This window comes from Meles meles, chromosome 13 (genome assembly GCF_922984935.1).
Source record: "Meles meles chromosome 13, mMelMel3.1 paternal haplotype, whole genome shotgun sequence".
Lineage (NCBI taxonomy): Eukaryota > Metazoa > Chordata > Mammalia > Carnivora > Mustelidae > Meles > Meles meles.
In genome coordinates, this window is record NC_060078.1 from 20204912 (window position 1) to 20277000 (window position 72089).

A 72089-nucleotide genomic window follows, 5' to 3' on the forward strand; every position below is an offset into this window, starting at 1 on the left:
TTCATTTTTGTATATGGTGTAAGGTAAGGTTCTAACTGTTACTTACACAGACCCTATACAAACTTTCAATCCCCTTTTCACAATTCCTTACCTTTACATTTTGCTTCCAAGAACTGGAGTTTCATTATCTGAACATTTCTGGAACAGTCAGCTGGCTTTTGTTCACTTCTCTTGGCTCCCACTACACAGAAGTTTCTTGGTTTTCTATCTACTTTTCTACCACCAATCCTTCTTTTCTCCCTTACTCCTTTACTATAGCTATTTCCCAGATTTCAGTTTCTAGTGTGATACTTTTCTCTGTTCTTGCTACTCTTTTAGGGAGCAATTTATATTTTCTAGTTTCAAGTCCATCCTCTCACATGATTTCTCTCAGATCTGTATTTTCAGTCCATACCTCAATTTACCACCGAGGCAATTCACCTTGGATACCTCATACATTTGATAACCTCAAATTGTTTATGTCATAAATTCAATTTACCATCCCCTTTCCAAATGATTATCAATGTTAGCAACTTTTATTTCAGTCACCATTGAATGACCAGAGTTCAAATTTCTTCTTCTTTTTTTTTTCCAATTTCTTTATCTAGTAGTCAAATTCTTTTTTTTTTTTAAAGATTTTATTTATTTATTTGACAGAGAGAAATCACAAGAGAGGCAGGCAGAGAGAGAGGAAGGGAAGCAGGCTCTCCGCTAAGCAGAGAGCCCGATGTGGGACTCGATCCCAGGACCCCGAGATCATGACCTGAGCCAAAGGCAGCGGCTTAACCCACTGAGCCACCCAGGCGCCCCACTAGTAGTCAAATTCTATGGCTTCGTTTTTCAAAAGTTTTTTCTTTGTGTCTCTAGTGCTGTCATCTTTGTATAGTCTCTCATTATCTTGGCCCTAAATACCACAGTAACAACTGAACTTGCTTTCTTTCCCTTATTTTCTCATCATCTAGTCCATCCTATGTCCTTCTACTGACTAATTTTGTTATTAATATATCACTGTAACACTGTCACTCCCATGATAAAAAACCTCCCCTTGTTACAGTTAGGCTCAACTTTATGTTTCTAGACCTAGCAGTCAGCATCCTTCACTATCTGATCCTATCATAATACAGTTAGCTGTATTTCCTTACTAGTCCCCAACAGGAAACCTGGCCTTCATGTGGAACATTTCATGCTCATTTCTTTGTGCATTTCCTTTTGTTAGAAAGGGCTTTTTAAAAAAGATTTTATTTATTTATTTGACAGAGAGAGAGATCATCAGTAGGCAGAGAGGCAGGCAGAGAGGGGGGGGAAGCAAGGCCCCCGCTGAGCAGAGTCTGATGTGGGGCTCGATCTCAGTGCCCTGGGATCATGACCTGAGCTGAAGGCAGAGGCTTAACCCACCGAGCTGCCCAGGCGCCCTGTTAGAAAGTTCTTCAATTAGTCCTCCTCTCATGTAAATGCTTCACTCCATTCAAGTTTTGTTATTTCTACAAAGATTTCTCTACTCTCTAGTCCTTAATAATACCCCTTGTGTGGGCACCTGGGTGGCTCAGTTGTTAAGCCTCTGACTTCAGCTCAGGTCATGATCCCAGGGTCCTGGGATCAAGTCCCATATTGGGCTCCCTGTTCAGAAAGGAACCTGCTGCTCCCTTTCCCACTCCTCCTGCCTGTGCTCTCTCTCTTGCTGTGTTTCTTTCTGTCAAATAAATAAATAAAATCTTTTTTAAAAATTCAGATCTGCATGAAGGAATAAAGAGCAAGTAAATTATAAATATGTGGGCAGATATAAAAACTGTCCTTCTTCTGGATATTTAATTCAAAATCACATGTTTTGTTAGATTCATAGTGTTTGTAGATATAAAATGTAAGACTGCAATAGCACAAAGAGCAGGCAGGTGTGCCACATTTTAAGCTCTTATATTTTACATGAAGTGATACGATGCTAACTCTGGATAGGCTCTGATAAATTTAGGATGCATATTTTAATCCCTAGAGTAAATAACAGAGAGAAACATAAAAAGGATTAGCTAAAATTCTAATAGAAGATTTTTCTCATTTTCTTCCTTTCCCTCTTCCATATCTTTTTCTTTCCCTTCCTAAATAATTCAGAACTAAAGCCAACAGGTAGCGCCAACCAAGGTAGGTGTCTATGCCAGACTGGGAGAAAGATAGTGGCCCAGTGTTCTATCATAGCCCAGCCAGTTTGAGGAGGATGTCCACATGGGAATGACGTAAGGAGGGTGTGGTCAGCAGAATCTAATATGCGTTGGTGTTATTTTCCTAGTGCAACTGTAGCGAAGTATGACAAACAGTGTGGTTTAACATGACAGAAGCGAATTTTCTTATAGTTCTGGAGGACAGAATTCCAAAATCAAGATTGACTGGTTTGGTTCCCTCTGCCAGCTCTGAGAGAACAACCCTTCCCTACTTCTCTCTGAAGCTTCTGGTGGTTGCCAGCAGTCCTCGACTTTTCTTGGCTTGTGGAAGCATAACTCCAATCTTTGACTCTGTCTTCATGGGGCCATCTTCTCTGTTTCTGTCTCCTTTGTACCTAATTCTCCCTCTTTTTCCTTTTATAAAGACACAAATTATTGAAGTTAGGGCCTACCCTAAATCCAGGATGATACCATCTTGAAATCCTTAGTGAATTATAGTTATCAAGACTCTATTTCCAAATAAGGCCACCTCCTGAGGTTCTGGGTAGATATGATTTTGGGGGGTAATACTATTCAACCTGTGGCATCCCTCAAGGATTCTACCTCCTGGTAATTTTACAGTCTTGTGAGACCCTGAGCAGAGAATCCATCTACACCATATCTGGATTTCTGACTTACAGAAACAATGAGATAATAAATGGGTGTTGTTTTAAGACTAAAAATGTGGTAATTTGTTACTCAGTAGTAGAAAACTAAAACAGAGGGTATCTGCAAAGGAAGGCTGTCTGCTGCAAGTTATAGTGGGGTGAGGTGGGCATCCTCATAAAAGGAATCCAAAATTGGGGTGTTAGAATTCAAGTGGAAGTAGGAGGTGTCCATCCGGAAGGGTGGCTCAGCACAGAGTATTATAACCAGGCTGGGTGAAAGGAGCTTCATTGTAGGAGGGTGGCACTGGTGACTTGTAAGAGCCTAACCAGGATGGAAAGTCATCCTTGTTGGAGGGAGGTAGCCCAGGGCAGAGTGTTGGAATCTAAGCTGAATGAGAATGAGGAGGGTATCCACATAGGAAAGCAGACCAGTGCAGGTTGTGAGAACCTGAGCTGGTGAAGATTTTCATATATATATATATATATATATATATATATATATATATGAAATATATAATATATATTCTATATTCTATATAATATATATATTCTATATAATATATATATTCTATATTCTATATAATATATATATTCTATATAATATATATATTCTATATAATATATATATTCTATATCTATATCTATATATATATATATAGGCTGAAGTTTATTGGGCAACATTTAAGTGCTACTTTTTATTTTTATGTTCAGTTAGCCAGCATACAGTACATCATTAGTTTTTGATATAGTGTTCAATAATTCATTAGTTGCATAAAACACCCAGTGCTCATCACAACATATGCCCTCCTTAACACCTATCACCTGGTTACCCCAGCCCTCCAGCCCTCTCCACTCTGTAACTTTCAGTTTGTTTCCCAGAGTCCAGAGTTTCTCATGGTTTGTCTCCCTCTCTGATTTCTTCCCATTCAGTTTTCTCTCCCTTCCTCTATAGTCCTCCATGCTTTTCCTTATAGTCCACATATGAGTGAAAACATATGATAATTGTCTTTCTCTGATTGACTTATTTCACTGAGCATAACCCCCTCTAGTTCCATCCATGTCAATGCAAATTAAGGGTGTTCATCCATTCTCATAGCTGAGTAATATTCCATTGGATATATGTACCTCCTTTATCCATTCATTTGTTGAAATGCATTTCAGCTCCTTCCACAGTTTGGCTATTGTGGACACTGCTGATATGAACATTGGAGTGCATATGCCCCTTCTTTTCACCACATCTGTATCTTTGGGTTCAACTGCAGGGTCATAGGACAGCCCTATTTGTAACATCTTGAGGAACCTCAATACTATTTTCCAGAGTGGCTGTAGCAGCTTACATTCCCATCAACAGTATAAGCCCCTTTTCCACATCCTCGCCAACGCTTGTTCTTTCCTGTCTTGTTAATTTTAGCCATTCTAACTGGTGTAAGGTGGTATCTCATTGTGGTTTTGATTTGTATTTCCCTGATTGCTATTGATGTTGAACATCTTTTCATGTGTCTGTCAGCCATTTGTATGTCTTCTTTGGAGAAGTGCTTGAAACAAGTGGAGTGAGGAAATTGTTCTGATGGCAATGCTGCCTGGGGTTGGGTATCAGAGCCAAGTGGATAGAAGACAATATTCACAAGGACAGACACCCCTACCTGGGGGGCCAGATCTAAGCACAATAAGGAAAGTGACCATGTTGGGGGGAAAGTAACCTGATACAACATGTTAGAACCCAAGTGGCTAAGGAGGGCTTTCAAGTGGTGAGATAGACCAGAACAGAGAATTGGAACAAGAATAGGATGAAAGGGGCATCTATATGAGACTTGAGGGGTGTGGCATCCCAGTGCTGAGTGTTGGAGACCAAGTGAGATAAACAGAAAATTTGTTTAGGATATGGGGACTTTGGTCACAGCTTAATTATATCAAAGGATATATATATCAAAGGATATAATGATATATCAAAGGATATATCATTGGTCACAGCCTAATTATATCAAAGGAATTGACTAAATAAGCAAATAGTGAGAGACACAGTTTTATTGCCAGAGAATTGAGTTTAAAATATGAAAAGGAAAAAAATTGGAATGAACTTTATAGAATTGGAATTGAATTAAAGATGTTGATGTAGGGGCACCTGGGTGGCTCAGTGGGTTAAGTCTCTTCCTTCAGCTCAGGTCATGATCCCAGGGTTCTGGGATCGAGCCCCACATTGGGCTCTCTGCTCGGCGAGGAGCCTGCTTCCCCCTCTCTCTCTGCCTGCCTCTCTGCCTACTCTCTCTGCCTACTTGTGATCTCTCTCCCTCTGTCAAATAAATAAATAAAATGCTTTTAAAAGATGTTGATGTAAATTCCTGTTTTTTACTCTACCTAGATAGTAAAAGAACTAGCTATAAATGTAAATATCTCTATATATGCATAAACACACATGCACATATTTACCAAGTTTGTCCACAGAAAGGGTCTGCGAATAACTATATCCAATAACAATGACACACCAAATGCCCAGATTTTGGTTTCTAAATAATATTACTATTAAAAGGAAATAAAATTCCTTGGGGGAAATGGCTGGCTCCAAAACTGGGAGATAAAAAGTAGGAGATGAGCTGGGCGCTAGTTTTTTGTGTCAAAAAGTAAAGAAAATTTCAAATAATGAGAAGATATAAAAGACAGAAAGGCAAAGACATCATTTTGAAGGGCTACAACTCACCAAATGTGAGATAATTGAAGCATCAAAATTAATGATAGTAATAGACTATAATAATAATAATAGTAATAGACTATATCCCATTGAATAAACAAGGAAGTCACGAGTGATGTAAATACATAAATGAATAAATTAGCAGTTTAAGGAGGAAGAGTTTACTTAGTCTCAAAGTACTTCCTCATAAAATACTTATTAAACAGAACTAAAAAAGGTAGCTTTTCTCTTAGAAGCCCCTGGATACCACCTTAAATCAAATGATTAAAATGAACATCATCATTAATGGATCAGACTGTGTTTCAAACTTACTGAGTCATATTACAGCATCACTTCCTTCCTGCCAAACATGCATAACTTGGATCTAATCATGACAAGATATCAAATTAAATGATATCCTAAAAAGTGGCCTGTAATCTTCAAAAGAATCAAAGTCAATAAATTTAGGAAAGACCAAGGAACAATTTCAGCTTAAAGAAGGCTGAAAGACAATTAAAGGCAACACAAGATTCTGATATGGATCCTTTTTCAATAAAGGGCATTCTTGAAACAATTGGCAAAATTTGACTGGGGTCTAAGAATTAGTTGGTAGTATATGTCATTATTAATTTGTTGATCCTGGCTCTAGTATTGTGGTTATGAAGGAAAATACCCTTTATAATTGAAATTACCTAATCTATTCATTAGTGATAGAGTATCATATTGAGAACTTACTCCAATATTGTGCAAGAAAAGTATTTTGTACTACAATTACAACTTTTATTTAAGAGAAGATTTTTGTTTTTTGTTTTTGTTTTTTTTAAATTAGAAACTCTGTCCTTGGCCACAGCAACTTCTTCCTAGACACATATGAGGCAAGGGAAACAAAGCAAAAATGAACTATCAGGACTTCATCAAGATAAAAAGCCTCCGCAGAGCAAAGGAAACAGTGAACAGAACTAAAAGGCAACCTACAGAATGGGAGAAGATGTTTGCAAATGTCTTATCAGATAAAGAGCTAGTATCCACATTCCATAAAGAACTTAGCAAACTCAACACCCAAATGACAAATAATCCAGTCAAGAAATGGGCAGAAGACATGAACAGACATTTCTTCAGAGAAGACATACAAATGGCCAACAGACACATGAAAAAATGCTCACCACCACCGAATCAAAACCACAATGAGACACCACCTCATACCTGTCAGAATGGCTGAAATTAATACCTCAGGAAACAACAGATGTCGGCGAGGATGCAGAAAAAGAGGAACCCTCTTGCACTGTTGGTGGGAATGCAAACTGGTGCAGTCACTCTGGAAAACTGTGAAGGTTCCTCAAAAAGTTGAAAATTGATCAACCTTAGGACTCAGCAGTTGCACTAGTAAGTATTTATCCAAAGGGTACAAACATGGTGATTTGAAGGGGCACATGCACCCCGATGTTTATAGCAGCAATGTCTACGATAGCCAAACTATGGAAAGACCCCGGTTATCCATCGACAGATGAAAGGATAAAGAAGATGTGGTATATATATGATGGAATACTACTCAGTCATCAGAAGAAATGAAATTTTCCCATTTGCGATGATGTGGATGGAACTAGAGGGTATTATGCTAAGCAAAATAAGTCAGTCAGAGAAAGTCAGTCACATCCCATGTGATCTCACTCAGGTGTGGAACTTAAGAAACAAAACAAATGAACATAGGGGAAGGGAAGGAAAAATAAAATAAGATGGAAAGAGAGAGGGAGGCAAACCCTAAGAGACTCTAATCTCTAGGGAACAAACTGAGGGTTACTGGAGGGGAGGCCAATTGAGGGGTGGGGTAATTGGGTGGAGGGCATTAAGGAGGGCACTTGATGTAATGAGCACTGGGCATTATATGCAACTGTTGAATCACTAAATTCTACCCCTGAAACTAATACAGTATATGTGAACTAACTTGAATATAAATAAAATCTAAAAATAGTTAAAAAAAAATTAGAAACTCTGTAGACTAGCTAGTCTGCCCATATTCTGATACCAGTTCAACAATTTATGAGCCAGTACACCTTGGGCAAATTACTCCTATTTGTTAGAGTATCTGTGAGAGAGTGAAATGTGTACCTACCTCATAGGATTATTAAAGGATTAAATGAGATAATATAAGTAAAACAGTGTGAAAAAAGAAAAGGAACTATTCAAGGAATTATAATAGGATACTGACAAATATTCAACTAATAAAAAAGAAATTAGAGAAGAAAGAAAATAGAAACAAAAGAAAAGATAGCATAAATGGAACACAAAGAGCAAAATGGTAGACCTAAATGTGGTGATATCAAATATAAATGAGTTAATATTCCAGTTAAAAAGCAGAGATTGTCAGACTGATTGGAAATAGAGTCCAACTGTATGTGTCTAAAAGAAACAATCTTTATTTTTTTAAAGAGTTATTTACTTATTTGAGAGAGAGAGAGAGAGCATGCAGGGGAAGGTACAGAGCAATGGGAGACAAGTAGATTCCCTACTGAGTAGAGAGCCCACATGGGACTCAGATCCAGGACCCTGAGATAATGACCATTAGCTAAAATCACGAGTCATTGGCTTAACCAACTGAGCCACTGAGGCAGTCCCACCAAAAAAATTAATGTTAAATATAAAAACACAAATGAATTGAAAGTCAATGGACAGAAAAAAATACCAAATAAATAAACATCATGAAAATGGTGTGACTGTCCTTTTTTCTCCCTATTTTATTTATATTTATATATATATAAAACATATATTATATATATACACATAATAATATACAAAATATACAAAATAATATATATTATATATATATACATAATGAAATAAAGTAAATTGTAAATATATATTTATATATAAAAGCTTTGCTTTTCTTGTGATTTTGGAATGTGGTGTCCTCTAACACACAGACCAAAACTCAGTCAGAAACAAGATCACCCTGCTTTGTCTACCCTGTGAGATTATAGTCTCTCTTCCCCCCTTCCTTTTTTTTTATTGTTTTGGTTTATTCTGGCTTTGTTTGCTTTTCTGTGGTGGCTTCCAACCACTTAAGATTTTTTTCTATGGTGCATTTTGCTTGGGTCACAGTTGAAAATTTCATTCAGTCACTCATCCTTCCTTGGGCAGAATGATAAGGAGGAACTAACAACAAAGGAAAGAACCAGAGGCAATGTTCTCTGCCATGGAGCTAACCAATTTGGATAAAAGCAAGATGGCAGAGATAGAATTCAGGATAGCAATTATAAAGTTACTAGCTAGGGTTAAGCGAGCATAAATGACAATACAGAATTCCTAAGGGCAGAAATGAGATCTAATCAGGCAGAACTTAAAAACGCAATGAAGGGGCACCTGGGTGGCTCAATAGGTTAAAGCCTCTGTCTTCAGCTCAGGTCATGATCTCCACGCCCTGGGATCAAGCCCCAAATCGGGCTCTCAGCTCGGCCGAGAACCTGCTTCCCCCTCTCTCTCTGCCTGCCTCTCTGCCTACTTGTGATCTCTGTCTGTCAAATAAATAAATAAAATCTTTAAAAAAAAACGCAATGAAATGAGATGCAGTCTAAATTGGATCCTCTAACATCGAGTGTCAATGAGGGAGAAGAAGAAAAGGCGATCTGTAAGACAGGCTGATGAAAAAGAAGGAGACTGAAGAGAGATAGAAAAACAACTAAAAGTCCATGGAGAAAGGCTTCAAGAATTTAATGATGCATTGAAAAGAAGCAATGTCAGAATCATTGCGGTACAAGAGTGGAGTGGGAAGAGAGAAAGAGAGAGATAGAAGATATATTTGAGCAAATCATGGATGAACTTCCCTAATCTGCAGAAGGAAACAAGCATTCATGTTCAAGAGGCAAAGAGGACCTCTCTCAAAATCAATAAAAACAGATAAATACTCCAACATATAATAGTGAAGCTTGCAAATCTTAGAGCCAAAGAACCTATTATAAGAGCAGCAGGGGAGAGGAGATTCTTTAAATACGGACAGAGGAACATCAGAATAACATCAGACTTATCCACAGAAACCTGATAGACCAGAAAGGACTGGCAAGATATATTCAGGGTACTAAGCGAGAAGAACATATAGCAAAGAATACTTCATTCAGCAAGCCTGTCATTCAAAATGGAAAGAAAAATAAAGAATTTCCAGGACAGACATAAACTGAAAGAACACATGACCGCCAAGCCAGCCCTGCAAGAAATATTAAGGGGGATATTGTAAGTGAAGAGAGTCCAAGAACAACATGGACTAGAAAGTAACAGAGACAATCTGTAGAAACAGGGACTTTGCACACAATACAATGGCACTAAATTCATGTCTTTCTTTTTTTTTTTTTTTTTTTTTACTAAATTCATGTCTTTCAATAGCTACTCTGAATGTAAAGGTATCAAAAGACACAGGTTATCAGATTGGATAAAAAAGCAAGACCCATTCATATGCTGTCTAAAGAAACTCAATTTGAACCTAAAGATACCTCCAGACTGAAGGTGAGGGGATGGAGAACCATTTGGTTCTCTTAGTGGGCCTGAAAAGAAAGCTGGGGTAGCAATCCTCATATCAGACAAATTGGATTTTAAACCCAAGACTGGAATAAGAGATGTAGAGGGACACTGCATCATACTTAAAGATCTATCCAATGAGAAAAATCTGAGAATTATAACTACTTATGCTCCCAACATGCAAACAGGCAATTACATAAGCCAATTAACAACCAAAATAAAGAAACTTATGGATAATAATACATTAATAATAGGGGACTTCAACACCCCACTCACAGCAATGGACATATCATTTAAGCAAAAGATCAACAAGAAACAAGGGCTTTGAATGATGCACTGGACCAGATGGACTTCACAGATACATACAGTATAACATTCCATCCTAAAACAACAGAATACTCATTCTTCTCGAGTGCACATGCAACTTTCTCCAGAATAGATCTCATACAGGGGTCACAAATCAGGTCTCAACCAATACCAAAGGATCTGGATCATTCTCTGCATATTTTCAGACCATTATGATTTGAAACTGGAACTCATCACAAGAAGAAATTTGGAAGGAACCGAAACACTTGGAGGTGAAAGAACATCCTGCTAAAGAATGAATGGGTCAACCAGGGCATTAAAGAAGAACTAAACAATTCATACAAACCTATAACAATGAAAACACATCCATTTAAAATTATGGGATACTGCAAAGGCAGTCCTAAGAGAGAAGTATAAAGTTCCACTTTCTAGAGCACAAAAATGATGTGTCAAAATAGCCCAAATACATCTCTCTTGCTGGTGTGCTTCAGAATGCTTTTTGCCCAAAAATACTTCAAACTTTCCTAGTTTACCAAATAGCTCATTGGTAGTCAACCTATACTTTGTTTACCAGCTGACAATTTATAGCCTAGAGTAAAAAGATGATTTATGTCAATGAGAGTCTTCCTTTTAGGGAGATGAAATAGGGAGTACCAAAAGTATGTGAACATTTAGCAGCACAAGAGTTGCTGGAAGACTGTCAAAAGTGAGTTTCAAAAAGTGCGAGCTCAAGCCATGTGTAAGAGAAGGAGGAGCTGGAAAAATGCACATGGGCCAATAGGCGAGAGAAGGGAAAACTCAGGAAAGGGAAAGTAAGAGTAATCCGGCTCCAGAACTGTCTTAGGGTTTTTGCCTGCGGAGGATGGTTGGGGGACTTCCAATTTAAGTTCACATCCCATATATTATTTCTATCATTCTTCCACTATCCTATTCCTTTGGGCATTTTCTTTTATGTTAAATGAGTGGATTTTTGTTCCTTACTCTTTGTAAGCCTTTAGAATGCTATGGCAGCTATTGTTTTGGGCTTCCAGAAAAGCTTTCCTCCACCCTGACTTTGTAGTAAACAGACTCTGATCCCTGGCCCCAGGGAAGAAAGGTGGATATATTCAATATGCTTTTGGAAATATAAGGCTGAAACTGGAGTGACAGTGGGGGCTGGAAAGAGATCATTATAATACAGATAAAAACAAGAAAGTAATTTTTTTTCTATCTTGACTTATTTTAATTCCAGTTAGTTAATATACAGTGTTATCTTAGTTTCGGTTATACAATATAGTGATTTAGTAGGTCCATACATCATCCTGTGTTCATCAATACAATCCCCACCTCCTATTTAACCCTTACCCCTACCCACCTCCCCTCTTGGTAACAATTAGTTTGTTCTCTATAATTAAGAGTCTGTTTCTTGATTTTCTCTCTTTCATTTTTTCCTTTTGTTTCCTTTTCCTTTTGTTTGTTATTTTCTTAAATTCCACATGAGTGAAATTATATGGTATTTGTTTCTCTCTGGCTGACTTACTTCCCTTAGCATATACACTCTAGCTCCATCCATGTCATTGCAAATGGCAAGATTCATTCCTTTATAGTAGAATAACGTTCCACTGTATTTATATACCACCTCTTTTTTTATCTACTCATAAGTCAATGGACACATGTATCCCTTTGAATTAGTGTTTTTGTATTCTTTGGATAAATACCCAGTAATGAGATTGCTGGGCAATAGGTAGTTCTATTTTTTTGAATTCTTTTTTTGGTGGACCTCCATACTGTTTCCCACAGTGGCTGTACCAGTTTGCATGTCCATCAATAGTGCAAGAGGGGCTTCTCATGGTTCCAGTAGGGAAAGAAGAAAGAAGCAGGGAGCAAGGCGGTTAGCCAACTCCTCCCTGCCCCCCCCCCCCACCGTGCCGTCTGCTGTGGCTTCTGCCACTGCTGCAGCCACTGCCTCTGTGCCCCTGTTGTGGGAAAGTAGATGTAAGTCCCAGCTGGAGCAAGCAGTGGTGCTGCTGAGGGAGGGTCCGCTGAGAGGGGGAAGACAGTGGCAGATATAGATAAACTCAACATGGACAGCATCATCCAAGGATTGCTGGAAGGGAGAGGGTCAAAGCCTGGTAAGAATGTACAGCTACAGGAGAATGAAATCTGAGGACTGTGCTAAAGTCCCAAGAAATCTTTCTCAGTCAGTCTATCCTACTAGAACTTGAAGTACAATACAAAATACGTGGTGACATCCATGGGCAATACTATGATTTGCTTCAACTTTTTGAGAATGGTGGTTTCCCACCAGAAAGTAACTACCTATTTCTTGGGGACTACATCAAGAGGGGGAAGCAGTCCTTGGAGACTGTCTGTCTCTTACAGGCTTATGAAATCAAATATCCTGAGAATTTTTTTTTCTTCTCAGAGGAAACCATGAGTGTGCCAGCATCAATAAAATTTATGGATTATGATGAATGTAAAAGAAGATACAACATTAAACTATGGGAAGCTTTCACAGACTGCTTTAACTGTTTACTGATAGCAGCCATCGTGGATAAGAAGATATTCTGCTGTCATGGAGGTTTATCAGCAGATCTTCAATCTATGGAGCAGATTCAGGGAGTTATGCAATCAACTAATGTATCAAATCAAGGTCTTTTTTGTGATTTTTTGTGGTCTGACCCTGATAAAGATGTCTTAGGCTGGCGTGAAAATGACAGAGGAGTGTCCTTCACATTTGGTGCAGAAGTGGTTGCAAAGTTTTTCCATAAGCATGATTTGGATCTTACATGTAGAGCCTACCAGGTGGTTGAAGATGAATATAAATTTTTTGCAAAGAGGCACTTGGTCACTCTGTTATCTGCACCCTATCATTGCGGAGAGTTTGACGATGCAGTGGCACCTGATCATGGCACTGATGAGTGTGGACAAAACTCTAATGTGTTCTTTTCAGATTTTAAAGCCTGCAAAGAAAAAGAAGGTGAATGCCATGAGACCTGTAACACCTCCAAGGGGTACGATCACAAAGCAAGCAAAGAAATAGATGTCATTTTGACACTATCTAGTTGGGATTTGTAACATAGAGTATATACCCTTCATTTTTAAAACTGTAATGTGTATTGGTTAGCTTGCTCAAATAGTGTGTTTGTGAGGTCCCTCTTCCATTTTTTGAATTAATGAATGGCATTTGCTGGTTATAACAGTAAATTAGAGACTCTCCACTCCTAAGAAATAAACATGTTTTGTTTTTTTAAAATTCTGTAGTCCTTTTACAAGCAACTTTAATGATGGTGTTAAAGTTGTACCCCTCAGAACAGTTTATCCTGTATAAGGGATAAGTATACAATTGATCTTTTTAAAATTCAGCTCAACCCATGCATGATGTAAATGCTTGTTTTCTTTAGGATATAAAGAAAGACCTAAGGTGCTCAATCTGTACATGTTATTGTCATAAAATACATACTATTGACGTAAACCACTATGAACACTTTTTAAAAAATTTGTTTCAAAGGGGATTTTTTTTTTCTCTCATTGTCTTGTCATGTACAAACTAGTTTTTACAGCTATCAACCTTAAGGTTAACTCAACATTGCCAGCATCACTGGTATGATGTATATTTAACTACACTTTCCTCTCCCATATACTCAAAATGACAAAGCCATTATTAAAAAAAAATAGTGCAAGAGGGTTCCTTTTTCTCCACATCCTCACCAACATCTGTTGTTTCTTGTAGTGTTGATTTGAGTCATTCTGACAGGTGTGAGGTGATATCTCACTGTAGTTTTGATTTTCATTTCCCTGATAACTTGATGATGAGCATCTTTTCCTTTTTTCCCCATTTTTATTTAAAGTCCAGTTATTTAACATATAATATAATATTGATTTCAAGAATGAAATTTAGTGCTTCATCATTTACATACACCACCCAGTGATGTGCATCTTTCCATGTGTTTGTTGATCCTCTGGATGTCTTCTTTGGAAAAATGTCTGTTCGTGTCTTCTGCTCATTTCTTAACTGGATTATTTATTTTTGGGCTGTTGAGTTTTATAAGTTCTTTATATATCCTAGATACTAACCCTTTATTGGGTATGTCATTTGCAAATATCTTCTCCCATTCAGTAGGTTGGCCTTTAGTTTTGTTGACTGTTTCCTTCACTGTGCAGAAGCTTTATACTTTGATATAGCCTCAGTAGTTTATTTTTGCTTTTGTTTCCCTTTCTGGAGACATATCTAATAAAGAATTGCTACAACTGATGTCAAAGAAGTTGCTGCCTGTGTTCTCCTCTAGGATTTTGATGGTTTCCTCTCTCACATTTAGGTTTAATCCATTTTGAATTTAATTCATGTTGAATTTATTTTTGTGTATGATGTAGGGAAGTGGTCCAGTTTCATTCTTTTGCATGTGGCTGTCCAGTTTTTCCAGCACTGTTTGCTGAAGAAACTGTCTTTTTTCCATTGGATATTCTTTCCTGCTTTGTTGAAGATTAATTGACCATAAATTTGTGGATTTATTTCTAATTATCTATTCTGTTCTATTGATCTATGTGTCTGTGTTTTTGTGCCAGTACCGTAGTGGTTTTTTTTTTTTTTTTTTTTTTTTTAGGATTTTATTTATTTATTTGACAGCGAGAGAGAGAGAGAGAGAGAGAGAGTGAGAGAGGAAACACAAGCAGGGGGAGTGGGAGAGGGTGAAGCAGGCTTCCCACTGAGCAGGGAGCCCAATGTGGAGCTCAATACCAGGACCCTGAGATCATGACCTGAGCTGAAGCCAGACACTTAACATCTGAGTAACCCAGGAGCCCCAGTACCATACTGTTTTGATTACCACAGCTTTGTAATACAACTTGAAGGTGGAATTGATGACTCCAACTTTGCTTCTTCAGCATTGCTTTGTTTATTTGGGGTCTTTTGTGGTTCCATACAAATCTTAGGATTGTCCTACTTTTCTGAAAAATGCTGGTGGTATTTTGATAGGGATTGAATTAAATGTATAGATTGATTTGGGTAGTTTAGGCTTTTAAACAATATTTGTTTTTCCAAAGGGAAGTGATTTTTATAGAGAACTTCTGACATGTTAGGTACTGTGTTTGGCACTATATATTTTAATACCAATTAATTTTGATATATCCAGGAATTATTATCTCTATTGACAGATGAAGGTACTGAGGCTTAGTTTAAAGTGTCTTAGCCATGGTCAAACAGTAGGAAGTGGTCAGACAGATCAGTCTACAACGCCCATGCTCCTCCAATCACCCTGGGCAGTCTCCCAGTTTTGGGAAGCCAAGAGATTTATCTTCTAGGAAGAATCGGTGATGAGATCAAGGCTTGCAATTCTGGGGCACTCTATCTCTTGAGAAGAGGAGCTAGTGACAGAAAAAGGAAAGTCAGAGAAGTTTAAGACCCAGCTACTAGGAAAGTTACCATGGAAGATTGTGTCCCTGAGTGCTTTGATAAGCAAAAGGATGGCCAGTCATCAAACGATTCAAAAACATCAGGAAGAATGAGGAGTGAATTGGGTTTGGTAATTAGAAGCTCAAGCCTGACCCTGGTGAAAACCGATTTTGTTTGTGCTGAAAGTAGAAGCCAAATTTTAACGAGCACACAAGTTCCTAAGAATTGAGGGGAGTAGATTGTAAGTTCATGAGAATTGTGGGGAGTAGATTGTAGGTACTGTGCAAGGAAGAGAAGAGAAAATAATGATGGCGAATCTCAGAATTTGGAGTTCCAAGGAGAAGGAGACATGGGAGATTAGCCGTGGATAGAGGTGCTTTTTGAAATAGGAATTAAGGAGGTAAGAAGGAGTCATAACGGGTATGTTTGTGCATGTGTGAGAAATTTGGGCAATTTATATATGGTTGAGAAGAGAGATCACTCTACAAAAGTAAAAATAACAGGATCTCTGTATTGGAAATTCCTGTAAGTGCTTTACGAGCTAATTTGTTATTCCTATTTTACAGATTGGGAACTTTAGGTTCATAAATTGATCAAAATCAAACTGCAGAGACCAACTCAAGACGGCGCAGTTCTAAGTCCAGGCTTGGGTTGAAGTCAGCAGTGAGTAACCCGATGTTGGCCAGGGAAGACCGCAGAGGACAGGGCTGGAACTACACTTCCCAGTGTGCCAGGCGGGGCGGGGCGCGGGCGGGGAGGGCGCAGGCTCCTTCCCAGAAGCAAAAGCGGAAACAAAAGAGTCTTGCCGGCGTCCCCGCCCGCACACTCGCGCACACTCGCGCTGGGGCGCACACTGAGCAGGCACTGGCTCCCGGAGCGAGCCAGCGAGCAGGGAGCAGGAGCCGGGGACCCCGGGCTGAACCAGCAGAGCAGCCAGCGAGTCGAGCCCCCGAGACCCTACGCCCCCGCGCCCCGTAGCTGCCGCCAGCCGGCCGGTGTCCCCGCCGCCCTCCCTGACCCATGGCGCTGAAGAGGATTCAGAAAGTGAGTGGCCGGGCCAGGCCTGGGGCGACGGGGCGCGCTTCGGCTCTCTGCCCACAGTGACCCCGGCGATGGTCCCGAAAGACGCGGCGGGAGGGCACGGGATGGGAGGGTGCGCGGGGATCAGGGGGTCAGAGATGCCGGTGGGGCCAGCGGGCACTGGACAGGTGAGGTGGGAGCAGGGACAAGTCCCGGATAGCTTGGAAGCGGGGGCCCCGCTGCGCGCTAGCGCCGGAGCTGCGCCGGGAGTCCCTGGGTGGAGATCCTTCTGTGGCTCCAGACCTTCCCCAAATCTGTGCTTTACGGTCACGGCTGGGTTTTGCCCTACACTGGTCTAGTTTTGGCCCCTGTCATGCTGTTTTCTCCACACCCGTTCTTTTCTGTTCTTGCTTCCCCGGGCTCCCTGCGAGGGCAAGGAAGGTGTGGTGGGCCTGCAGGCTGTCTCCTCGATGCTGTGGGTTTGTTCCGTTTCTCCTCTGCGGTTGGCTCCTGCTCAGATCCCTGAACGGGCTGGAAAAGCCCATTTGGGGCCCAGAAGCCAGGAGAAGCCTCTTGCCTCTTCTATTTTGGTACCTCTTCTGCTGCCACTTCAGGTCACATAGCTGTAGTGAAAAACATAGTTGCTGATACACAACAAGATGACCTCCTGGCTGTGATTCATTGTGAGTCAAGCCAAACAGGTTTTCCGCCCCCCATGATAAACTTACATGTAAAGTTCGAGACACAACAAAAACTGCCACAATATAAGTTGTTTGATGCTTTGACACATGAGTATAGAATGAAGAAGAAATGTATATATTCATTCAACAGATATTTATCCATCCCAACTCTGTAAGGAATTGCCTTCTCTTGCATAATACTGTATTTATTTGTGAAAATCTTACAGAGTTGGGGTTGGGCCATTTTTTTTTTTTTCTGTTCACTTTTATTTCTTATTGGGTTATGGGTCTGTTCACTGACACAGGTTTTAAGGTTTTACAGTATATGGAAACGTGGAGAATTTATTTTTAAATGGGGAGTGCTTCAGTAAGTTAAGCCATCAGCATGCCATGTAAATAATTTTAGAAGAAATCAATGCTACAGAAAAATCTTATTAACTTTTTAAGACATGAAGTGATGGAGATATATACATTGTATTCTCAGTCACAACTGGTGGCATCTTCTGGTGCAGAGGACAGCAACTTTCAGGTCCAGCCTTTTTTGTTGTTCAGACACTGAATGTGTAGGATACTGTTTTTGTTTATGTGCCATTTGAGGGTCTTCTCTCTATAAAACATAAACGTAACTGCATTTATTGATTCATGTTTTCTGACTTGAAGGTAATGCAGTTACACATTTAAAATTACCCTAATTTCGAAGCCCTAACCAACATCTTTGTCATGACTGGTATGCTTACTAATAATATGTAATATTGGCTTTCATTTGAATTAAACAATACACCTGTTCCAAGGAAGTTTTAAATTCCATTTCCTTCTTTCCTACTTGTGAGAATTCTTCACAAGACTTTGCATATACAATAGATTTTAAATAATGTAGAATCTGTCCACAGTAAGTAGACAGTCAAAGAAAATGGACATTATTCGTAAATACTTTACTGGGCAATTGTCAGTCACTATGCTGAATATTTGTAATACGGAATACACCCAAATCATATTTTTTTTTTAAAGATTTTATTTATTTATTTGACAGAGAGAGATCACAAGCAGGCAGAGAGGCAGGCATAGAGAGAGAGAGGGAAGCAGGCTCCCCGCTGAGCAGAGAGCCCGATGCGGGACTTGATCCCAGGACCCTGAGATCATGACCTGAGCCGAAGGCAGCGGCTTAACCCACTGAGCCACCCAGGCGCCCCGCAAATCATATTTTTTTAACTATTAGTTATTATTGGTTTATAACTGAGTTGTTTGGTTAAGAAAAAAATCACATAGAATTGATGATAGGCCTGTAACAAATTGATATTTTGAGAATAAACTGGGGGGGTCACATAACATCCCATCTCTGTGTGCCAGTCTTTGACTTTCCTTTCCTGTTATCAGGAAAGTTGACTTGCACAAATCTCCTTTCTAATAATCACATGTTCATATCATTCCCTCGTACTTTAAGGGGTGTTATTTTGTTTGATTCTCCACTTTTCTGTTTACACCTCTTTGATTAGAAGCCAGTTCCAAGTAAGGTATGTGTGCTGTTTACCTTATGAACAGTTACAGAGCCATCTTTGATATCATCCTTATATAAATCCTTACTTGAATCTTGCATGTTCCAACAAAAGAAGATACATATTAACTCTTGGCCTTTCTTTTTAACTGTATTGAGATAACACTGTCAGATACCTTCCAGGTCATTGGGTTGTACTTTTTCTGTTCCCAAAGTGGCAGACCTTAAAGCTGTGCAAAACCTCAGAAAACTTCAGTTTGGAGTTGAGTGGAGGGCAGAGGCTGGAGCCAGCGTCGAGGGTAGTGTATCAGAAATTTTTGTGGGACATTTTCAGACTGTCCCCACTGCTGTAAATGGAAAGATATGGAATCCCCCAGACGGGCTGGGGTGGAAAGAAGGTTGAGAACCACTGATGTTCTGGTCTATTATTATTCAAAGAAGGAACCTGAGACCAGGAGTGAAGGAGTGCTTTGTCCAAGTTAATCTCTGAAGAAGTGACTTGGCATATTTGAGAATGTTAAAAAAAGTTCATGACTTCACATTTTTTCGCTTCATATGAAAAGATTAAAGATGGTTGAATTAAAATTGTATGTATATGCAAAGCATGTAGATATCAATGCTGAAAATATATTTTTATATTAGAGGATGCTGAATGATTTCATACTCTTATTTAGACATCCAGTGCCAGTTTTGCATTTCAGCTCATAAATTTACACACCCATGCCCTATTTTTAGATACAGTCACCTAAATCACTAAAGGGAAAAATTTAGAACAAAATCTGAGGAAAGACACCTAAAATATGTTTGAAACAAGAGGATAGTTTTTCAGCTGGGCATCTATTATTTTCTAGAATTATTTCTAAGTGTTTCTTTTGTCAATGCTACTTTTAATCCTTGATAAACTTTTTTTGGAAATCACTTTTAAAATTATGAATGTTATCATAATACTGAATGTTTTGAAAACCAAGAAAAAAAAAAGGAGATCCTAATATAGTCATTATTATCATCTTAGTATGTTTCCTTCTAGACTTTTTAAATGTGATAAATTGAAGGAATGATCATCAAAGTAACATAGGTTTTATTGCCTTTTTGGTCTTTGGAAAAGTGAAGCAAAAGAGTTTTGTTTTACAAATATAGCAACATGGGTAACTACTCCTTAGTGTACAGTTCTGTCCTCAAAATGGAATATTTGCTTTTTTAATAAGGACTTTAACTTAAAATTATATATAAATAGATTATAGTACAACTTTATAAATGTTTTGAGCTGCTGAGTTTTTTGATTTGTACAATTCCACATTAAACACTTTATATCAGTCTAGAAAACCTTTAGGATACTTAAAAAAACATCCCAGCCCTCTGTGGATAGAGCATCAAATAGAGGAAGATCTGGTTTTTATTTCTGGCCCTATTACTTATTAGCTTGTTTCCCTATCCATACAATCTTAAGTACAACCAGCATACGTAATATATAAAGGTTACTCTGTGATAGATTCAGTTCTGAGTGTTTGACATATATTGATTGATTTAGTCTTTAGTGGGCCCAAGAAGTAGATATGATTGTTATCCCCATCTTACAGATGATGAAACTGAGTCACAGAAATGTTGAGTAATGTACCTGAATCTCATATCTAGTAAGTGGTAGTGCTAGGATTTGAAACCAGACAGAGTTCTTCAGATTCCATGCTCTTAACCATTTTAGTACATGGATTTTCTTAACCAAATGGACTCATATCTATTATATTTAAATTGATAGACACATAGAGTTAAATGAGTGTATGGATGTAAGTGCTTTGCAAACTGGACTGTTCTATACACATGTAAATTGGTATTATAATTAAGACTTTGGCATATTTAATCATGCATTACTCTGTGTGTTGATTGTGCATTATAAATTTCTGCTCTGAAGTAATGTACACTGGATCATTAAACATGGTAAATGAATAATATAACTTTGTTTATTTCTGTTCCATCTACTTAAAATTTTTCTCCTCCAAAAGAATTTAGAAAAATTGTAATTTATAAATGTTCTGTCAAAAGTATCATTTCACTTGAGAAAACTGTTTATGAACTCATACAGCAATTTAGTTCCTCGAGTGGCTGTGAATAGCAGTCGACTGTTCAGATTGCACAAATACGTTAGGAAGACTTGCAGATTACAAGATTCAGTCTAATATTCCACATTCTTTCAGTAAAAAAGGATGTAAGTTCAACAAAAATTTTTTAAAAGAAGAACACAGTATTTATGCTCCATGATAAAGTGGCTTGCCTTGAGATGAAAGGAAGACAGTGTTCTTTTTCCAAAAAGCCACCATGTGAATTTTTCTTTTAAATCTTTGTAATTAAGCTCAATCTTCTTTTGCCCCAGGTATTGTGTATTTTTCCTTCTTCATCACAACAGAGGTGTAAAAAAAGAAGATAACCTATTAAAAAGTTCTGAGGTTCCTTCTCTGTGGAAATAAATAGCATAGATCTAAATAAAGGCTGTTTATGCCTGTTTTGGAAGCCAAACACATATTATAAAAACCAGCTTAGCAGGATGTGGGATTGCCCCTAGTAAAGCAGAGTAACATCCTCCCTTGCTTTAGTTCCCTGAAATACATATCGAAAACATACTTAATGAGTGACACTAATCAAAGTAATAAGCCTGATACTCTCCACTAAGCTGAATTAATGGTTGTCTGTAATGTATTGGCTTCTTCACTTCTTTTTAACAGTAGAGGAACTGATACTATGTTAATTAAAAACAGATATTGAGATACTTGTCCTCTCTCCTCTTAACCCTAAGATGCTGGACTAAATGATGCTCTAGTATATAATCCAGATTTTTAGGCATTTGGAACGATCCTCAGATCACCTCAGAACATCTGAAGGCAAAACTTGTTCTGTTTCTAGCTTGTTTTGGTCAGATGGCCTGAGGTTTTTCTGCTTTTAATGGTTCTGGGATGAATCTGTGAAGGTTCAGTTACCACATTAGGCAGTATGTTCCAGGAGTTGTCCTTAGTATGGGGAGGAAACTACCATCCTGAAGCTTACAGAGGATGCTACCCATCCTCTTTCTGGATGTTTCCTCCACTTCTCTCTATTCATATTATTCTGTTTTTTTTTTGGTGACTCTTCTCCTTCAGTGATACCACATTGAAAATCCTTTCAGATTTATGAAAATCTTTCCAGCAGGGATGAGGTTGGGATATTGCTTTGTTTACCTCAAACTTACTTAGTAGTGCAAATCTGATGATTCTCAGTCCAGGTGTCTACCCTCCTTATGTGAGCAGAATTTGAATTTCCTTAGAGGGAACCAAAGAGACCTGATGGCCTGGGCTCAGTGTTCTACTGTAAATCAGTAAAACTATGGCTTGTGTTTATGTTTTCCCCAAATTTTGATGTGTTGTATTTTCAGTTAGTTAAAAATATTTCTTAATTTCCCTTTTGATTCTTCAACCCTTGAATTAATTGGCAAATTTTATTAATTCTCCCAATATTTGTGATTTACAGGTAGCTTTTTATTATTGATTTCTAAGTTAATTCCATTGTGAACAAAGAACTTGTTATTTGACTCCTTTTAAATTTTTGGGACTTGTTTTATGGCCCAAAATATGGTCTGTATTTTTTACTTACTAAAGATGCCATTCTAGTGCTCAACATAGCTTTTGAATGAAGATGTTTAATAATTTCTAGCCTTAAGTTTTGCCAGTTTCTGGTTGATGTTCATAAAGCCTAGGTTATTTCTAAGGAATGAATGCCAGACTAAGTCTTACACCTTCCCAGTGTCTTCTTGTATTTTTATGAGTTTCCAGAACAGGGGGTGATGAAACCAGTTTAGTGGGTCACAAACAGCATTAAAAAAAAAATGTAATACAAAATATTAATGCTTTAGGTGTAGTAGGGTGATAATAGTTTCATGAAACTTTTAATTACATATTTGTGTCCCTGTGCTTGTGTATATGTGTACTAGGTTGTGATGTATGTATCATGTTTTTCTTGTTATGAATTGCTGTAAGGAAAGTTTGGAAATCATAGCATGAGATCTTTAGATAAAATCAATATTATCAAAAATACATGCCACATTTCTATGTATACACGTATGTGTATTTATGTATGTATAGAGAAAGCAGATGAGTATATATATACACAAGAGCACATACACATCTACACACCTACACAATGTCAAATGTTGTAGTCTTAGAAACAATTCTCTTTGATATAAACTTCAGTGCTCATTGTTTTTTTACTAAAAGTTGTAGCACTTTATAGTCACTAATGTACAACCACAATATTGAAGAATAGTGCTGGGTGATACAAAGATTAATTGATTTATGCAGATACTTATTAAGTACCTGCTATATACCAGTCATTTGGGATAGAAGTATAAGAAGTGATGTTTAATAACAAATATTTGGTAAATATTGAAAGGTATTTAAGTAGGTTTTAAGAAATTGGCTGCTAGCTTTTATCATTTCATTTTGTCTTTATTTTTTCCTGAAGCATCATCTTTCTTGATGACTCTGAAGTAAATGTACTTTGTGATTACTTGTACCTTACATACAAGTAATGTACTTTATAATGTACTTGATTACTCTGAAGTAAAAAAACATTATGAAGTAACTTTTCATAATGTAGCATTGAAAATGCTCTGTGTTGTATGTTCTGTTATGTGTCAAATTCTATTGTGTATTTTGAAAAGTTGTATGTAACTTCTTATCATGTTTTTCTTGCTTCTCAATGTCTTTGAACACAAACACTCCTCCTCAAAGCTTATGGAGTGGTATTTATTTCTAACCTTTTATAAAATATAAGCCTCTGGGAAAAGATAAAAAGAACCCTTTTCATTCCCCCACTCGTCACACTTTTGTTTCTCTCGAGCATGGCTGAAACTGTGCAAATGACTTTAATTCAAGTACTGGAGCATTGTTGGCTCCAATGTTGATTGAGAATAATGGGCTGTAGTTACTACAGCCTTGAGGTGAATATTGTTTTGAGTGGGGAGAGTGCTGGGGTGGAAGTCAGATGGTTGGACCCCTTGTTATAGCTTTGGTCAAGAAACTCATAGTCTTTATTTTCTTTACCTAGAAATGTTATGCATTGAACTAGATAATTTCTATGGTCCTTTCTGATTTATAACTTTAGGCACACCTGAAGAATGTTATTTGCTGTTTTGTTCAACTAACAGTAGAAATGGTCACAAAAACAAATATTAAGCATGGTATGGTACTCTGCTGCTGTATGAAACTTGAATTAAAATTCTATTTACTTTGAGATGTCAGAATTGAAATAAATGTTGGCATCTTAATGTATAAGATTAATGAGTCTTTTAATATGTCTTATTCTTTGATTAAAAAGCAGTTATTTGTGATACAAATAAGATACATTTCTGTTTTTGTATCAGTATCATTATAAGCTTTTCTAATTCCATTTAGCGTCCATCTGTTTCACAGGCATCTTTATACTTTAAAGATTGTTTTATCCACATATTTAGAAAATTGCCATACAGCTACCTTATATATAGTAGATTTTTTGGATTCTAGTGAATGCATTTATGGAGCACCTTCTGTATGTAAGGCATATACAAAGTGAAATAAGGAGAAATATGGGAAAGTGACATATACCCAGCGTTATCTAGGAAATTTAAAACTATTAAGAGTAAGAAAAGTGCCATTAAAGTTTAGGTAGACTTAGGAAAGTACCATAAGGAAACTATAACATAACTGAAAAGAGAGTCAAATTAGGAGCGGCCAAATTTATTTAGGGAAGATTGGGAAAAATTCTATGGAGGAGATGGAATTGGATATAAGTTTGGAAGAATGGGTAGCATTTTCAAAGACAGGGTTCATAAAGGAAGCTACAGAAATGAAGGCACCAGAAAGTATTTATCCTGTTCTGGAAGGAACAGATGATCCTCCTTTTGTGAAGCATTTGGGGGAATAGTAGATGTTAAAGTTCATACTGTGGAGGGCCTTGAAGACCCATGCTGAGAAACATGTCCCTAATGCAGAAGTTTGGGGAAGCCATTGAAGTTTTTTGAGTAAGGAAGAAACATTCTTAATCATATTTTTAGGTATGCATTCTTGCCCTCATAGAATATAAGATTGTTTATCATTTGTAATTACAAATCTGATGAATGTCCTGAGAAGGGTAATGTAGGGTACTCTGAGAATATAGCAGGAACCCTTTGAAGGGTTCAAGGAAAATCTTAGGGAAATGTTTAAGTTGAGATAAAGCAAATCAGTGTGTGTTGGGGGGGGCTGAAGGGTGGGGGTGGGGGAGGTGCTTAGGAGTCTTCTATCTAAAAGAAAACTAGGGACAAGATAGCATTTGGGGGACTTTAAAGTTATGACTGGCACAGATAACATTGGTTTAGAGTTTGAATTACTGGAAAAAGTATATTTTTATCATAACACTTCATAAAGTAGATTGAAATACAATTTTTACTGGGATACCTTGGATTTGTCTAAGATACATTTTTATTTATGTACTTCCTATGATGGAAATATATATGAAGGAGGTGGCCGGGAGTCTTCTCTTTAAGAGGAAGCCATATTTTAAACTAGAGGCAAGATAGTATTTTAGGGAATTGAAAGTCATTATGGCTGCTGTTGAAACCACTGGGGAAAAGTAGTTGCAGATTTGAGGCATTGGGTAGATAATGCACCTAATCTTTACCTCAAATGTTTATTCTAAATTGTGCTGTTTATAGCTCTGATGCATTAAATACTACTTGGATACAACAAAATCAGTAGTGTCATTACTTTCTTCATCTTCTTCCTTTTGTGTAGAAATTGGCATCATCATCATCATCATCATCATCATTATTATTACTATTTTAATAGCCTTTACCAGAGATACCAGATCCAAAGTGTGAAGCAGCTAAGGCCAGTTTGTCGAAGTGAGTTTGGTTCCTATAACTTAATTAATTGGATATCATTAGCATTTTGAATTGCTCCAGGAAGAATCTACATTGTTAAAAATAAAGTTGTTTTTTAATTCAAGGGCTTAAAGAGGTTCTGTATTTGGAGATCTTTCTGACAATTGTTTGATATCTCTCTGTTGAAATAGCTCTAGTCAACTGGATAAGGAGATCAGAGTCTGAATTGTAAGTCCATGAAATATTTATTTACAGACAAACCAAATATAGCTCATACATCCCTTTAGAGACAACATCAGAAATGCAATCTGGTAAGAATCACTGTCTTGTTTTAGGAGTTTTTAGGTAAAGATGGTTGTGTCACATGAGTTAGTAGCCTTTTGAGACAGGATTTTTGAAATGCTTTCATATGTTCTGGATTCAGTAATTTAGATTTTTGACTGTAAATTAGTCCCTGTGCACAGGCTATTTAGTGTCCTTTACACACATCCAGTGGGATATATATTCTATCTATTACAGAGATTTAGACCTTCTGAATGTTGAAGCTAGAGAACAACAATGCTTTTTCAGTCTGGTCAGCATAATTTTTTAGAGAATATTTACTGCATAGTGTCATATTAGGTTTCATGGTAAAGAAGGCAGCTCTGACTGTTCATTCTCTACTGTTCAGATTGGACTGTTACCCTTCTGGGAGCTGAGAGATTAATTTGGGCTTCTCCTCTACATTCCCTTCTTTGTTTCCTTTTATTTGTTTACTTTCTTTGAATTAGGCTGCCTCATCTACTTTTAGATTTTAAGTTCCCTAGAGGCAGGGACTTGTGTCTAGGTTGGTGTTATGGAGAACACTCAGCATATTGTGGGGGTGTTATAAATGTACCATCTGTGCCAATTTAAAATTCAGTTTCAGACCTCTTAGTACTTTCCTTTGTGTCTATTTGGTTATAGAAGTCTGAACTAGAATAGAGCTGCTTAGCCATGTAAGGCTATGTAAATCCATTAAGTACACATTTTTGTGGACTTATAATGCTTCTATAGTTTTAGTCACAACATAGGGACAGTATCTTGTAATCTCTTACTGAGAAAACAGATTACAAGTATATCTTATACTTTTATTTTAAAATTTAGATATCCTCATTAGTTTTCTTTCTTTAATTTGAGTGTTAATTATACTGGAATAGAAAATTGTTTCACTGACACAGAATACTTTTGTCTCGGGCATACTTTAAAGCAGTTTGATGATATTTATTGCCTGATCTGTGTTTAGGTATAGGGTTGTTTGTTTTAAGCTTACTTTGTCTCACAGGAGGAAAAGGGTATTAGATCAACTATGTATTTCAATTTTAGCTTTTAAAAGTTACTGGAAATGAAATACACATTTACACATAAACACAGTGCGTTTACTATAATGAGTTATTTTTGTATATGGATTTATAACTAGTCTCATTGTTTGATAGGTATCTGTTACATTATAGGATTTCTACATATTTCTCTTAGGTATATTCCTGGCAGTAAACTTGCTGGGTCATTGAGTATTCCAACGTTCCCCTTTGGTAGTGAATGTCAAACTTTCCTTCATCCACCAGCAGCATGAGAGTTCTAGTTGCCTCACATCTTTGCCAACCCATATACTTTTTTTCTGGCTTTTTCATTTTAACCCTTCTTTTGGGTTTGTAATGGCATTGCATTTCCTTGATGCCTAATGAAGCCAAGAGCCCCTTCTCATATTTATATTGGCCATTTGGATAGCCTTTCTTTCTTACAGCCTTTTTTGCCTTATCCAAGTCTGCCTTTTAAAAACTGATCTGTAGGTAAAGTTGTTACATATTCTGGATGTGGGTCTTTTGCCAGATATATGTACTGTAAGTATTTTCTCCTATTAGTTGCCTTTTAACACTTTTAGTGTATCTTTAATGAACAAATGTTCTTGATTTTAATCAAGTCCAAATTTTTTCATTTTTTTTTTTTTCTCTTATGGGTAGTGCTCTTTGCATCCTGTTTAAGAAATTTCTGCCTCCTCCAAGGTCATGAAGACATTTTATGTCTTCTTTTAAAAACACTGAGACACCTGGCTCAGTAAGTGAAGCATGGACTCTTGGTCTCAGAGTTTGAGTTTGAACTCCATGTTGGGTGTAGAGATTACTTAAAATCTTTAAAAAATACATAGAAGTGTTATCTTTCATATTTAAAACTATGATCTATTTAGAATTGATTTTTGGATAAAGTTTGAGGTAGGGGAGGTCAGGGTTTATTCTTTTTCCCATATGGTACCCAGATGACCATCTACTGAGAAAAATTTTCTTTCCCTCCATTAGAATGCCACTGACTTCACTTTCAATTTTTGAGTACTTTCCATTTGCAACTCTGTTTGATAAAGTGCTCATGACCCCACTCAGATGTTAAACACCATCTCTTTTACTTCTACTTCAAAAGTGCTATTTGTTTATCACAAACAGTGATAATATCCCAAGTTGGGTTTAAAGGATATGTTATCCATTTCTTTCAAGTATAACTGTCTGCAGTGAAGCTTTGTAGAGCCCTAGTGAGGCACCACCCCATTGAAGTGTGTGAAAGACACCCCTTGGTTTTGGCTCACTTCCTGTGTGGCAAAATGCAGCAGCCCCAACTGCTACTTGTAATAACTAGTACATACAAAAGAAAAAGAAGCAACAACAACAAACATTAATAACTTTTCTGTGCTCCAGCAATCAATCCACTCTTTTTGCAAATAAGGGTTATATATATCTTAAGTACAGTATTGTAGGGCGACACAAGTTTAAAGGGGTGAAGTAGGAAGTAATCTCTGAAGCAATATATGTGGCTTTTCAGAATTTACCAGATCTTACAACCTTATTTATTAATGTTTCGTATCTGTGTTTATTTTTGATTTAGAACGTAGTTTTTGTCAGTCAAGATATTTTATAACAGTTCCTTAGTAGATCACACTTCTGTCTTTGGAGAAACTTTCTGGAACTTCTTAGAGTGTTCTGAACTTGAATAAACACATTCAGAAGGTGACCTTTGAAGTGTAAAGCTACTCTTACATATATTTTCTTGGAGCTACTACTACTTTTAAGTTTCTAAGAATCCAGAGGACTGCTTTCCTGTACTTTTTAAACTGTATCTTATGAAGTTCTTTTTCTCCACAAACCAGTTCTCCTTGCATTTCATGGGTCAATATAATCATCAACAAATATGTCCAGTGATTTAGGAGGATTATAGGCATCATAATCTGATACCATTAATTCTTTAAAACATTGGGAGGGTAGAGTTGGGATGAGACTATAAAAACTGAGTCATGGGGCACCCGAGGGGCTCAGTTGGTTAAGTGTCTGCCTTCAGCACAGGTCATGATCTCCTGGTCCTAGGATCTAGCCCCACATTGGGCTTCCTGCTCAGTGAGGAGTTTGTTTCTCCCTCTGCTTCCCCCTCCCCCGACTCATGCTCTTTCTCTCTCAAATAAACAAATAGAATCTTAAAAAAAAAAATAAAAACAGAGTTGTGATCCCTATTAGATAGGATATGGAGACGTTTAATAAACTTCTGCTATGATTAGTCCACTGGTTAAATTGATCATGGGACAAAACACAAAAATAAAAAATTATCCATGCCCCCAACTGCAGTCCTGTTTCTGGGCAGCTCTGTCACCAAGGATTGCCAGTGGTTGGAAGACAACTTTACTTTGAGCCTGGTCAACTCAGCACAAACTCCTAACTCCTCTTGGAAAAGCAGCCAAAAGCTGTATATCCTGACAGTAGGTCAGCAGCATCCTAAATAAGGCATAAGGGTGGAATATTTAGAGTTTTGAGGTCTTCTAAACCAGAAAAACCAAAACCAAAATTTGTAATGAGAATTTTGTGTGGCCTTGGCTACTTTGTTAGAATATCATACATTCTGTAAGTTGAAAATAGTTGTGGCAGTAGCATGAGTTTTTAATATTTTAATGATTAATATTCTCTTGAGATTCATTTTTAAGTAAGATTACATATTACTTAAAAGGCTAGCCCCTTGTTTTTAAGTAAACTGCATTATTCATTCAACACCCGTTATTATATTTTATTAAATGCAGTCTACATATATGTATAAGGGAGTAATTGATTTTGATTCTGTTGTCAAATCTAATGATGTGTTTTTCTAAAAAGATTGAAATTTGAGATGTCTGTTCCCTACTGATCATGTTATTCCTTAAATTTTATTGGTTAACTCATAATATCACACACCTTATACAAAAGGTATTGTGCCAAGTATTGTGGAGGAATCCATGAATAAAATGCATAAAGTCCTGGATTTAAAAAAACATTCTGGTAGAAGAGGAAGCAAGGGAAGATTAGCATTTTTTTTTTTTTTAAGATTTTATTTATTTGAGAGAGACAGAGAGAGCATGAGATGGGAGAAGGTCAGAGGGAGAAGCAGACTCCCCATTGATCTGGGAGCCAGATGCAGACTCGATCCCGCAACTCCAGGATCATGACCTGAGCCAAAGGCAGTTGTTTAACCAACCGAGCCACCCAGGTGCCCTCCCCACCGCCTTTTATTTATTCATTTGTGAGAGAGAGCGCACATACAAGCGGAGGGAACGGCAGGCAGAGGGAGAAGAGGCTCCCTGCTGGGCAAGGAGCCTGATGCAGGACTTGATCCCAGGATGCTGGGATCACGACCTGAGCCAAAGGCAGCCGCTTAACAGTCTGAGCCACCCAGGCATCCTGAAATTTAACATTTCTTTCTTTCTTTTTTTTTTTTTTTTAAAGATTTTATTTATTTATTTGACAGAGAGAGACATGGTGAGAGAGGGAACACAGCAGAGTGAGTGGGAGGGGGAGCATCTTTTATACATGTTAGGTATTAAGCTAGGTACTTCTGTGTTTTGTTTTTTTTTAAGACTTGCTTTATTTATTTTTTAGAGACAATGAATGAGCAAGCGGGGGGAAGGGCAAAGGGAGAGGATCTCAACCAGACTCTGCACTGAGTGTGGATCCCATGGCAGGACTCCATCTCAGACCCTGAGATCACCTGAGTCCAACACTTAACTGACTGAGCCACCCAGGTACCCCCGTACTTTTGTGTTTTTATTCAGTGGTCTGCATAGCTCTTCAGGATTACCAGTGATGTCCCCATATGAGGTACTTGAGACTTAAAGAGGTTAAGTTGCCCAAAGTCACGCAGATAGTAAGGGCTAATGCAAGGCCAGGTTTGATCCAAGTCTGACTCTAAAACTCATGTTTTTAAAGTGGTTGTTGAGAAGACCACTGTTAAGGAGAATGGGTATAATTTGGGCATAGGGAACTAGAAAAAAAGGTTATTTTAGAAGAAAGAAGGTTATGAAGGCCAGAAGACTTAGCCATGTAACATCCAGGCAAGTTTTTCTACTGTCCTTTTCTTGTTTGAAGATCCAGTCTGGGATCCTACATTGAATTTAATTGGTATGTCTCCTTAGTATATGTATTCTTTTTTTTTTTAATTAATTAATTTATTTGACAGAGAGAAAGATCACAAGTAGGCAGAGAGGCAGGCAGAGAGAGAGGGGGAAGCAGGCTCCCTGCTGAGCAGAGAGAGATGCAGGGCTCGATCCCAGGACCCTGACATCATGACCTGGGCCGAAGGCAGAGGCTTAACCCACTGAGTCACCCAGGTACCCAGTATATGTATTCTTAATCTGTGACATTTCCTCCATCTTTCCTTGTCTTATAAAAATTATTTAGTGAAAAGAGAAGATGCTTATTATTGGTGTAGTGGAAAATACCAATGTCCTTTAATTTTTAAAAAAATGCCTAAGAACCTGAATGTAAAAAAAAATCACTATTTTTTATTTAAAAAGTTATAGAAGTATTATTAAAAAATTGAAACAAGAGGTGTCTGGCTCAGTCAGTTAAGCAGCTACCTTTGGCTCAGATCAAGATCCCAGGGTCCTGGGATCGAGTCCTGCATCAGCCTTCTTGCTCAGTGGGGAACTTACTTCTCCCTCTCCCTCTGCTGCTCCCTCTGTTGTGCACGCTCTCTCTCTCCCCCTCAATTAAATAAACAAAATCTTTAAAAAAATAAAAGTTGAAACAATGTAGAAGACATAAAGGAAAAACGACAACCCATTCCCAGAAATAGTAGCTAATAGTTTGGTGTGTATTCTTTTATTTATTTTCTATGCGTGTATGTATATATGTTATGGATCTAATGGGCTTATCCTTCTGTAACTTGTATTTTTCACTCAAAAACTGTATTATAGGCACACAACATTTTTTAAAGTAGCATATATAGATCTAGCTCAATCTTTTTAATGGCTGCACAGTGGTCATAATGTGGCTGTTATACCAATAACAGATTATTTCTTATACCAATAAGAGAATGTTATACCATTCTCTTATTGATAGAATTTTAGGTTATTCTTGGTTTTTCATAGTTACACAAAATGCCTCACTGAACAATCCTAATATATGTATCTTTGGGATTTGGACAATTATTACTATGGGGTAGAATTACTGGGTCAGAGGCTATATGAATTTTCCACTTTCACAGTTGTCACCAAATTGCCCTTCAAAAGGATGTGTCTTGTTTTTTTGTTTTTTTTTTTTTTAAAGATTTTATTTATTTACTTGACAGAAAGAGGTCACAAGTAGGCAGAGAGGCAGGCAGATAGAGAGAGAGGGAAGCAGGCCCCTTGCTGAGCAGAGAGCCCGATGCGGGACTCGATCCCAGGACCCCGAGATCATGACCCGAGCCGAAGGCAGCGGCCCAACCCACTAAGATTTTATTTATTTGACAGAGACACAGAGAGGGAACACAGCAGGGGAAGTGGGAGAGGGAGGGCTCCTTGTCGAGCAGGGAGCCTGATGTAGGGCTTGCATGACCTGAGTCAAAGGCAGACACTTAACGACTGAGCCACCCGGGTGCTCCCAAAAGGATGTGTCTTAACTTAAAAGTCCCTCCAACAGTAAATGACATGTTTATTTTCCATCAAAACTATGGATGAAGTATTCTAACAGGTCAACAGTGGTTTGGTTTTGGTAATGGTCTTATGGGTGTTTGCACGTTGCTCTCTCTCTTTTTTTTTTTCTTTACAAAGCATTGCTTTGCTTTGTTTTGCTTTTGTAACAGAAACACACACTCATATATACCTCTTAATTAAAAATAAATGGTTTCAAATGCTTTGTCTTTGGATTTTTTTTTTTTTAACTTAATCAGTGTGAGGTAAAAGCATGGCCATGAAGAGGCCTATGTGGGGTGCTAATGAAACAGTTATTGGGAGGCTACATATAGAGTGCATTCTAGATTTCAGGGGAGTTGGTGGAGTAGGACGAAGTGTTCAAGGAGTGAGAGCCAGGGTCAGGTCATAAACTGTAGTTTAGAGGGGCTTCTGTGAGCAGCAAGAAATGTAGAGTTAAGTTTTGACTCTTATGTGAGTATCTTACAGACTTGAGCAATTTGTATAATTCCGTGTTAATTCTTATAAAGACAGTGGAGAGAAGAGCAAAGGAAGAGATTACTAATCCTTGAAATAACATAGGAATCACTAAATTATTTTTAATACTCCATATGTGGCTATGGAAATTTCCATATGGAAATTGGAAATAAGAATGCCAGTTAAAACAGAGAAACCGTGAATCAGATTATAAGACTGTTTCTGAGACGCTTAGAGTAAACTAAGTTGAATTTAAAGAATTATAAGTAGTTCTTGGTTTCTTGTGTCTTATCTAAAAGTATACTAGCTGGGGTGGAGGTGGGCAAGGTGGTGACAGAGTGGGGGACCTCGTTTCATTTGGTCCCTCGAATTTAGCTGGATATCTGTCAAACCATTCTGAATACACATGAATTTAACCTGAGGTGTAAGAAGATTTATCTAGATCTCTACAAGCAGAAAAATAACGACTTTTTGCAAGGTAGGAGGTGCAGAACCTTGAATCTTCAGGGAAAATATCAGAAGATAAATGGAGGGGGTAGGGAGCCTCCATAAGCCAGTCACCAGAAAGTGCTATAACACCAGAGCAAAAAATCAGGACCCTTGGAAATCCGCTCTAGTGAGAGACACCCCTTTCCGAAAAGGGCACAGGGGATGAACAGGGCAGAATTTTAGGTGGATCATTATGGTCTCAGGGTTCCAGAAGACTAAGAAAGAATGGGGGAGCCTCAACCGATAGAATGCCCAAGCAGTTGAGTGAGTAGACTGTTTATGGTCAGTGAGCCCAGAAGGGACTCTCAGCTTTGGTCACATAAATCGTGAGCCAAGTCTGTAGGGAGATCTCTGTCTGGACTACCCTGAAAAGGACTAGAAGGTGTGGGCTATTTAATATTCTAAGGGAGATATAAAAACAGCTTGCATCCAGGACACAGCAATAGATTTCAGGGCAGTGTGGCTCATGTGGCTCATGAAAGAACACTGGGGTAGCACCCATGACCTGGGAGCTGCAGAAGAGGGTGCACACACGGGACCAAGGTCACTGCAATTATAAAATCACATTGTGTAGAGACTGTCATGGGTATCCATAACTCCTCTCGGAAAGGGGCAATGGGCAGGAGCTGTGGGATTCGACAGTTTGGCTCACAAAGAGGCCACATCCATGATTGGGCATCAGCTTTTGGGGTAGTGTGACCACTGAAGGGACACTGAGATAACTCCCAGAATGACCTGGGTGCTGTAGAAGAGGATACACGTGTGAGCCCATGGCTGCTAGCAATTGCAAAGTCACAAAACACAGAGAGGCTCAGCCGTCCCTGTATCTCCCCCTGGAAAGATGAAGCAGCACAAATAGTGTGAGTCTGTGGAGTTTGGTAGACAAAGAAGTGGAGATGGTTTGACCTGAGAATTTATTGAAAAAAGGGGACCACAAACCTGTGGCTCTGGACCAGCGATTTCTGCATGGCTATATTTGCTCTGACCCTCTAAAGAGAAGTGGAAAGCCACCATGGAACAAAAGCCACACAAGCAACCAGCTCACATTAAGGCTATCCCACTGAAAAGGGGTGGGGCAACTCCATCCAAGCAAAGATACCTGAGAAGCTGAGCAGCAGGTCCCTCCTCCAGAAGACAGGAAGAACAGGTGAATCATAGCTTATTTCCCACAGGACTGTAAAACCCCAGCACTAGGGGAAAATAATTTAGGGAGCTCCAGGTGTTCCCTCATGACTCATTTATACTTCAAGCTAAAATTTTACATTTCTCTGTTTCTTTTCTTTTTCTTCCTTTTCTTGTCTTTTTTTAAAAATCCTGTTCCCATTTCAAGTAGATTCTTATTTGCCAACTTGTTTTTAAGTCACTTTTTAACTTTTTTTTTCACATCTACATTTTATAGATGTTCCCCCATACAAGCCCATTTTCACGCTATTCATTTTATCTTGATATATGAGTTCTGATTTCTTTGCAATTTTGGGATATAGTGTCTTCTAACACAGATTCCAAAAATCCGTCAGGAACAGGGAGACCACCCTGCTTGGTCCATCCTGAGAAATTATAATCTGTCACCCTTCCTGCCCCACCCTTTTTATTGTTTTGGATCATCTTGGCTTTGGTTGCATATCAGTGGTAGCTTTCTACCACTTAGGATTTTTTGTGGGGTGTGGTTGATATTGTGGACTCTATTCATTCACTCAACCATCCCTCAATAGAATGACTAGGAGGAGGAATTCTCAACAAAGGAAAGAACAAGAGACAATGCCCTCTGCCATAGAACTAATGGATATGGATATGAGCAAGATGTAAGAGATAGAATTCAGGATAGCAATCAGGAAGTCAATAGCTAGGGTTGAAAAAAAGCATTTGTGACAATATAGAATCTCCAAGAGCAGAAATGGGATCTAATCAGGCTGAATTAAAAAATGCTATGATTGAGATGCAGTCTAAACTGGATATTCTAATAGCCAGGGTAAATGAGACAGAAGAGTGAATCAGTTACCTAAATATAAGGTGATAGAAAGGAAGAAAGCTGAGGAAGATAGGAATAGGCAGCTAGTGGCCCATGAAAATAGACTTAGATCAATGATGCCATGAAATCTTTCAAAGTCTGAATTATTGGGATTCCCAAGGAAGTGGAGAGAGAGAGGACTAGAATATATTTGAGCAAATTATAGCTAAGAACTTTCCTAATCTGGGGAAGAAAACAAACATTCCTGACCAAGATGCAGAGAGGACCCCTAAAAATAAAAATAGATCAACACCCTGACATATTAGTGAAGCTTGCAAATCTTAGAGCCAGTGAAGCTACTTTAAGAGCAGCAAAGAGGGCGAGATCTCTTACAGGAGGAGGAATGTCATAATAACATCAGACCTATCCACAGAGACCTGGCAGCCAGAAAGGGATGGCAAGACATATTCAGGGTACTAAATGAGAAGAACATTCAGCCAAGAATACTTTATCCAGCAAGGCTGTCATTCAGAATGGATGGAGAGATAAGGAGCCTCCAGGACAGGCAGGAAGTGAAAGAATATGTGGTCACCAAGCCAGCCCTGCAGGAATTATTAAGGGGGAATACTGTAAACAAAGAAAGACCCCAAGAGTAAGATAGACCAGAAGTTAACAGAGAAAACCTATAGAAACAGGGACTTTATAGGCAATACAATGGCACTAAATTCATATCTTTAAATAGCCTCTCTCAATTTAAACAGGCTGAATGCTCCCATCAAAAGACAAAGAGTTTCACATTTGATAAGAAAGCAGGGCCCACTCATATGCTGTCTACAAGAAACTCAATTTGAACCTAAAGACACCTCCAGATTGAAGGTGAGGGGATGGAGAACCATTTATCATGCTAATGGGCCTGAAAAGAAAGCTGGGGTAGCAATCCTCATATCAGGCAAATTAGATTTTAACCCAAAGACTGGAATAAGAGACGTAGAGGGACACTATATCATACTTAAGGGGCCTATCTAATGAGAAAAATCCAAGATTATAAATATCTATGCCCCAGTGTGCAAGCAGGCAATTATATAAACCAATTAATAACCAAAAAAAAGGGAAATCTATGGAAAAGAATACATTAATAGGGGACTTCAACACCCCACTCACAGCAATGGACATATCATCTAAGCAAAAGATCAACAAGAAACAAGGGCTTTGAATGATGCACTGGACCAGATGGACTTCACAGATATATACAATATAACATTCCATCCTAAAACAAAAAAAATACTCATTCTTCTCGAGTGCACGTGCAACTTTCTCCAGAATAGATAGCATACAGGGTCACGAATCAGGTCTCAACTGATACCAAAGGATTTGGATCATTCTTTGCATATTTTCAGACCATTATGATTTGAAACTGGAACTCATCACAAGAAGAAATTTGGAAGGAACCCAAACACTTGGAGGTGAAAGAACATCCTGCTAAAGGATGAGTGGGTCAACCAGGGCATTAAAGAAGAACTAAACAATTCATACAAGCCTATGACAATGAAAACACATCGATTTAAACTTATGGGATACTGCAAAGGCAGTCCTAAGAGAGAAGTATATAGCAGTCCAAGCTGCTCTCAGAAAATTAGAAAAATCCCAAATGCACAAGCTAATCTTACACCTAAGGGACCTGGAGAAAGAACAGCAAATAAAGCCTGAACCAAGCAGCAGAAGAGAAATAATAGAGATTAAAGCAGAAATCAACGAAATAGAAACCAGAAGAACAGTACAATGGATCAATGACACTAGAAGCTGGTTCTTTGAAAGAATATGATCGATAAACCTATGCCAGACTTATCTAAAAGAAAAGAGAAGGGATTCAAATTAATAAAACCATGATGAAAGGGGAGAAATCAGGACTAAAGCCAAGGAAATAGAGACAATTATTAGAACTTGTTACCAGCAGCTATATGTCAACAAACTAGACAATCTGGAAGAAATGGATGCATTCCTGGTTACTCACAAACTACCAAGTCTGAAACAGGAAGAAATAGACAATCTGAACAGACCAATAACCAGCAAGGAAATTGAAAACAGTCGGCAAAACCTGTCAAAGATCAAGAGTCCAGGGCCAGGTGGTTTCCCAGGGGAATTCTGCCAAACATTCAAAGAAGAAATCATACCTATTCTACTGAAGGTGTTCTAATAAATAGAAATGGAAGGAAAACTTTCAAACTCATTCTATGAGGCCAACATTACCCTGATCCCCAAGCCAGACAAAGATACCATCAAAAAGGAGAATAACTGACCAATATCCCTGATGAACATGGACACCAAGATACTCAACAAGATCCTGGCCAATAGGACCCAATAGTACCTTAAAAGGATTGTTCACCACGACCAGGTGGGATTTATTCCCGGGATCCAAGGTGGTTCAACATTCACAAATCAATCACATGATAGAGCACATTAGCAAAAGAAGAGACAAGAACCCTCTGATTCTCTCAATTGATGCAGAAAAGCATTTGACAAAATATAGCATCTTTTCCTGATTAAAACTCTTTCAGAATACAGGAATAGAGGGAACATACCTCAAAACCATAAAAGGCATCTATGAACAGCCCGCAACAAATGTTCTCAGTGGGAAAAACGGAAAGCTTTTCCGTTCAGGTCAGGAATACAGCAGGGATGCCCACTCTTACCACTTTTGTTCAACGTAATACCAGAAATCCTAGCCTCAGCAATCAGACAACAAAAAGAAATAAAAGACATTCAAATCAGCAAAGAAGAAGTCAAGTTCTCTCTCCTCACCAAGATGACATGATTCTTTATGTGGAAACCCAAAAGACTTCACCCCCAAATTGCTAGAACTCATACAGCAAGTCAGCAACATGGCAAGATACAAAACCAATGCACAGAAATCAGTTGCTTTCCTAAACACCAACAATGTGACTGAAGAGAAAGAAATGAAGGAATCGATCCCTTTTAAATAGCACCCAAACCCAGAAAATACTGAGGAATAAACTTAACCAAAAAGGTAAAAGATCTACACTTTAGAAACCACAGAACACTTATGTAAGAAACTGAGGAAGACACAAAGAGGTGGAAAAGCATCCCATGCTTATGGATTGGAAGAATAAACATTGTTATAATGTTTATGCTGTACAGAGCAATCTACACATTCAGTGCAATCCCTATTAAAATTCCATCAACAGGGGCGCCTGAGTGGCTCAGTGGGTTGAGGCCTCTGCCTTTGGCTCGGGTCATAATTCCAGTGTCCTGGGATCGAGCCCCGTGTTGGGCTTTCTGTTCGGAGGGGAGCCTGCTTCCCCTTCTCTCTCTGCCTGCCTCTCTGCCTACTTGTGATCTCTGTCTGTAAAATAAATAAAATCTTAAAAAAAAAAATTCCATCAACATTTTCACAGAGCCAGAGCAAACAATCCTAAAATTTATATGGAACCAGAAAAGATCCCGAATCCCCAGAGGAGTATTGAAAAAGAAAACAAAAACTGAGGGCACCAGAATGCATGGCTTCAGGGTATATTACAAAGCTGTGATCATCAAGATAGCATTGTATTGGCACAAAAACAGACACAGAGATCCATGGGACAGAATAGGGAACCCAGAAATGGACCCTCAACTCTATGGTCAACTCATCTACAAAGCAGGAAAGAATATCCGGTGAAGAAAGAGAGTCTCCTCAATAAATGGTGCTGGAAAAATTGGACAGCCACATGCAGAAGAATGAAACCGAACCATTCTCTTATACCATACACAAAGATAAGCCCAGAATGCATGAAAGACCTAAATGTGAGACAGGAATCTATTAACATCCTAGAGGAAAACTCAAGCAATAACCTCTTTGACCTTGGCCACAGCGACTTCTGTCCTTTTTTTTTTAGGCCTTTTTAAAATTTATTTTTTAGAGAGAACATTTATGGAGAGAGGGCATCATGCAGAGCAGGTAGAGGGAGAAGCGGGCCCCAGGCTGAGGAAGGAGCCCAGTGCAAGACTCTATCCCAGGACTTGGGATCATGACTTGAGCTGAAGGCAGATGCTTAACCAACTAAGCCACTTACGTGTCCCTACAGTGATTTCTTTCAAGACACATCTCTAAAGGCAAGGGAAACAAAAGCAAAAATGAACATTTGAGACTTCATCAAGATAAAAAGCTTTTTCATAGCAAAGGCAATAGTCAACAAACTAAAGAGGAACTCACGGAATGGAAGAAGATATTTGCAAATGACATTACAGATAAAGGGCTGGTGTCTAAGTTCTGTAAAGAACTTCTCAAACTAAAGACCCAAAAAACAAATAATGCAGTCTAGAAATGGGCAAAAGACATGAACAGACACTTTTCCAGAGAAGACATCCAAATGGCCAATAGACACATGAAAAATGCTCCACATCACTTGCCATCAGGGAAATACAAATCAAAACCACAATGAGATACCACCTTTGACCAGTTAGAATGGCCAAAATTAACAAGACAGAGCAACAAATGTTGGCAAGGATGTGGAGAAAAAAAAAAAATCTTCTTAAACTGTTGGTGGGAATGCAAATTGGTGCAGCCACTTTCAAAAACAGTAGGGAGGTTCCTCAGATGTTAAAAATAGAACTGCCCTATGACCCAGAAGTTGCACTACTGGGTATTTACTGCAAAGATACAGATAGCGTGAAAAGAAGGGGCACCTGCACCCCAGTGTTCGTAGCCACAGTGTCCACAATAGCCAAACAGTGGAAGGAGCCATGATGTTCTTCAACGGATGGCATGGATAAATAAGGTGTAGTTCATATATACAGTGGAGTATTACTCAGCCATCACCAGAAAGGTTGAATACCCATCATTTGCACCAACATGGGTGGAACTGGAGAGTATTATTCTATGTGAAATATGTCAAGTAGAGACATATCATTTGGTTACACTCTTATGTGGAACAAAAGGAACAGTATGGAGGACCACAGAGAAAGGGAGGGAAAACTGAATGGGAAGAAATCAGAGAGGGAGACAAACTATGAGAAACTCTGGACTCTGGGAGACACACTGAGGGTTGCAGAAGGGAGGGGAGTTGTGGGATGGGGTAACCTGATGATGGGCATTAAGGAGGGCACGTGTGATAATGAGCACTGGGTTTTATATGCAACTGATGAATTGTTGAACACTACATCAAAAACCAATGATGTACTGTATGTTGGCTAAACGAACAAAATTATTTTTTTTAACGTGTTATGTTAGTCATCATAAAATACATCATTAGTTTTGGGGTTTTTTTCAAGATTTTGTTTATTTATTTATTTGACAGACAGAGATCACAAGTAGACAGAGAGGCAGGCAGAGAGAGGAAGAAGCAGGCTCCCTGCTGAGCAGAGAGCCCAATGCGGGGCTCAATCCCAAGACCCTGGGATCATGACCTGAGCCGAAGGCAGAGGCTTTAACCCACTGAGCCACCCAGGTGCCCACATCATTAGTTTTTGATGCAGTGTTCCAAGATCATTTAAATGGATATAATTTAAATAAAATAAGATAAAATTAAATTAAAAGGTTTAAATAAAAAAATACGTATACTGGCTGCTGAATAGGCTAAGAAGAAAAGAGTGGGGGATTTGATTTGTTTGGTTGTACTTTTGTTGTTATATATTTTCACACTCAGCACATCTCAGAATTCCTCATTTTTCTTTTTTCAGATTTAAAGTCTGTATTTTTGTGGGTGAGGGAGGGTATATTTTGAGCCTTTTGTTTTCTGTTGGTCATTCTATCTGTACTGATGTACCATAGTTTCAGTCATGTATTTCCAAATATAACAGGGTTTGAAAAAGGGATAGAACAGTAGGCATTTAGACCTCTAAAGAGTCTAGGATGTTTAAGTCTCTTCACCTAAGCATTAGTGTCATTATTAGTAAGGAATGACCAGTCTCACTTTGAAGAATGTTTGAGGTACTGTCAGCTGCCACTTTCCTATAATAAGTGAGCTTTAAATAGACAACTTAAGAACCTGACCTTTGCAGTTCAGTTGTGAGGTTTTTGTCTCTCATTCTGAGCTCTAACTGCTCCTAACAGAGGAGGAAGAATCAGGGCACAAAATCATAAGAACAAGAAAACCTTGACTTTTCTATATTATTTTAAGAGATTTGAAAACAGTCTAACATTTGAAATTTGAACATGATTTAAGGCCATTACAAATTATAATTTGGGGTTTTTTGTTAGTATACAAAATAAATGTGTATTTATGCATAGGTATGACTTATTCACATATATAGTAGCTCTGTAATATATATACATGCAAATAAATTCCAGTTTTTTAACTACAGAAATTGATTTTCAAAATAACTAGTTTTCTAGTTAAAATAAGGGCAAAGTAGTCCCATTTACCCATTTATACTAATGTTTAGAAAACTCAACATGATTAATATTTTCAGAAGGAATCTCCTAAAAGCCCAGTTTAGAAAACTATTAAATAAAGCACAGTCACTTCAAATGGGTGTGTGACTTGGGAACTCCTCCCCCAGTCATTTAAACTGGTTAAATAATTGCATTCTGCTACTAGAGAATTGGATGGTTGTTATCCATCCCATATTAACATTTACTTGAATGCTTACTATATGTCAGAGATTGCTGTACATTTCACATGTCTCATTTCTCTTGTTACAGAAACTATGGATAAAAGTAGTAATGCCAAAAAAAAAAAAAAAAAAAAAAGTAGTAATGCCACTTTACATTAAATGAAGGTTTGGAGAGTTAAAACAAACAAACAAACATGTTTTGCCCCAGATCATGTGGCAGTAGAGTAATGGTACCATTATCACATTAACCATTATCACATTAACCATTATCACATTAATCATTATCACTAAGTCAAGGACTGAAATATTCCTCTTTATTTTTTAATTATACCTGGACCAAAGAAGCTGCTCTGTTAATTATTACCAGGAAGAAGAGTACAGCACTAGCTGTAAAGATAACAGCAAGGAAAACAAATGAAAGGACCAAGATATATACTGGAGAAGACTTGGAAGAAGGAGACCAGAGTTTGTACTTGGCTCTGTTTTTAGCTGTCTTAAGAAAGCTTTCCCTACCACATCCTATTCCTTACCTGTCTGTTAGAACACTGAGCTCATTGTTGTAATTACCATATTGCAATGATTCTAAGGTGCACATATTTTTCATTTTAACATTTCTAAAATCTGGATGCATCTTATAATTGATGTTGTCTTAAAATTAGTTGGTACATAATTATTGGTACAAAATATAAGGATGTGGGGGCGCCTGGGTGGCTCAGTGGGTTAAAGCTTCTGCCTTCGGCTCAGGTCATGATCTCAGGGTTCTGGGATCGAGCCCCGCATCAGGCTCTCCGCTCAGCAGGGAGCCTGCTTCCTCCTCTCTCTCTGCCTGCTTGTGATCTCTCTCTCTCTGTCAAATAAATAAATAAAAAATCTTAAAAAAAAATATGGATGTGATTTATGGTCGATGGCATCTTAGATTTGATGATATACAATATTTACATGTGTTCCCATGAAAAGGTTTATATCATCCCAACAGTTTTAAATACCAGGTATATACAGTGATTTTCCAGTTTCTAGTCTAGTTCTCATTTAAGCTCCAGACCTGTATGTTGAACTACATTTTCCTTCAAAACCACAGGCATCACCAATTCAATATGTCTACTTTCTGAACAAACTTGTCTTTTAGTATTCCCCCATGTCAGTAAATGGAATCTACCTTTGTACATTTGTGAAGCTGAAAAGCTACCGGTTTGACTGCCGGGGTGTGAATCCCACTTTCACCTCATACTAGTTATGTGAGGACACTGAGACATGTGTCTGTCTTCATCTGTAAAATGGGGAGCATAGTAACACCTAGCTCTGAGAGTTGTTGGGACATTAAAAAACAAGGAGTAAATGTTAGCTGCCACTGATCTTCATGATATGTATCTGTGACCTCTCTCCTTAACTCTGGACATGTAACTCATCCTCAGATCCTGTGAGAGGTAGGTCCTTTAAAATATTTCTGTCCACTTTTATCTCATCGCTGCTTCTCCACTTCAAGCCCTCATTTTTCTCACCTATAGTAACTAATAGCTTCTACTCGTTCTCATCTCTAATCTATTCAATACAAAGATCAGTCAGCAATCTTTTAAATCAGATCATACAACTTCTTAAAAACCCACAATTCTTAGTATGGTATGTATTGTTCTCAACTGACTGCCTAGCCTCTGCCTACTTTTTCAGCCTTATCTTTTTTTTTTTTTTTTTTAAAGATTTTTAAATTTATTTATCAGAGAGAGAGCGAGAGTGAGCACAGGCAGACAGAGTGGCAGGCAGAGACAGAGAGAGAAGCAGGCTCCCCGCCAAGCACAGAGCCCGATGTGGGACTCGATCCCAGTATGCTGGGATCATGACCTGAGCCGAAGGCAGCCGCTTAACCAACTGAGCCACCCAGGCGTCCCACTTTTTCAGCCTCATTTTATGCTGCTCTACCGTTTCTCCCAAAATGAACTCCCACTCATCCTTTACTTTTCTTCTTAGCTGCCACTGCCTCAAAGATATGTTCTGATCTTCCAAACTAGAGTAGTTACTTCAGTCCTAATGTATGATCTTTTATATTGAATTTATACCTTTCTTTTATATTGAATTTATACCTTTCATATTTGGGGTGAAGTTAAGGAAGTTGAGTGATTTCCCAAGGCTTGTAATGCTGATTATGGTAGAACTAGAATCTAGAATGCCAGCCGAGGACCAGCCAACTCTAAACTGTCATTTCAATGGTCCTTCCTTTGCTTCCTTGAGGACAGAAGAAAGCATATGAATCAATGTGCTAGGCTTCCAAATATGGCCTGACTTCTCTCCTTTCTTTCCATTTAACCTTCACGTAGGTTGTTCTCTCAATATCCATTTCTTTGGAAGTCATCCCTCCCAAATTAGATTGTAAACCTTTGAAGATGTTCATCTATTCGTATGGTATTAATATAACATTCTTCTAGTAGTTCTTTTATATATATACCTAGCAGTTATATAAATTACCTTGTGTACAGTAGATAATGATTAAATATTTTTGTCTTAGAGATGTTAGAGAAAAACAGTATTTTAATCCATTTAATTTATTCAGGGTTTGGTGATATTTCATGAAGGAATTTAGTACTTGCCATACTCTTCTACCAATCAGTAACAGTACATTTTCTGTTTTTATATTTTCAATAGAACTGCCTCTAATTTTAAAGTAAGTAGTTGGTGTTTTCATAGATTATTATGCTTGTTTCACTAGAAAAATAATTAACCTTAAGTATTTTTGCTTTGCTTCAGGAATTAAGTGATCTACAACGAGACCCACCTGCTCATTGTTCCGCTGGACCCGTGGGGGATGACTGTAAGCTTTGCTGTCTTGCTAGGATTTTGCTACCATTAATATAGATTTGAACGTTTTTAATGACTCCAAAACTCCTTTATTTGTTTCAGTGTTCCACTGGCAAGCAACTATTATGGGACCTGTAAGTATGATTCATATATATGAAATTAATTCCCTCAGCCATACCTCATTCTTACCATTTCACCTTTGATGAGACGTTTGTGGCTAAGGTTCAGTTTTCATGTACTCTGAACACTCAGGAAGCAAAATACAATGAAAGGATTTTTGATGATTTTCTGGAGCACTGGTGGCAAATCACTTGTTTGGATCACTTTGATGATTCCCTTTGACAACTCCTTGGTCATTACACATAGTCATGGATCACCCACAATTTGCACCCAGGTTATATGTTATACATTTGCTTTATATGTTTTTAAGCACAAAAGTCAGTTGTTCAGAACCCAGCATAATTATCCTCACATCAACAATTTTAGTAAAAGAAAAAAACAATAATTTTAGTCGGTTAGAAATGAATCTAATTAACTCAGCAATGGAATACCTGCAAGCAACAAGCACCAGTTTGCAATAACTCTTCACTGTTCCTGTGTGTGAGAGGGAACTGGTGAGATAATTGCGACAGATCTGTCTTTGCCAACTTCTGAATTTGTTGTTTTTAGTTTCGTTGTATTGTACTGAACTCAAAATTACCTATTTTATGACCGGCTTTACTTAACACTTACAACCCTTGTTAGGATTATTTCTTTCTATACCTAGAGGCAGTTATGAGTTGAAACAGACTTTTCTTTCTGTGCACAAAAATCTGATTGCATAGGAATGGGCATTGACTACTTTCTGGGTGAGAATATACATACTAGTAACCTGTTTACATGAACATCATTCTCTCCCTCTCCTGAAAGAATTTTATCTAGTAAGGCATAGAGGTTTTAATCATATATTACTTGTGTTTCACTTTTAAAAACAAATACTGAATTTTCAGAGCAGGAGTCCTGGGCAAATGTCTCAAATTACTAAACTGTTAAGTTAGTTTTTTTTAAGGGTAAAATGCAATATATTTAAAGAACAACTTGAAGAATCTAGTTATTTGTTTTTCATTGCTTACTAAGAACCTTCAAAATACTATTTATTTATTAAAGATTTTATTTATTTATTTGACAGACGGAGATCACAGGTAGGCAGAGAGGCAGGCAGAGAGAGAGGAAGGGAGGCAGGCTCCCTGCTGAGCAGAGAGCCCAATGCAGGGCTTGATCCCAGGACCCTGGGATCATGAACTGAGCCAAAGGCAGAGGCTTTAACCCACTGAGCCACCCAGGCGCCCCATAATATTATTATTTAAAGTCCCACCCTTAACCATTTGAATTAGAGCCCTTCACAGATATTCCTTAGATGAATCACATGTAACAAATGGTTACAATTCTGTTACTCATACCCCCTTTATTTTAGTAATGCAAACATGCCACTCTCTTATATCATTTGAATTTATTTACATTTTCTACATTCTTTTTCAGTTTTGAAGAACTAGAATTAAACTATATATAGTTAGAATAATTATACAGTATAGTCCTCTAATGTGTATGCAGAAACTTGAGGAAGTAATGATAGTTTTGCTGTTATTACCAAAGTGGTAATATAACATGATAACATGAAAAATTTAATTAAATATTAAGGAGGGGCACCTGGGTGGCTCAGTTGGTTAAGCATTTGACTTTGGCTTAGGTCATGATCTCAGGGTCCTGGGATTTAGCCCTATGTTATGCTTGTCTCTCTGCTCCTCCCCCGCTCATGCCCTCTTTCTCAAATAAATAAATTATACATATGAAGTAGATATATGAATATACATGTGTGTGTGTATACATATATATGTGTGTGTGTGTGTGTATATATATATATAAAGGAATATATATAAAGGAATTAAAATAGATTTTACCTTTATTCTTTATCATTTTTTTTCTTGCTTGTAACATTAAATGTATTTTCTAACTGCCATAAAGAAACATGGCCAGGGGCGCCTGGGTGGCTCAGTGGGTTAAAGCCTCTGCCTTCAGCTCTGGTCATGATCCCAGGGTCCTGGGATCGAGCCCCACATCGGGCTCTCTGCTCCGCAGGGAGCCTGCTTCCTCCTCTCTTTCTGCCTGCCTCTCTGCCTAGTTGTGATTTCTCTCTGTCAAATTAATAAAATATTAAAAAAAAAAAAAAAGAAACAGGGCCAAATTTAAATTCTTCCTATAAAGTTGGTTCCTAATTTGATTCAATGACTATTGAATTTATCTAGTTTTATTTTGAGCTTTTTTGTGTTTTCCACATTATATTGTAAATTGTTACTAAGTGAAGATTGGAGGTCTGAATTGTGTGTCATGTAGCCTTTCCTTTTTATAACTTGGTCTTTTTATTTCATTTCTATTCTTGCCCCTTAAAGGATGACCATTGGTGCCCCTCCATAGCTCAGTCAGTTAAGTGTGCCGACTATTGATTTCAGCTCAGGTCTGATCTTAGGATCATGGGATCAATTCCCATGTCAGTTTCCCTGCTCAGTAAGGAGTCTGTTTAGGATTGTCTTTCCCCCTCTGCCTCTCTCCCTGCTTGCACTCTCTCTAAAATAAATAAATAAATCTTAAAAAAAAATATGACCATCAGATCTTAAGTTTTATAAAAAAGAAAGTAAATAAATACTAGCCCAAACCCTCTTTCCCACACTGATTACTGCTGCAGAAAATTCTTCTTTTCTCAAAGCAATCTTGTGTGTATACTAATCTATAAAACTCTATTCATAAAAAGATCTGTTTAGGTAAGTCACACCACTGTGTGTGTCCTATTTTTGTGTTTAACTTTGATGTCATCATGATTATTGGAGATTCTTCCTTCATACCTGCAAAGGGAAACCTGTTTTCAAGGTAAATGATTTGAGCTTAGGACAGAATGATGACTTTTTTTTTTTCCCAAATCAATTTGGGAGGAAATCATCTTAGGTTAATAAATACAGTAATCACTAAATAAATATAGTAATCACTAATGCAAATATTTGTAATTTCAGCCTGATAGCGCCTATCAAGGTGGAGTCTTCTTTCTCACTGTACATTTTCCGACAGATTATCCTTTTAAGCCACCAAAGGTATTTTTATTTTTATGATTGATTTGACTCCTTGTCAGGGATTTTACTCTCTACCCCAAGATATGTACTTGATGTCAAAGACTGTGGGTAGCTTAGCATGTTCAAACTATTCTGTAAAATCACTGAATTTAAAATATGCTTACTCAAATATTGGACTATATCTGTAAAACAAAAGGCAGTATCTGTTATATGATAAATTATCTTCCTTACCTTTTTTCCCCCTCCTCATTAGATATATGTAGTTTGGGAAATTTTTTATGGTCAAGAATCATACTTTTGTACTCAGGGGATTATCTTTGAAAGTTGACCCTATTTCTCAGTTCTTAAGTTGTTATTCAACAAAAATTTACTGAGTACCTCCAGTATTCTGTTAACATTGGAGAATACAAAAATAAATGTGACACAGTCCCTTTATTAAGTGTGGTAAGAAAAATAAAAACATTTCCTTATTACATTAAATTTAGACTGGATCTGAAGAGGAAATAAATGATGGTGACATCAAGGAGGGAGAAGTTTGTTAACAAATACTTCCACTCAGAATAATTATTTTAGATTTTTAAAAACACCTGATTAACATTATATGTATGAAACAATGTAACAACAAAACTTGTGGAAGATTAGAATTCTTAGCAAATCCCTTAGGATAGGTAACAGGCTGAGGCCCCTCAACTTTCTTCTGGAACTGGGTCGGCACTCTATTTTTAGATTCATTGTCATTTGTAGGTATCAATGATAATCAAATTAAGAAATGGATTACTTTGAGGGATGATGAAAGCCATGGTTAATTACTCCAGGTACTACTCAGGCAGTCATACCAGCTATTATAGATTTATTTATTATATTCCAAACTTCTCAGTTCCAGGGGGCCAAAGGGAATCTGACTATTTGCTTTCACACTCCCAGTAGCTAAAACTATGTGTGCACAAAGTAGATGCTTAATTTGTTGTTGAATACATTTCTCTTCTAAGGTCATGTAAAGTTGAGGACATTTTACCCTAGAGCGGACTGGTTCTGTTTTGTTCATAGTTTGTGGGTTGTCACATTTTTGTTTTGTTTTATTTATAGATTGCTTTCACAACAAAAATTTACCATCCAAACATAAACAGTAATGGAAGTATTTGTCTTGATATCCTGAGGTCGCAATGGTCACCAGCTCTGACTGTATCAAAAGGTAATTTTATTTACCAGATTTATAACCATTGATAACAGTGAGACAAGAAAAATATAGCAGAACTATCTAGGGACTAAAGTTTGTTTTTTTTTTTTTTTTTTTTTTTTTAGGGACTAAAGTTTAAAAAAAAGACAATTTACTATTTTCTCCTGCTTTGATTTTGCTTTGCTTTCATAGCTCTTCTATTACTCTTCTGCTTTTGTCAGTTAGCGTGATGTGGTTAATGGTCAAATCTTAATAATAAAATGAGACAGATTTAAATATGTTAGAACTAGAAATTTGGTTGAGCCTACTGACATTTTACCCCTTTAGTTTGGGCTTTAAAGAGAGAGACAGAGTGAAAATAAGATTTTAGGACCAGTCGTCCCATTTGTTAAATAGTATTGTTAATGTAATGAGTAAAGCTTTACATCTTTTACTTCATCTAAGAAGACACATTTCACACTTTAGAATTATGCAGTGTATTTATTAGGATTTTAGTCTAAACTTTTAATAACCAATAGCATTATTTATGACTGATAACATAATCCATATGGATTCTCAGCTTTAAGAGATACATACTTTTTTCTTGCTAAATTATCAGGTGTGTATGTAGACCTTCTAGAACCTAGCCAATAGTTTCTGCTGTGCTAGCCCTCTTAATTCATGTCTTGTCTCTCTAGCAAAAGAGAACCCAACCTTTGGAAAATACTGTTTTGAGTTAGAAACTTCTGCCCCTCAAGTAATTTGGTAGTTTTCCCTTTTTATAAAATTTAAGAAAATTATTTCTCTTGAATGTTTCAGGGGAGGAATAAATCTGTGCTCATTTAAAAAAATCTTTTTAATAATTGCTACCTGCATGTTTAACTTATTTTTAAAAGTGATTAAGTTTATAGGAAGCAGGGTCCACAGCGATACTATTTCAAATATTAGGTAAGTAGTAGCCCTTCACGTCAGCTAGTTATTATGAATGGCAGTTTTTCTGACCTAAAATGTTTGTATAAAATGTTCATGTTGATTCTAGTGTCTTTTAAAAAATCACATAGTATAACTGTTATGTACTAGATGCAAGAAAGTTTTTGTATCACAAGATTATGCAAATTAATATACTCTTTCCTGGAATGGAAATGGAAATGTAATTCATTTGGTGTAAGTGGTTAAGTACTTACAAAAGAAATGTACAAAAGAAATGGCAGACTGCCAGATATTGAGCACTAATTTTCTAACATCGGTAGCTTTTTATAAATATTAATTAGTATTCTTGGCTTCTGGAAACTGCCCTTGAAGAAGAATTTCAAGTAGCCTCACTGTCCTCATATGTAAAATGAGGATTATAAGAGTATTACCATGTAAGGTCACTATGCATCTGGCACATAGAAGACATTCGACTAGAATGTTAACTATTATTACCTTTTTCTTTATCTTAAAACATTTGATTTGTGTACATTGTAGTGAAATCAGGGCACATTGCTCTTGGCAGCAGGAGTGGGAAATGAAGAACTTCCCTCTTGCCTTATTTTATAAGGTAGCTTATACTTTGCTTATTTGTACATTTTCTACTCTTTTATATTTTAAATGTCTTATTTTGCTTTCTATTGAGAGTTTAGTCTGGAAACTCTGGAGATGTGAGCCTAGATAATCTACCCTACTAGTTTAATAGAAAAGGCTTAAAATTTCAGTAGGCAGATGGAAGATAAGGAAGATGAATAAAATACTAATTTTTTTTCATTAGCCTTTAGCAACTCCCTTTCTGTGTTATTTAAGAAATTAACTCTGCTTTATAAATTTCCTTGTGGATTTGTAAGAGTAGGAAAAGATAAAGGAACATAGTAGAACATCTTGAAATATTCTTCCAAAGATTCCTCGTACACCCTCAGAAGTCATGGCATGCAATCATAACAGACAAATCAGCAACCAGAGTCCTTGTTCTTACTTTTTCAGATACTTAAATTGTTTTTAAAAATGTAGCTATTTGAATTAGTATTTTGATTTAGGAAGAAACAACTACTTTTATAATTTTCACTTATATTTTAAAATATACAAGTTATGTATTGATCACATTATTTTTAAATGAGTGTGATACAAATAATGTACATGGAAATAAAAGATTCATTGAAAAAAACCTGACAAATATTTCCTCTTTGTAGGCAAACTGTAGCACTAAGCCAAAGCAAAAAAAGTGCATAAACATGAGTCCAAAATGGTTTGGACGTTAACTGCAATTTGTTTGCTGTACTTTGAATTGATTAGAACATAGATTTTCTGCATTAAAATAAAATTTAAAAATGGATGGTTTCCTTATTAAAGTACAAAAGTATCTTTAAAAAATACTTAGGGATGCCTGGGTGGCTCAGTTGGTTAAGCATCTGCCTTCAGTTCAGATCATGATCCCAGGCAGGGTCCTAAGTTTGAGTCCCTCATTGGGCTCCTTGCTCAGCAGGGAGCCTGCCTCTCCCTCTGCCTGCTGCTCCCCTGCTTGTGTGTTCTTTTCCTCATATCAATAAATAAAGTCCTAAAAAAAAAAATACCTAAAGTTAGGATGCTGTTCTAAAAATGTTTTGATTAGGTACCATATCTGGTATATGTATGTGTTACCTAAAAGTATTTTTATAGAGAAGTCTTCAGATTAAATGTTTTGTTACTTTATAAATGCAGATTTTTTAAATAAGTGGAAATTCAAATAAAATTTAAAACTTCAAAAGTTATAGTGATTTTGTATTATATACATTGTATGCTAATTTTATAATTTCTAATGTAAAAATTAGAAATGTTTGCTCCTTAGCAAAGTTAGTCTAAAAAGTAATTTAACATGCTCATTTGATTTTGTTTTCTTTATAAGTTCATTGTCTATATTCAGTAAAAGCGTTTTCGTATATGTAATTGTTATAAAGCAGAAAGATCATTATCTGATGTGATGTTCTTTTTTCAATCTAGTTTTATTGTCCATATGTTCTCTACTTTGTGATCCTAATCCAGATGACCCCTTAGTACCAGATATTGCACAAATCTATAAATCAGACAAAGAAAAGTAAGTGTTTACTTATATTAGTTTCTGCCTGGGTATATTTCTGTGTAGTCTGCCAAAACATAAATTTAAGTACATTTAATTGTGTTAATTGTACTAAGCTTGCCTATTTTTATTAGTCTTTTTACAAAAGATATTATTCCTTCCCACACAGTGTTTAGTCCTTTACTATTTAATAGTACATGTTCTGCATTTGTGTAATATGTCTGGGTAGTAAATTTAAAATTAAAGAATTTGATAATTGGAAAGCCTTGAATATTATATTCCTTATCTTCTCCCAGGAAGAGAAGTTATCCCTAACCCCCTCCAAACTGACCCAATTTTCAAGCTGTTTCATCTTGCTGGAACCATTAATTCATTTGCATTTTATACATGATGCCCATTCAGGGTTGGCTTTTATAGACTTCTGTTAGAAATTGATTTCTTTTTTTGTTGTTTATAATTTAGGCAAGTTTCCATATTGGTTGTAGAGAAATCCATCATTTAAAAAATCACTTGTTTTCTATTTTATTTAATATATGAGCCTAAGTCACATTGACTCAGTAATTGGCGTATGAATAATTTTGCAATTAAGTGTAAAAAGGTAGAGTGTACAGTTTTATATAAATAGTTCTTCTAAAAGATTCATTTTGTCTGTTTTTATTATATCCCTTTTGTATGCCTACAGATACAACAGACATGCAAGAGAATGGACTCAGAAATATGCAATGTAAAGTCAAAAAAATTTCATATATACCAGAGTACTGTAAAATCTAGGTTTTTTTCAACATTAGCAGTAAATTGAGCACTGTTTACTGTTTCATTGTATCATGAAATCCTTTGATTTTTACCCATTTTACATGTATTTCTGAAGCAAGACAAAACAAACTTCCAAAAATACCCTTCAGACTGTGATGAGAGCATTTGTCATTTTGTATGCATTGAGAAAGACATTTATTATGGTTTTTAAGATACTTGGACATCTGCATCTTCAGCTTACAAGATCTGCAATGCATCTGAAAAGCAACCAAATTATTTTTTGCTGAAACTAAATGTTTTTACATGAGAAATGCTGTATGTGTTGTCTAAGATGTCATCAGTTTTATAAATCTGTATTCAGATTCATTCTTTGTTAGCTCACTTTATAATTTGTATTTTTTTACTGTATAGACTAAATATATTCTATTTACATTATGTTAACTCATTACCTTTTTCCTGTGAACAGTATTGAAAAAACCCAACAGCTGGTAATTAAATGAATTAACTGTCTGTCTCCCTTGTCTTAGGGTAATCGGTAGATTGATTGCAGATTTCTTAAACCTGAAATGATCTTTACACTGTAATTCTCAATATACTGATTATGGAGAAACACTTGTTTTGATTTTGTTATACTTGACTTAACTTTATTGCAATGTGAATTAATTGCACTGCTAAGTAGGAAGATGTGTAACTTTTATTTGTTGCTATTCACATTTGAGTTTTTTCTCTGTATAGGCAATGTTATATTGACACCTTTTACAGATATTAATGTAGCTTTTTCCATATAAATAAAATGCTTTTTCTACTATTTGTCTTGATTACTTAAAGAAATAAATTATCTATAAGTAAGGATCAAAACTATAAAATTTTGCATGCAAATTAATTCCAAATTGTGCAAATGAGGTCTATTGTATTTGATATTCATTGCCATTAATAATATAAATTTTATTGCTTTAGGTTTGTATTTGTTTACCATATTATTAGTCTAGAGGATGGAGCACATTGGACCCTTGTTATAGAAGAGAATTTAGAATAAGTTGGGGTTTGTCTTGGATCACATTTTAAGTGAATCATTTACTAAGGTACTGTGATGAATATAAGGCAGTGTCACCCACACTGAAGAAAGTATTGACCTGAAAAATAGTTTAATTATTAAAATGCCCCTCTAGATAGAATGGACATTGTAATTTCTTAACATTTTAAAATCTAGAATTTTTGAAATAGTAGTTTAGTGCCATCACAGTTTGAAAGAGGACATCCATTTTTTACTATAGATGTTATAAAGAAAATCCTAAAATGATGCTTTCCTCTGTTTTTAAAAATTTCCAGTTAAAAGTGGCTTAAATAAACAGGTTATCTTTGCAGCTTTTAAAGAAAGCTAGAAAGTTCTAATGTTCTAACTTGGAAAAAAATATACATTTCTAATTATTTAGCATGCTTACCAAACTTTGAGTGAGTGTCGTTTTTAAGAAGAATTGTAGCTCTTTGGATTATTGCAGTAGCTGTGTAAGTGTGCAAGAATCTGTGATGGATGTAGTCGTTAGTAAAGCATTTAAATCACTTAAGTATTTTACCATGGATCATTATTATTAAAGCACAAAATAACCCATTGTTAGAACATGTGTTTTTATAAATGAGTGTAAAAATAATTAAATGAATTGTGAAATGGATGTTTAAAAAAATATAGGTTTAAAAAGTAACTATATTAAGTAATGTCTTGAAACAAACATATCATGAAAAACACTGCTTTACTAGGTATATGATTATAAGCTACATTCACCCAGAATTTGAACACTGAAGTTCATTAGATTTAAATATTTAGTATATTTTGATAATAAAGGATTTTGTTTCTTGAATAACTTTCACTTTTTTTAAAACTTTGATTTGTGTGACATTTATTTTTGGAAGTGTCTTTTTTTCCCTTTATTAAAAGTTTTGAAACTCGCCTAATTCTTGTTTGCCTTTGCTTACACCTGAATTGTATGACCAGACTCCAGAGGAGTGAGCACAAGTTCTCATATTAAATAAAAACCTTAAGAATTCTGTGGTGGCATAATGATGAGCCAAGTCACCATTTTAGCGCTGTCATTTTTGCTTAATTCTGAGAAGGATATATCACTTACCTTTTACAACTGCAAGTCCGAAGTCAGGGGGCCTTGCTCCATAAAGTAACAATTGATTTAGGGACCCTTGGAATGAGAAAAACAGGTGGTCTTTTGGAGTTTTGGATAGTACCTCTTGAAGTCTTGGGTATTTCAAGACAGTTAAAAACGATATTCAAGTTGAATTCTGGGCACTTGTAAATGTCACATATAGTAAGTCAGAAATACAAGTTGTAAGGGCAGCGTCACCCTCATCTCCCATATTTGCGTATGATTCCCGAAGTATAGACTTTCTACTTGCCTATGTAAACCATATATAATTATTCATTTTTTATTTAAGTTGTCCTTCTCATCCCCTTATCCTTAAACTGTTTAGGGAAAATTTAAAACTTACTTTGTAGATCAACTACTTATCAGTTGCAAAGGATCATAAGGTATCACATGAGAAATACAGAGCACAAGGGCAACCTAAGACTTGATATTCAAAAGCGTAACTTTTCAAAAAAAAATTGATAAAAATAGCACATGTAGTTTTTCATTTCTTTTATTTATTCCATGATCAGTTTTTACACGATTCAGCCATTGATGTTTTGCAGGATCTTGCTTTCACAGTTCTGCATTTTGGGGGAATTAATTTTCCTCTCAGATTAAGAGATTCTTGGTAATGAAACTATTTATATCATATTTATTTGTTAATAGTCAATTTGAACTGGACTCAAAGTCCAGTTCAGTCAATGTTTTGAGTTCTGCTGTAGAATCATCAGTCCTGTTACGAGGACCAGCCATGGAAAATGTGATAAATGCTTTAGCCAAGGCCATATAAATAGAGCTTCAGTGTATTCAAATTGTTGGATTTGGTCTGTGAAAATACAACAGTACTGCTTATCTGTTTAGTTTAAATCTTCTAAGTTATTGTCATCAATAAAATAATAACAAACCTGAACTTCAGAAGTTCAGTTTTATTACTCATCATGTAAACTAGGATTTTCAACTTCATTCCCCTTTAAACAGGGGCTTAAATGCAATTCATTAGCCCTGAAGTATAATTCACATCATTTGTGGAAGTTCTCATTTTTTAAATATGCTTCTCTTACTGTTCTACAGATAAGAAAAGATTCATCTAATTTCACTTGTAAAAATTGCTATGTGTGGATAATTAGTCATTCCTACTTCTTTTTTTTTTTTTTCTGTACTGAATTATGTCGGCAAACTCTTCTTAAACAATTGGCATGCTTTCACCAGGAGTTTTTTCAGTAATAGTGCCAATTAAAAATTTGTGGACAGCTGGTATTTTTTGGTTGTAGAAATAATCTGTAATGTAAAAGTATGTTCATGACAATAGCATTACATCTCTTATTTGTATTATATTACATTGTCCTGTTTTGTATATAAGAAGGTGGTTTTAAATTGTTCATAAATTGAACGAATAGAAGGAGGGAATATTCACCTAACATATTTGCATTTGGAAGGATTTTTGTATAATAAGATGTAGTTCTTTAAAAGCTTACTTTAGCACTCTTTTGCTTTCTATGTAGAAGACGGGATGCGTCTTTCTTACCTCAGGAGGACATAAGTTGCTTTTTTTTTTTAAGATTTTATTTATTTATTTGATAGAGAGAGATCACAAGTAGGCAGAGAGGCAGGCAGAGAGAGAGAGAGAGGAAGGGAAGAAGGCTCCCCGCTGAGCAGAAAGCCCGATGTGGGGCTCGATCCCAGGACCCTGGGATCATGACCTGAGCTGAAGGCAGAGGCTCAACCCACTGAGCCACCCAGGTGCCCCCATAAGTTGCTTTTATTATGCTGACAAATATGTAAGATCTGAGCTATGCTTTCCCCATATAATTTGTTTCTGTGAAGATCTCTTTACTTCCAAAGATCACTATGAAATAGGGTATTGTAAACTCTTAATAATTTACATATTGTGGGGTCCAGTTGTGACACCACTTGTGTTGGCACTTCTAACCTACTATTTTTTTTAAATTTTTTATTTTTTGTTGTGTTATGTTAGTCGCCATTGAGGACGTCATTAGTTTTTGATGTAGTGTTCCAAGATTCATTGTTTACGTAAAACACCCAGTGCTCTATGCAATCCATGGCCTCCTTAATACCCATCACTGGACTCACCTATCCCCTCCTCCCCCTCCCCTCTAAAACCCTCAGCTTATTTCTCGAGTCCACAGTCTCTCGTGGTTCACCTTCCCCTCTGATTCCCCCTCTTCACTTTTCCCTTCCTTCTTCTAATGTCCTCCATGCTATTCCTTATGTTCCATAAGTAAGTGAAACCATATGATAATTGACTTTCTCTGCTTGACTTTTTCACTCTGCATGATCTCCTTGAGTTTCGTCCATGTTGATGCAAAAGTTGGGTATTCATCCTTTCTGATGACTGAGTAATAGTCTATTGTATACATGGACCACATCTTTATCCATTTGTCTGTTGAAGGGCATCTCTGCTTTTTCCACATTGCTGCGGACATTGCTGCTACCAACTTTGGGATGCATATGGCCCTTCTTTTCACTACCTCTGTATCTTCGGGTTAAATACCCAGTAGTGCAATTGCCAGGTCATAAGGTAGCTCTGTTTTTAAGTTTTGAGGAACCTCAACACTCTTTTCCAAAGTGGCTGCACCAACTTGCATCCTATCAACACTGTAAGAGCATTCTCCTTTCTCCATACCCTCTCCAACATTTGTTGTTTCTTGCCTTGTTTTTTGCTATCGTAACTGGTATAAGGTGCTATCTCATTGTGATTTTTATTTGAATTTCCCTCATGGCTAATGATAAACATTTTTTCATGTGTCTGTTAGTCCTTTGTATGTCTTCATTGGAGAAGTGTCTGTTCATGTCTTCTGCTCATGTTTTGACTTAATTACTTGTTTTTTGGGTGTTGAGTTTGAGAAGTTCTTTATAGATCTTGGATATCAGCCCTTTGTCTGTAGTGTCATTTGTGGGTATCTTCTTCCATTCTGTGGGTTGTCTCTTTGTTTTGTTGACTGTTTCTTTTGCTGTGCAGAAGCTTTTGATCTTGATGAAGTCCCAAAAGTTCATTTTCGCTTTTCTTTCCATTGCCTTTGGAGACGTGTCTTGAAAGAAGTTGCTGTGGCTAAGGTTACTGCCTATGTTCTCTAGGATTTTGATGGATTCATGTCTCGCATTGAGGTCTTTCATCCATTTAGAGTTTATCTTTGTGTATGGTGTAAGAGAATGGTTGAGTTTCATTCTTCTGTATGTAGCTGTCTAGTTTTGGTAGCACAATTTATTGAAGAAACTTTTTTCCCATGGATATTTTTCCCTGCTTTGTTGAAGATTATTTGACCATAGCGTTAAGGTTCCATATATGCGCTCTCTGCTCTGTTCCACTGGTCTATGGTGTCTGTTTCTGTGTCAGTAACATGCTGTCTTGGTGATCACAGCTCTGTAATAAACTTTGAAATCAGGCAATGTGATGCCCCCAGTTTTGTTGTTCTTTTTCAACATTCCCTTGGTGATTCAGGGTCTTTTCTGGTTCCATGCAAATTTTAGGATTGTTTGTTCCAGCACTTTGAAAAATGCCAATGGCATTTTGATTGGGATGGTGTTGAAAGTATAGATTGCTCTGGGCAGCATAGACATTTTAACAATGCTTATTCTTCTGACCCATGAGCATGGAATGTTTTTTCTACCTTTTTGTGTCTTCTTCAATTTCCTTCACGAGTGTTCTGTAGTTCCTAGAGTATAGATCCTTTACCTCTTTGGTTAGGTTTATTTCAAGGTATCTTAAAGTTTTTGGTGCTATTGTAAAGGGAATAGATTCTCTAATTTCTCGTTTCTCTAATTTCTAATTTCTCGTTTGAAATTCTGCAGTTTCATTGTTAGTGTATAAGAAAGCTGCTGATTTCTGTGCATTAATTTTTGTCTCCTGCCACATTGCTGAATTGCCGTATGAGTTCTAGTAATTTGGGGCTGGAGTCTTTTGGGTTTTCCACATTAAATATCACGTCATCTGCAAAGAGAGGGAGTTTGACTTCTTTTTTGCCAATTTGAATCACTTTTATTTATTTAATTTGTTTGTTTGTTTGTTGTTGTCTGATTTGCTGTTGCTAGGATTTCTAGTACTATGTTGAACAATAGTGGTGAGAGTGGGTATCCTTGTCATGTTCCTGATCTTAAAGGAAAGGCTGTCAGCTTTTCCCCATTGAGAATGATATTCGTTATGGGTTTTCATGGATGGATATTATGGAATTGAGGAATCTTCCCTCTATCCCTATAATCTGAAGTTTTAATTAGGAAAGGATGCTGTATTTTGTCAAATGCTTTTTCTGCATCAATTGAGAGGACCATGTGGTTCTCTCTTCTCTTATTAAAAGAATCAATCACGTTGATTGATTTGCAGATGTTGAACCACCTTGCATCCCAGGGATAAATGCCACCTTGTCGAGGTGGTAAACTTTTTAATGTACTGTTGGATCCTGTTGGCTAGGATCTTGTTGAGAATCATGGCACCCATGATCATCAGAGATATTGGTCTGAAATTCTCCTTTTTGATGGGGTCCTTTCTATGAGGTCAGAAACACCCTGGTTTGGGGATCAGGGTATTTCTGGCCTCATAGAAAGAGTGTGGAAGTTTTCCTTCTGTTTCTATTTTTTTGAAACTGTTTCAGGAGAGTAGATATTATTTCTCTGAATGTTTGGTAGAATTCCCCAGAGAATCCATCAGGTTCAGGACTCTTGTTTTAGGGAGATTTTTGATCACTGCTTCAATCTCATTAGTTATTGGTCTATTCAGGTTGTCAATTTCTTCCTATTTCAGTCTTGGAAGTTTATAGGTTTCTAGGAATGCATCTGTTTCTTCTAGGTTCCTTAAGTTATTGGCATATAACTTGATAATAATTTCTGATGATTGTTTCTATTTCCTTGGTGTTATTTTTGACCTCTCCCCTTCATAATTTTATTCATTTGGGTCCTCTCTCTTTTATTTTGGATTAGTTTGGCCAGAGGTTTATCAACCTTATTGATTCTTTCAGAAAACCACCTTCTAGTTTCTTCGATGTGATCTACTGTATCTCTAGTTTCTATCTCATTGATCTCTGCTCTAATCTTGATTATTTCCCTTCTTGTGCATAGAGTTGGCTTAATTTGTTGTTGATTCTCCAGTTCTTTAAGGTAAAAAGAGAGTTTGTGTATTCAGGAATTTTCTTTCTTTCTTTCTTTAGTGAGGTTTGAATGGCTATGTATTTGCCCGTTAGGACTGCCTTTGCTGTACCCTATAGATTTTGGACTGGTGTGTTTTCATTCTCATTGTTTTCCATGAATTGTTTAAGTTCTTCTTTGATTTCCTGGTTGAGCCATACATTTTTGAGCAGGATGGCCTTTAGCTTCCAACTATTTGAATTTAATTTTTTTTAATTTAATTTTTTTTCAGTGTTTTGAGAGTCATTGTTTATGCACCACAACCACTGCTCCATGCAATACATGTACTCCTTAATACCCATCATCAGGGTCACCCATCCCCCCAACCCCCGCCCCTCAAAACATTCAGTTTTTTTCTCAGTGTCCACAGTCTCTCATGCTTCATTTCCCCCTCCGATTTAACCCAATTCACATTTCCTTTCCTTCTCCTATGTCCTCTGTGCTATTCCTTATGTTCCACAAGTAAGTGTAACCATATGATAATTGACTTTCTCTGCTTGACTTATTTCACTCAGCATAATCTCCTCCAGTCCCATTCATGCTGATACAAAAGTTGGGTATTCATCGTTTCTGTTGGAGGCTTAATATTACATTGTATGTATGGACCATATTTTCTTTATCCATTCATCTGTTGAAGGGCATCTTGGCTCTTTCCACAGTTTGGCAATGGTAGACATTGCCGCTATTCACATTGGGGTACAGATGACCCTTCTTTTCACTACATCTGTACCTTTGGGGTAAATACCCAGTACTTATGACCCAGTACAGGGTCATAGTGTAGCTCAAAAATATGTTTTTATTGGCATCATGTTGTCTGTGAGGTCCTTGTTTCTATAGATTGTCTCTGTAAATTTCTGTTCTATATCTCTCTTGGGGTCTCTCTTTTTTTATAGAACCCCCTTAGTATTTCTTGCAGGTGCCAGCTTAGTGGTCACATATTCTTTCGGTTTTTGCCTGTCTTGGAAGTTCTTTATCTCTGCATCTATTCTAAATGACAGTCTTGCTGAATAAAGTATTCTTGGCTGCATGTTCTTTTCATTTAGTACCCTGAATATGTCCTGCTAGTTTCCTGAGGACAAGTCTGACGTTTTTCTGATGTTCCTTCCTCTGTACATAAGGAATCTCTTCCCCCTAGCTGCCCCTAAGATGTTTTCCCTGGTTTTAAGATTTCTGAGTTTCACTATCACATGCCTGTGGTCAGTCTGCCCTCCTTGATCTTGGGGGTGTACTCTGCCTCTAGGACACGAGCACTTGTTTCATTCCCCAGATTAGAGAAATTCTCAGCTAGGATTTATTCAACTATATCTTGTAGTCCTCTCTCTCTATCCACCCGCCCCGCCCAACCAAGGATCCCAATAATTCTGACATTGGAATGTTTCATGGTGTCATTTATTTCTCTAATTCTATTTTCGTGGATTCTGAGCTGTTGCTCCAGGCCTCCTCCTGATCCTTCTTTTCTGTCATTTTGTCTTCTAGATCACTAATTCAATCTTCTGCCTCACATACCCTAGCTGTTAGAGTATATAGATTAGATTGGATCTCACTGACAGCATTTTTAAGTTCTGCCAGATCAACTCTCACTTCTACCCTTATAGAATCTATGTTGCCATTAATGGTTTTCTCCCTCCTAGCTATTATCTGCATAAGTGTTACCCTGAAGTCTTTCTGACATCTTGCTTACATCCATATCTATTAGTTCTGTGGCAGAGGTCACAGTCTCTGAATTTTTCCTCTGTTGGGGGTTCCTCCTCCTAGTCATTCTGCTGAGAGGTGGTTGAAGGGATGTACAAAGTCCAAACTATTGACCACAACCCAAGTAGATGCACCTGTTTTATAGGGACCTTAGGGTTGTTGGCCTCTTGTTCTTTCAGCCTGTCATCTGGGGGAGTGTCCTGCTGTGCTATTACTCAGGCAACACTGTTTGGACAGAATGCCCTTCCCCCCTGTGGGGGGGAGGGGTGGGATGGGCCCAGTGAAAACTGGTTGGGGGCCGGGGGTTTGTTCTCTGGTGGCTGTCCCTGCTGGCTTTCTGTGTCTCTTTCGAGAGTCAGAGCAGAAGTGATGGTATCCAATCCTGTCTTAGAACAGAGAGATTGCAGTCTGTTTTCCAGAAAGCCCTTCAGGCCAGACTGTCTCTGTTTTTGTCTGTGCTGCTTAAGAACCACATTGTCCTGGGCTGTGCACCTCACAGGAGCACTCCCAACTCTTGCTTCCAGATCCAGGCACGTCTCTGCCCTTTGTGCTTCTAAAACTGCCAGCTACCCCCAGTTCACATGTGTGCCCCTGCAGCTCCAGGTTTCAGTCCAGGTGCTGCCTTAAAGCCCTTTCCCCATGGCTACAGGTCTGCAAGTCTGTGCCTGGTCCCCAGAGGGGGACACTTTTGCACTCCTGTGTTATTTCATCTTCCTGGGGCCAGTGTTTATAGTGGTTCCCTCCCCCTTCTGTTTATCTTCTGATATCTGCCCCAGAATCATGGCTCCCCACTTCATACCTTGAAACAAACCACTGGAGATATTCTGTTGGTATAGACCCTGATATATCTTCTACATTTCAGACTGATTTCATGGATGTTCAGAGTGGTCTGGCAGATATCCAGCTCAATTCAGGGGACCAGTTGAAATAGGGTCCTCTACTCCTCTGCCATCTTGGCCCCCCTCCCTTATTTTTTGTAAGATTTTATTTTTTTTTTAGAAAGACAGAGTGTAAATGGGGAGGGGAGGAGGGACAAGGAGAGAACCTCAAGCAGACTGTGCTGAGCATGGAGCCCAATGTGGGGCTTGATCCCATGACCCTGAGATCATGACCTGAGCCGAAACCAAGAGTTGGATGTTCAACCCACTGAGATACCCAGGTGCCCCCTGACCCACTCATTTTAACAGCCCACAACCACCCACATATTCAGTGTATGAAGATGATTTATAAGACTAAGCATATGGTCATATGCATAGGTAAGACTTAATTATAGTGACACAAAGAGGAAGTAACATCAGAAAGAGGAAAAAACTGCAGGAATTAGTCTAGAGCCTAGAGGAACCCATATGCAAGCTTCCTGTGCTGTCCTTGAAGGGGCTGCACAGAGCGTACTCCCTCCAACAGTGAAATGCATTAACGTGGGCACAGTATTTCTGTCTAGGGAAGCCTGTTTAAAAAGCCCAGGGTTTTTAAATTTTGCCCACCAAAATTTTAATTTCCCAGAAGAAAAGCAAGTGTTCACCATAAATCACATGGTCTCTAAAACAGTCTGGTGAAGCTAGCACAGCCAATACAACCATATCAAATAGAGAAAATTTCAAAAGCCAAGTTTTTAGATGCCAGCTGAGGACCAACCCTGTAAGCAAGCCCTTCTAAAGATTAGACCACATCACTTATTGAAAAGACTGTTTTTTCCCTTGGAATGGTCATGGTTTCCTTGAAAATCAGCTGAACATAGAGGCTTATGTTATATTTCTGGACTCTATATTCTATTGATCTACATGTCTTATGTTAATACCATACTATATTGATCACTGTAGCTTTGTAGTAACTTCTGAAATCAGGAAGTATGGGTCTTCCACATTCATTAGTTTGTGATCTTGTTTTGATCTTCATGTCCCTTGTGATTCCAAATGCATCTCAGGACCAGCTTTTTCATTTTTTCTGTACTTATTAAAAGTCTATATGGACTTGAGCTTCTCACAACATGGTAGCTCAGTTCTAAGAGAGAGCATCTGGGGACAAGTATTCTAAGAGAAAATGGAGAAAGCTCCATGACTTTTTATGATCTCACCTTAAGTTACAAAGTGTCACTTCTGTAGTGTACTGGTTGAAGCAGTCATAAGCCATTTCAAAGGGAAGGGGACATAGACTCCCACCTTCCCATGAGAAAATTTGGGGTCGCCACCAAATTCATTTTATGAATTCATTCACAATTTCCTCCATTTCATAGATAGATGATGGATAGATAGATAGATAGATAGATATAGATAGATATATCAGTAAATATATACTGTTTTATAGTGTTCTGTGTAGAGGTCTTGCATATTTTGCATTGGATTTATTCCTAAGTATCTAATTTTCAGAATGTATTAAAAAGTTTTTTCTTCTCATTTTCTGTTCTTACTGTATAGAAATCAATTTGTAATATTTGTCTTGTATCCTGCAACTTTGCTGAATTGACTTTTTAATGGCTTATAGAATTTTAAGGTTTTCTATAATCATAATCATGTAACCTGTGAATAATGATAACTTCCTCATTTCCAATATATATATGCCTACTATTTCCTTTTCTTTCCTTGTTGCATTAGCTATGACCTCCAGTATCATGCTGAATAAAAATAGTGATAGCAACCGTCCTTTCTTGATTTCTGAGGGAATGCTTTCATTATTTCAATCTTAAGTATGGTGTTTGTTTATTATCACATTCCATTCTATTCCTAATTGGTTGAGCATTTTTATCACTGTTGCATTACATGTTAAATTTCATTGAATACTTTTTCTACAACAGTCAAGATTATTATTGTGTTTTAATCCTTTTTTTCCATTAATGGAGTATGAATTACATTAACTGATATTCAAGTGTTAAATTATCTCTACATTTCTGGACTAAACCCCCTTTGAGATGCACTATCCTCTTTCACAATCACTAACTTCTCAGGGAGAGCTAAGATTGTGTCATAGGAGAGGGATGCTAGGCTTGACTCATCCTCAAACACAACTAGATAAATATCAAATCATTCTGAATACCCAAAAAATTGACCTGATGACTGAAAGAACAAACTGCACAACTAGAGAAAAAGAAGAGGCCACATGGAGGAAGGTAAGAGGTGCAAAGATATGATTTGGAGTAGAAATGGACTGACAGTTCTGCAGAGGTGAGGGAGCCCTGGTCAAGGAGAAAGGTGAGAGAGAGAGAGAGGGTGGAGTGCACAGGGATATGCACACAGAGAACACTTCCCCAGAGTCATTGGCTGGGAAAATGACTGGCTGATTTTCATGAGTTTTTGCTACCAGTGAGACTCAAAAGACTGGAGTTTCAGAGGTCAGCAGGCTTGGCTGAGATAGAGCCCTGAGGGTGCTGCCCTGTTCCTGAAGAGAAGGTGTGCAAACAACCCCAGGCAGATGACATGATCTAAGGATACCCTACAGTGCAGAGAGAATGTTCAATCTTCTTGGAGTGGATCTGTGAAGTGGTATTCACAGAAATGCTTCTCCTGGGATGCCTGGGTAGCTCAGTCAGTTAAGCGTCTGCCTTCAGCTCAGATCATGATCCCAACGTCCTGGGATTGAGTCCCACATTGAGCTCCTTCTTCAATGGGGAGCCTGTTTTTCCTTCTGCCTGTGGCTCCCCCTGCTTGTGCTCTCTCTCTCTGACAAATAAATAAATAGATAAAATCTTTAAGTGAAAAAAAGGAAGGAAGAAAGAATAAAAGAAAGAGAGAGAGAGAGAGAAATGCTTCTCCTGGGACAAAAGAGCCAGCAGGCACCATTTCTCTCCCCTGTCCCCTCAGCATAGATGCTGAGGGTTGCTAACCCAGATGCTGGCTGTTCAGCCTGCTTTGCTTCAAATACCATGATCCTGCACTCTGTCCACTGCCTTCAATTAGTCAAACCTGCATCAGTCCAAGTGCAGTGAGACCCTCCCCCAAAAGACTAGCACAGGTCCCTCTGCCACACCGGGTCCCTAAAGCCTGGAGTTTTCAAAGCAGGCTTGACTGGGATACAGCCCAAAGTGCACTGTGCTAATCCAGGCAAACAAACAACCAAAAGACAAGGTGAAAATAGTTGACTGAAAATACTTAGGACATGCCCAAGGGGAAATTACTTTCTCTTCCCTGAGACCAGCAAGCATGAGGTCCTTCCTCTGGGACAAAGGAGCTAGCTGGTGCCATTTCCCTCCTCTGCCCATCAGTATAAACCAGCTTCAACACACAGTATAGCATCAACAATGGTAGCCTAACCTGCTTACACCAACTCCTGCCCCCCTGTGCTCTCCTGATACTGCTTTTCTCAGGCAAGTGTATCTAAGGACCAATGCACTGGACCTCTTCCCCAGAAAACCAGCACAAACACTTCTATGAACTTCATCTATTAACCATAGACCTCTGCAAGGCTTCAGTTCTAGTGGAAGTAGCATCAGGTCTTATTTAATAAGCAAACCAGAGCACACCTAGTTAAAACTCACCACACTCTAGTCAAGAACCCAACACTGCCCACTGCAGGCAAGGAGAATTTCTGCAGATGACTGACCTGATGGGTAGTGCACAACTGAGTGCACAAAGCACACACCAGAGACACTCCCTAATGCACCAGGGTCTGGACACTATATGACCTTTCCTGCATAAAGCTATTACATTCAGAAGCAGGAAACATAACAGGATTTTCTAACAGACAGAAGAAGACAGAGACCTATACAAAATGCCAAAATGAAGGATTTAATTCCAAAAGAAAGAACAAGAAAAGGTCTTGGCCAGCAATTTAATCAAAACAGATATAAGTAATATGCCTGATGGAGAATTTAAAGCAACAACCATAATGATACTTGCTGGGCTTGAGAAAAGCACAGAAGACATTAGGAGACCCTTACCACAGAGATAAAAGTTAAAAAACAATCAAGGAGAAATGAAAAATGCAAAAACTGAGATTTGAAATAGACTGGATGTAAGGACCACAAACATGGAAGAAGCAGAGAGGAGCGAATAAGTGATATAGAAGATAGAATTATGGAAAATAACAAAGCTGAACAAGAGAGAAAGGAGAATGATGGATCATGAGCATAGACAAAGGGGACTCTGACTCCATCAAATGTAATAACATTCGTATCATAGGAGTCCTAGAAGAAGAAAAGAGAGAAAAGGAGGCAGAAGGTTTATTTAAGGAAATAATAGTTGAAAACTTCACTAACCTGGGGAAGAAAACATATTCAAATCCAGGAGGCACAAAGAACTCCCAACAAAATCAATAAAAGCAGGCTGACACCAAGACATATTGTAGTTAAATTTGCAAAATATAGTGATAAAGAAAAAATCCTAAAAGCAGCAAGACAAAGGGAGTCCCTAACTTGCAAGGGAAGACCATAAGGCTAATTGCAGATCTATTCACAGAAACTAGGCAAGCCAGAGGAGAGGGGGCTATATATATATATATTCTTATATGTATTGAATATATACTGAATATATAAATATATTCAACATGCTGAATGGGCAAAAGCTGCAGTCATGAATATCCTATCCAGCAAGGCTGTCATGCACAATATAAATAAAGAGTTTCCCAGACATGAAGTGTCTGGGTGGCTCAGTTGGTTAAGCACTTCCCTTCACCTCAGATCATGATCCCAGGGTCCTGGGATTGAGCCCCATGTCAGGATCCCTGCTCAGTGGGGTCTGCTTCTCCTTCTCTGCCCACATCCCCATCTCATGCTCTCTCTTTCACTCTCTCTCAATTAAATAAGTAAAATCTTTAAAACAAAACAAAACTGAAGGCGTTCATGACCAATAAGCCAGTCCTGCAAGAGATATTAAAGGGGACTCATTGGACGGGAAGGAACGACCAAAAGTGACAAACACTATTTTTCTGGAGAAAATCTCCAGAAACAATGACAAAACTAGTAATAAAATGTCAATAAATACATCTATCCATCTATCCATAATTACCTTGAATGTAAATGGACTAACTGCTCAAACCACACACACAGGATTGGATTAAAAACAAGATGCATCTATATGCTGCCTAGAAGAGACTCGTTTTAGACCTAAAGACATCTGCAGATTGAAAATGAGGGTATGGAGAACCATCTATGATGCTAATGGACATCAAAAGAAAGCCAAAGTAGCAGTACTTGTATCAGACAAACTAGATTTTAAACTAGATTTAAAGACTGTAATGAGAGATGAAGAAAGACATGATATCATCATAAAGAGGACTATAGAACAAGAAGATTTAACAATTGTAAATATTGAGGCTCCTAACTTGGGAGCACCCAAACATATAAAAGAATCAACAAAATAAAGGAACTCATTGATAATAACACAATAATAGTAAGGGACTTTAACACTCCACTTCCAACGATGGACAGATCATCTAAGCAGAAAATCAATAAGGAAGCAATGGTTTTGAATGACATATTGGAAAAGATGGATTTAACAGATAAATTAAAAGCATTTCATCATAAAGCAACAGAATACACATTCTTTTCAGGTGCATATGGGACATTCTCCAGAACAGATCATGTACCAGATCACAAATCAGTCCTCAACAAGTACCAAAAGATTGAGATCATACCAAGCGTATTTTCTGACCACAATGATAGAAGCTTGAAGTAAACCATAAGAAAAAATTTGGAAAGACCACAAATACATGGAGGTTAAATAACATGCTACTAAAGACTGGCTAGCCAGGAAGTCAAAGAAGAAATTTAAAAAATACATGTGCACCAAAGAAAATGAAAACATGATGGTCCAAAACCTTTGGGATGCAGCAAAAGTGGTCGTAAGAAGGAAGTATATACCAATACAGGCCTAACGCAAGAAGCAAGAAAAAAATCTTAAGTAAAAAAACATAACCTTGTGCCTACAAGACCTAGAAAAGAACAATAAGTGAAGCCAAAAGCCAACAGAAGAAGGGAAATAATAAAGAGTAGATCAGAAATATAAATGATATAGAGACTTAAAAAAATTTTAGAACAGATCAATGAAACCAGGAGATGATTCTTTGAAAAAATTAATAAAATTGATTGACCTTTAGCCACATTTATCAAAAAGAAAAGAGAAAAGACCTAAATAGATAAAATCACAAATTGGAAGGGGAAAATAGTAGCCAAAACTGCAAGAAATACAATGATAAGAGAATACTATGAAAAATTGTATGCCAACAAAATGGGCAATCTGGGAGAAATTGATAAATTTCTAGAAACATATAAACTACCAAATTGAAACAGGAAGAAATAGAGAACTTGAACAGCAAAGAAATAACCAGCAAAGAAACTGAATCAATAATCAAAAGTGTCCCAAAATCCTCTGTGTGGCTTAGTTGGTTAAGTGTCTGACTCTTGATTTTGGCTCAGGTCATAATCTTGGGGTCATGGGATTGAGCCCTGTCTTGGGCTCTGTGCTCAGCAGGGAATCTGCTTCTCTCCCTCTTCCTCTCTCTCTCTCTCCCCCTCCACTCTCTTTCTATCTAATAAAGAATAAATAAAAATAATTTTTTCTCCCAACAATCAAAAGTCCAGGTCCAGAGGACTTCACAGGGGAATTCTATCAAACATATACAGAAGAATTAATACCTAATCTTCTCAAACTATTTCAAAAAATAGAAATTGAAAGAAAACTTTCAAACTCTTTCTATGAGGCCAGCATTCCTCTGATTCCAAAATGAGACAAAGACTCCACTAAAAAAAAGAACTATAGTCCAATATCCCTGAGGAACACGGATACAAAAATTCCCAACAAAATACTAGTAAATCATTAAAAGAACCATTCACCACAACCAAATGGGTTGCATTCCCGGGCTGCAAGGTGGTTCAATATTTGCAAATTAATCAGTGTGATATACCACATTAATAAAAGAAAGGATAAGAGCCACATGATCCTCTCAATGGATGCTGGAAAAGCATTTGACAAAGTACAACATCCATTTATGATAAAAACCCTCAACAAAGAAGATTTAGAGGGAACATACCTCAACACAATAAAGGCCAAATGCAAAAAACCCACAGCTAATATCATCTTCAATAGGGAAATACTGAGAGCTTTTTCTACGGTCAGGAACAGGACAGGATATCTACTCTCACCACTGTTATTTAACATACTGGAAGTCCTAGCCTCAGCAAGCAGACAACAAAAATAAATAAAAACATCCAAACAGGGTGCCTGGGTGGCTCAGTTGGTTAAGCCACTGCCTTCGGCTCAGGTCATGATCCCAGGGTCCTGGGATCGAGTCCCGCATCGGGCTCTTTGCTCAGCAGGGAGCCTGCTTCTCCCCCTCTCCTCTCTGCCTGCCTCTGCCTACTTCTGATCTGTCTGTCAAATAAATAAATAAAATCTAAACAAACAAACAAACAAACAAACAAAAATCCAAACAGGCAAGGAAGAAGGAAAACTTTCAGTATTTGCAGATGACATGATACTTTATGTAGAAAATCCAGAAGAGTCCATGAAAACATTGCTAGAACTGATACACAAATTCAATAAAGTTGCAGGATACAAAATCAATGTCCAGACATCTGTTGCATTTCTATATACCAATAATGAAGCAGCAGAAGAGAACTCAAGGACTTGATCCCATTTTCAACTGCTCCAAAAACTGTAAGATCCCTAGGAATAAGCCTAACCAAAGAAGTCAAAGATCTGTACTCTAAAAACTATAAAACACTGATAAAAGAAATTGAAGAGAACAAAAGAAATGGAAAAACATTCCATGTTCATGGATTAGAAAAACAAATATCGTTAAAATGTCTATACCACCCAAAGCAATCTCCACATTCAGTGCAATCTCCACATTCAGTGCAAATACCAATAGTGTTTTTCACAGAGGTAGAACTAAAAATCCCAAAATTTGTGTGGAACCACAAAGTCCCTGGATAGCCAAAGCAATCTTCAAAAAGAAAGCTGGAGGCAGGGGCGCCTGGGTGGCTCAGTGGGTTAAAGCCTCTGCCTTTCGCTCAGGTCATGATCCCAGGGTCCTAGGATCGAGCCCCGCGTCGGGCTCTCTGCTTGGCAGGGAGCCTGCTTCCTCCTCTCTCTCTCTCTCTGCCTGCCTCTCTCCCTACTTATGATCTCTACCTGTCAAATAAATAAAATCTTTAAAAAAAAGAAAAGAAAGCTGGAGGCATCACATTTCTGGACTTCAAGTTACATTACAAAGCCATAGCAATAAGACAGTCTGATACTGACACATAAACAAAGATATAGATCAGTGGAACAGAAGAGAAAACCCAGAAATGAACCCATAACTAAATGTTCAACTAATCTTTGACAAAGCAGGAAAGAATATCTAATTGAGAAAAGACAGTTTCTACAGCAAATGGTGCTAAGAAAACTGGAGAGAAATATGCAGAACAAAGAAACTGGACCATTTTCTCACACCATACACTGAAAATAAATTCAAAATGGATGAAAGACCTAAATGTGAGGCAGGAAACCATTAAAATCCTGGAGGAAAACACAGTCAATAAGCTTGTTGACATTGGTCATAGCAACTTTTTACTAGATGTGTCTCCTGAGGCAAGGGAAACAAAAACAACAACAACAAAAATAAATGATTGGGACTTCATCAAGATGAAAAGTTTCTGCACAGTGAAGGAAACAATCAAAACTAAAAGGCAACCTTCAGAATGGGAAAAGATATGTGCAAATGACTTATCTGATAAAAGGTTAGTATCCAAAATCTATAAGGAACTTATCAAACTCAACACCCAAGAAACCTCTAATCCATTTAAGAAATGGGCAGAAGCTATGAAAAGATATTTTTCCAAAGAAGACATACAAATTGTCAACTGGTATATGAAAAGATGGTCAACGTCACTCACCATAAGGGAAATACAGATCAAAACCACAATGAGATATCACCTCATACCAGTCAGAATGGCTAAAACTTACAACACAGAAAACAACAGGTGTTGTCAAGGATGTGGAGAAAGGGGAACCCTTTTACACTGTTGATGGGAATGCAAACTGGTGCAGCCACTTTGGGAAACTGTGGAGATTCCTCATAAAGTTAAAAACAGAACTACCTACAATCCAGCAATTGTACCCAGGTATTTATCCAAAGGATTCGATTGGATACATGCACCCTGATATTTATAGTAACATTATTAATAATAGTCAAATTATGGAGAGGCCAAATGTCCACTGACTGATGAATGGATAAAAAAAAGAGGTGATACACACACACACACACACACACACACACACACACACACACACACCAGAATGTTAGTCAGTCATTAAAAAGAGGTTATATATATAAAACAGAATTTTAGC

At 37.5% G+C, this 72089-nt stretch overlaps 1 protein-coding gene and 1 pseudogene across 2 annotated transcripts; both read left to right on the plus strand.

Annotated features, from left to right (window-relative positions):
• Positions 1-8999: 8999 nt before the first annotated feature.
• LOC123955023 lies at positions 9000-13272 on the plus strand (annotated as a pseudogene).
• Positions 13273-16173: 2901 nt separating this feature from the next.
• UBE2D1 (ubiquitin conjugating enzyme E2 D1) lies at positions 16174-54803 on the plus strand. 2 transcript variants are annotated; one of them, XM_046027738.1, is made up of 7 exons: positions 16174-16665; positions 44782-44845; positions 44935-44966; positions 47874-47951; positions 49017-49122; positions 52036-52129; positions 52794-54803. In XM_046027738.1, the coding sequence occupies exons 1-7, from the start codon at positions 16642-16644 to the stop codon at positions 52837-52839; spliced, it is 444 nt and encodes a 147-aa protein (XP_045883694.1). In that variant the 5' UTR covers positions 16174-16641; the 3' UTR covers positions 52840-54803. The 2 variants fall into 2 exon arrangements, with proteins under 2 accessions (XP_045883694.1, XP_045883695.1); XM_046027739.1 differs by lacking the exon at positions 16174-16665 and adding an exon at positions 16734-16829.
• Positions 54804-72089: the final 17286 nt, after the last annotated feature.

What these genes read in the sequence shown, in the direction of transcription:
- UBE2D1 (XM_046027739.1), top strand. Translation starts at nt 16,734, where the DNA reads ATGGTCCCGAAAGACGCGGCGGGAGGGCACGGGATGGGAGGGTGCGCG. An exon ending in GGCCAGCGGGCACTGGACAG is followed by an intron (nt 16,830 to 44,781) that starts GTGAGGTGGGAG and finishes GCTTTGCTTCAG; the next exon opens with GAATTAAGTGATCTACAACG. An exon ending in ATCCTTTTAAGCCACCAAAG is followed by an intron (nt 47,952 to 49,016) that starts GTATTTTTATTT and finishes TTTTATTTATAG; the next exon opens with ATTGCTTTCACAACAAAAAT.